The following is a 72,089-nucleotide window of genomic DNA, read 5'->3' as shown; positions in this document are numbered from 1 at the left end:
TATTTCTCTTAAAGATCTCATAAGTGAACACAAACCTTCTGAAGGCAAAGGCTTGTAACATTTGATAATTTTGTAGCCATAAACAGGAAATACCCTAAGTGGAAAACATAAGTTATATATGTGGCAAACTGATACTTGCCTTACATAAAACACTAGGAATCTACTTGCATTAAGAAATACAGGGCAATTCGGCTCAGCAGTTTATCACCACTTTCAGCTCAAGGTGTGATCCTGGAGTCCCAGGATCGAGTCCTACATCGAGCTCCCTGCAAGAAGCCTGCTTCTCCCATCTGCCTGTGTCTCTGCCTCTTTCTCTCTCTCCGTGTCTCTCATGAATAAATAAATAAAATCTTTTAAAAAATACAATATTCCCTCATATAGATATTTTCCACATAAATGCACACGTAAGTCCAGAAACATGTAGCAGTGTATATTTGCATTTGTCACTAATGAACTGCAAGCCACATTTTGTAATGAGAGAATTAGTTGGGGAACTAGCATCTTCCTGAAACAGGGTTGCCCTTTTTGTTGTAATTTCTGTTGCTTGACTTTTTTTCCCCCTTGCCATGTCATGACCCAAGAAAGCCATTAACTATATGCGACTGAAACAAATTTATAAGAAATAATCCAACATGAAATGAATACATTCCACTATTTACTAATATTATTCTATTTTTCAAAAATGTCTGCAACCCACTAAATTGCTATCACAAACCAATAACGTATCATATCATACACTAAGAATCCTAAAGTCCAGATGTGTCATTTTGTTTAACAGGCTCCCAGCTAAGAGGTATACCTTTTCCCTAGACTCCCTCTGGGAATCAGTGAGTAATTCACTTGTTTGTTCATTCAACAGACATTTACTGAACACTGCTACTACTCAGGTCTAGAAGTCACGGATGTAACAGCAAATAAAATGTTGTATTTTCTTTGAAGAGGTATACCTTATGTAGCAATAATATCCCTCATTTCTTCATCAAAAACTCAATATCAGAGTTAATATATGTCAATTATATCCTAACAAATCTGTAGGAAAAAAAGAAAAAAAGGGAAGTAAAAGCAAAAACAAAAATAAAATAACAAAAACCCCACCCAGTAGAGAGAGTTTCCCAGGTATTATAAGGAAAATAGTGAAAAGAATAAAACTATCCATAATATATTCTACTGTGGAGAAATAAAAATTAGAGTTTGGATTTTTTTCTTTTGGAAAAAAAATCAAAAACAAAAACAAAAGCAAACTTGAATATGGCACATTTTGGGAAAGAAGGAATTGTTAGGCACCTACGTTTTCTCAAGTCATGGAATCAGAATTTTAAAAAAAAATTTATTTATTTACTCGAGAGAGAGAGAGAGAGAGAGAACATGAATGCAAGTAGAGGGAGGAGCAAAGGGAAAGACTACTCAAGCAGACTCTTTGCTGAGCATGGGCTCCATTTTATGACCCTGAGATCATGACCTGAGCCAACCAAGAGTCAGATGCCTAACCGACTGAGCCACCCAGATGCTCCAAAAACTGTGTGTGTCTGTGTGTGTTTTTGTTTTTTTCTTTAAGTAGGCTCCATGCCAAGCATTATCCTGAGATTGAGGCCTGAGTTGAAATCAAGAGTCAGATGCTCAATCAACTGAACCACCCAGGTGACCCAGAATCAGAACTTTAATAGGGACTCCAGGCAGATGAAGGGTCTATAGAGTTATATCTTTTGTTTCCTAAGGTGAACTCTGAGATGTGTGATATAACGTTGATCAGTTCATTTGCCTAAAATGGTCAATTTGCTTAAGCAGCACTTAGTACACACAATAGTGTGCACATAGTAAGAATATCAGGTAACATTAGAATTATATTTGAGGGCAGCCCGGGTGGCTCAGCAGTTTAGCGCCGCCTTCAGCCCAGGGCCTGATCCTAGAGTCCCAGAATCCAGTCCCACATCGGGCTCCCTGCATGGAGCCTGCTCCTCCCTCTGACTGTGTCTCTGCCTCTCTCTCTCTCTCTCTGTGTGTCTCTCATGAATAAATAAATAAAATCTTTAAAAAAAAAGAATTATATTTGATTATAAACTGTGACTCTGAAAACTTATTCTTAATTTAATATCCATACCATGTAATCATTTATTTCACAACTTTAACAATTTGGAGCTAACAATACTAAGTACCATAGTGTGTGCTCTAATGTGTAGCCTCGTTAGCTTTTATAAAGTTTTTTATAGAAATAATGATGGCAAGTACTCAAAGTATTCATACTATTACCATTTCTATTACCACTGCCACTATTACTATTACTTATACAATTTATCAAGTTCTCACTATATGCAAGCAATTGAAATGCACAATTTACAAAGTATAACCTTATTTTTAAACAAAATCATTAAGATTAGCAAGTAAGTTGTAGAACAAAAAATAAATATTTGTGAAATAACAAGAATGGAGAAAAAATTTCAGTTACAAAATATTATATTTAAAAATAAGGTTTAGTTTGTCGAAAAATTGACCAGATAGTACAGATTGCATCATTTTTATTTATATAATAATTCCGTTTGTTTAATGCAAGTTATAAAGATCCATATTTGATTATCAATGTAGCTGAATCACTGTAGAAGCCAAAAATACTAACATTAAACAGTGAATGTTCTTCACTAACAGTACAAAAAATTTTATAGTTCATTTATTTTCCTTTAGTATGGACAAATAAAGCTGTCATTAATTTAATATTCTACTGTAAAATAGAAATAGTCTAGTTTCCTTAGTACAAATATCAGAAAAGCATTGTATAATTTTGCAGTGTGATTCAGTTTTACTTTGTTCATGTTTAATACTGTTTTTATTCAATTTTGTCTATTGTAGGAATGAAATTGCTTTAGATATTGCATAGTCTGAGATAAAATTAGCAGTAATACCTTTATTTTTTTCCTCATCTCGAAATATTCATGTGGCTATCTTTTAATAAGAAACAATTTAGTAAAATTATGTTCCTTGCTAGCTACTGATTATATTCTAAAAAGAAAACAAGAAAGAATAAAAAAATTCAGTTTTGTTATTATTTCTCCCACCATTTCAGTTGCTAAATTCAATTACCAAGGGAAATGAATCCATATAAGTTTATGTAAGAATGACATATGGTTTCCTCCCACAATTACAATTGATTATTATAAATAGTATTAAAATACAAGAAAATATAGATTGGCCTTATATGTGCTTGCTACTTGTTGTCATAAATATATTATGTATATCATTCTAAATTAAGACTTGAAATAGTTACCCATTGTTATACATTGCTATTTCTTCTAAACACATGTATCTTTACATTCCCTATTGCTTCAATATTCAATTTAGTTTTTTCTTCTGTATTCTCAGAGAACAGAGATACCACTCTCATTCTTTTTTTTTTTTTTTTGAGTTCTTAAGCACAAGAGCAAACTTGCCACAGAAGCAAAGCAAGAGGAATAAATAACTGTAACAAATCATAAATTCTTCAATATTCATCTACATACCAGAATCATTACCATAATAAGCACAGTGACTTATTTTATTTTATATATCCATCTAAAGTAAATTCAGTGTTTTTTTTTCTAAAAAATATGTACATCTTAGAAAACTAGATTGTTTCATTAAATGACTGAATACACACTTTGTAATAAATAATAGCAACTACACAATGCATATGTGTTGAATTAACTCTTGAAAGAAATAATCATCATGTGTTTCTTAATGCTGTTATAACAAATTGCCACAATCTGAGTGGCTTTTGAAACAACAAAAATTTATTATCTTACATTTCTGAAGGTCTGAAATGAATCATACTGGATTGAAACCAAGATATCTGTATGTCTACATTCTTTCTAGAGTTTCTGAGTGAGAATCTGTTTCCTTGTCTTTCTTGCAGAGGCTGCTTGTATTCCTTGGTTCAGGTACCATTCTTCCATCTTTAATAGTGGCAATGCTGCTCTTTTTCACATTGCTATTTCTTTAATTCTCTTTTCCAATTCCTTCTTCCACTTGTAAGGACGTTTGTGATTATAATAGGCCCACCTAGGTTAATCCAGGATAATTTCTTTATTTTAAAGGCACTGAGTTGGCAGCTTTGATTCCATCTACATCTTTAATTCCTTCCTTCTTTGCTATGCAACCTAACATCCACAAATTCTTGGAATTGGGACATAGAAACTTTGGAGGAATTATTCTGCCTACCATACTGAGATACAGTGTAATGAACTTAAAATGGCAGAGATTCTGTAAGGAAGAATTTTGTAGATTACGATAAGAATTTTAGACTGTATCTTAAATGGGAACCAATTAAATAATTTAAGCAGGAGAAACATCAATAATTCAACTTATCTTTTTTAAAAGATCACTTCTGTGCAGTGTTCAGAATTAATAGAAGGAATTAAGAGTGGATATCCTGATGAATTGCATGAAAGGTGTGAGAAAAAGAAAAATTAGAAAAGCATAGATCCTAAATTATTTAAATCAAATTTTGAGTTCTCACTTAATTAGCTGTATGAACTTGCAAATTTCTGTCTCAGTTCCCTCATGGATAAATTGAAGATAATACTGGTACCAAACTCTTAGTTTTTGTTTTGCTTTGTTTTCTAATAAAAGTAAGGCAATGTATGCAAAAAGCCTAGAATGTTAGTACATGAATCCTTTAATAAATGTTAAACTAATAATTATATTGGAGGTAGAACTTACTGAATGACTGAATGTGGGTTTAAGACAATATTAATAATGACTTCTAAGTTTCTGAAAATCAAGCATTTCTTAATAATAAAGACTGGAGTTGGTGCATACATGGCTAAAGAACCCACAAGTTTTTGCTTTTTTATATGGTGAACACAAGATGCTTGAGGAAATCCAAGTATAAATGTCCAGAAAAAGTTGCATGTAACGTCTATTGCTCAAATGCAGGTCTGGAATTGAGAGGAGAATCACTATGTGTCAATGCCAATTTTTTTTCATATAGAAGATGCTATAGAATGCCATACACATCACTATTTTTGTACTACTAAGAAGGAAAGAATAAAAATTGTTAATAGAAACATGACATGCAACCAATTTACAGATGAATTACATTTTTGATGTTAAAATATTTAAGAAATGTGCAGAGTCAATAGAATAAAGTTTATTATTTCTGACAGCGTGTGAGGAGATGAAATCATCTAGGTAAATAGTGTAGAGTGAAAAGTGGAGGTCTTGGGAAGTTATGATATATAATAGCAATGATTGATAAATAGGAGATGAAAAAATAGAAATTATGGGTATAGTCAATACCTAGGAGCTAGAAGAAGGCATGGTGTCTAACAAACCTCTTTTGCTTTCTTTTTTTTTTTTTTTTTTTTTTGAAGATGGGAGCAATCAGCTCATGTTTGAATACTAAAGATTGATTACAAGGACCAGGAAGGAGGAGGAAGCTAATTATAGTAAAACATGAGAAATGAGAAATTGCACAGTATCCTATAGAAAGCAAGTTGTCTGTAAAGAAGTGGCTAGGTTCCAGGATCTATGTGGAGTAAATTTTCTCTGATTGCCAGAGACAGAGAGTATTCTGCTGCTGTAACAGGAGGGAAGGAGAGGGTACCTGTGGAGTTTCTGGAAAAAGATGGTGGCAGGTGGGTGACAGAGTTGCCCTGGAGGGTTTTAATTCAGTCAGGGAAAGATGAGGCAAGGGCATCCACTGAAAGTAGTGAGACAGAGATTGGGATTCTGTGAGAGAGATTCTGTGAGAGAGATCATTGTAGCAAAGAGTGAATAAATGAATTCAATAGAGAAATGCACCAACATGAACAAGTGAAATGGAAAATTCCATTGAACTTGGTGATAGAAGAAATTTATCTCAGGGATGTTGTGCAGATTAACTGTTCGGCCTGGGATAAAGTTAATAAGCTATTGTTTTCATGTTTCAAAGGCTAGGTTATAAAAGATTATTCAGTGGCATTAAGCTATGTTGATGCAAAAGAATAGCAGAGTTTAGGGTCAGCTGGGTTCACTTAAGCATCTGCCTTAGGCTCAGGTCATATCTCAGCACCTGGGATGGAGTCCCGCATCAGGCTCCCTGCTCAGCAGGAAGTCTGCTTCTTCCTCTGCCCTTCCTCCTGCTCATGCTTTCTCTCTCAAATATATAGATAGAATCATTTAAACGAAAGAAAAACAGAGCTTAAAAAATACCAGTGGTTTTAGGGAATTTACCTAAGAGTGAAGATGACTCTGGATCATAGAGATGGGCAAAGAGAAAAATAAAAGCAAGAGTGTGTACGTCACTTTGTCCATGATGATAGACATGAATATACTAAGGCTAATATAACAGGAATCTGATGAAAGAGGTAAACTGTAACCCATAGGCTAAAATCATGATAAACCAGACTATCCACAGGAAGACGCTAGGTGGCAATACTGAAGTTGCATATTTAGCTAAATGGCAGGAGCTTCAAAACAGTAGATGGTTTAATACGAATTTGGAAGAGTAATAGCCGCTGGGCAGAAGCATGGATACTGTGACAGTTTAGCAACATTTAATGTCTCATTTGGATTTCAGTACCCAGGAGAAAGAGGGCAAAGGATTCAATGTGGCACTTTATGCTTAATCATGTATAGCTTCACACCATGTGTTTATTCCTTAGGGCAACAGACATGTTTAAGCAATATGCTGGTCAATGAACTAGTCTCAGGAGTGCTGTAAAAGACAGAAATGGCAAGTCTCTATCCTCAGTCATCTGTCATGCTAGTGAGAAAAACAGGTTGGAAAATGGCCATATTGGCCAAGAAGGAGACATTCAAGATTTTTAGAAGGCCACATAATAGAAAATCTTGAGTCCCTTTCAGATCTAAAGGTGCATTGGATGTCAGCCAACCATAGACCTCAGGAATAATGTCTTAGAGAGAGGTATTGCCATATATAATAACCATGGACACAACTGAATGCCAGATGTTGATAACATTAATATACATTTTTATCAGAGTGTTGAGAAGAAGAGAAATGAATGTTGACTGATGAGGTTGGTGATGTAAACAGCTGTCAAATAACATAAAGTATCACAGGTTTGGTAAAAACTTTGGTTTTTAAACTAAAACCAATAGGAAGTGTATTATATTATAAATGGAAGATGTATGATGATATTTCCCATAAAAAAATGTATGGCATATTTGCCCCATTGTGAAGAGTAAGCTAAAGGAAGGTGACATTAGAAATACACTCTGGAAGTGTACTCAGAGAGGTTGTAGAGATCAAGAGAAGAGGAAGCACATGTGCCCAGGTGTGCGTGGTGTGAATATACATGGAAGTATATACATGGAAATCACTTGTTTTCTCTCTCCCTCTCTCTCTCTCACCCCTACACACATACAATGTAAGCAACAAGATAATGTTTAATTGGTAGTGAGAGAATAGATTATAATTGAAACAAATTAGACATTGTCGACATTACCTGGTATTTTAACTACAAAAATATTTACCTATGAAAATACTCGATTGGTAGTAGAACTGAATTAAAATTATTATTCAATTAAAGTTTAAGTATCTTTGAAAATACAGAGGCCAGTTCTACACAGTCTGATGTTAAAATCTGAGAAAAACTCCATTGCCGATACATGAAAGATTTAGCACTTTATGTGAAATTGCTGAAAATGAAGAAGCTATATTGTATACTTTTTAAATACACCCTCTAGTCTTTTTTGAAAAAAGCAAACAATGTAACTTAATCAAGAGTAGCTTTAAAAATGATGGCTTTGCCAAAACACAGTTGCTCTTCTACATCGTTCTTTACTGTTCGGTTTTCATGCATTTCTCTACACCATTTAGCTTACTGAAATATTTATTGATTAAAATGCCCATATATATATTTTTCCATGTCACTTCAATTCAGCACCCATCATGAGGCACTTCACTTCCAAAATTTGTTATGATACCTGTATCATATTCCTTCATCCACACATCTCCTGCCTAACAAAATTTCTTGTCCATCCCCATTTTGACTCCGTATCTTTAAATCTCATCAGATGTGATTATCAACTAATTGCTTTCAGCCCAATCTCACTCTGCACACCAGATTTTATCCTGAATTCTTTCATCCAAATATATAAAAAATAGTTTTCACTAGTTTGGTAGACACAATGATTAAAACTATTTTAAGGTTGTCCAAATCACATCTTTCATTGCTTTTGTCTTCCATCCAGGTGATAAAATAATGGTGAAGATCAAAGTTTTATTGGATACAAATAAATTCATAAAATGTCAACAATATGAACCTCAAGCCCTGACCTACTTCTGTGTTTTTCTATAAATTGTTCAGTCATAATTCAAGTAAAATTAATTTAAAGTTTGAGATCGTATTAATCACATTTTATCATTCTTGCCACATTTCTTGCCAACATTTCCAAATTTTTCAGGCAGCAGAAAGATTACCTTCATGAACTGAGTATAAGAATCAATAGGCCCCATCTTTTAAACTATATTGCCTTTATGATTCCTGAAAGGGGAAAAGAATCTCAGATTACTCTGTTATCAATAATGCCAATTTAGAACTGGTATAAGCAAAAAACAAAGTCAATGAAAATCTTATGTGCTCCCAAAAGGGGGTTTTAAAAGTTTCAAAATGATCCTTCTGATGCATGTTAATGAATCTGATCATTCTGGCATTGTAATAGGGGTTCTTGAAAATAAAATGTACAAGATATATCTATGTATGAAAGACCTAATCCATTTATAGACTGCAACAGTCCATTTACATTTTATCTGAAAGGTATGAGGGGCCAATTGAAACAAGTTACAACTGACAAGAGAATGAGTTTATGTAGTAATTCAGAAAGCCGCAGGAACAGGTTTTTATCATGGTTGACCTAGTGTGAACCAATACTTTCCTTTTAGAAGTATTCTGATTTGAATTCTCATTAAGCCATGTAAAACATCACACTTTCAACATAGTATGTATTCTAGAAATAAAGGCTATTAAGTTTTCAGCAGCCATGGAAAGCCTATAATTTATATCTTAGATGATGAGTCTTCAGATGGCTTTAAAACTGATTACATTTACATTTTTTGATTTAATCTTTTCTGTTCACATTACAAAATGATAGCATATTGTTATATGCAAGCAAAGCTAATCTTTCTGACTTACGAAAAATAAAAAAAATAGTACTAGAAAGTTTCCTGGGTTTATGCTCCCTTCTGTGTTACTGCAAATACCACATCGTTTATACTTTTTATTTTAAAACCAGCAAAATGTATTTAGTCTTAAATTCAGTGCAATGACCACGAGCTTCAGAGCTTAGCACTACTCTCATTAAAAAATGATACTTTGATCTAGTCTTCAAAACTCTGTAGAATTGGAGCCTGGAAAAGTAATTTATAATTTTACCAGTATGGTAACTCAAAATAACAGGTTCTGATTATGAGATGTTGATTGTGTAGCACCAAAATAACATATATATGCACTGAATTGATACTAAAAGTATAGCTAGCATGCATTTTTAATTTATTTCCTAGAAAACATTATTCTACATATAACATTTTCTTTCTTCTTTTTTTTTTTTTTTTTTTTTTTTGCTGCTTGAGATGAGGGCATTTGGATGATTTTCAAATTGAGAATGCATAACCAATACAGCACAAACTAAGAGCTATGGTGTTTTTTTTTTTAATGTTCATAGTTGTGGTAAATGTTTCAATCACACCCAGAAAATTGGCATGGTTATGTTAATAGAATAATTGTGCCTATTTATGTATAAGATAAAACTGTGGGTGAGTCAAGAGAGTAATGTGAATTTTCACTCAACTGATGACTAATTGAATATTGAAAGAGGTATGATCCATTCTTACCCTCTCTTGAGGTGAGATGAGTTGCACTCTCTTTTTATGTGTTATCAACAACATATTTGACCATTGCTTTCCCAGAATCACTTCATTATGCCGACCCTTTGTTGCATATGCACAAGAATGAAAGGGACTGAATTTTATGTATACTAGGATAATTTTTGCTTAAAACACTCTTACGGCTTCATATCATCATTAGAAAAAAATAACTCATACTAATATTCTTTAGAATTGCCTTTAAGACACGGGAGCTTCCCCCAAGTAAATGTAAATTGCTTGCCATAACCACACAGCTAATAAATGGTGTAGTGTAGTTTCCATTTTTTTATTAGCTAAATCCAACATATTTCATATTCATAACTCTGCCTCTCCATGTCAACTGGAGGTTAAAATTTATCTGATTATAGCCTTATACAATCTCTTCCAATGAATTATAGATTAACCTATCACTGAGTATAAATATATCCATTCCAAACTGAATGTACTTAGTTGAAAAGATACAGAGTAGGCAGGAGGTCACAGGCAATGCCCCTCTCTCTGTTTAAGAGCACATTTGAACTAAAAGTGAAATGCTTCCTAAGCCAAATAAACTGTATCATGGATTTTACCTGGATAATTTTTCTAACATAGTATTTCATGCTTATAAACATTTTAAAATTTATTATAAATCAAAATAGAGCAAGAAAAATGTTAGTCTTTGCAGAATCTATTTTTTAAAGTAACCAGAAACTTTTTTTTGTTACCCTTGTCTTGCTAATTTGTAAGCATAATAGGAGTAGTAACCTCATTTTGTAAAAAAAAAAAAAAAAAAAATGCAAGAACTATAATTTTATACTCTCTGCTAAGCATAAATATAGTAAACCGAGTGCCATATGGCTCATCATTATAAAAGTTAGTGTTTCCACTTGCTTTGTAAATCTCTTCAATTTTATGGAGCATAGAAAGGAAACTAATTGCTAAATGAGGTCATAGCATTCTCTCTCTGAAGCACTAAACATTCATAAGCTTAGTATAAATTTTTTCAGTAGAAAAGTAAATTATATTTGTAAATGGAGGCTATTATGATGTAATTACTATTTATTTCCCCAGCTTTTTATGAGATGTATGTTTACTGGGCAACTATCAAACAAATTTCATTACTGTCCTTTTTAGCAAAATAAGATGGATTTATTAAAACTATAATAATGAACCTTTTTAGTAATCCATTGTAAATTAGTTTTCACGTAAATGAAGACTTTCACAGGACCAGAATTAAACTCTTTATAAAACTGATATAAAATGATTTAGTTATACAAGCATTATATTTTGTTTTAACTTTTTCTTAAATCAGCAATTAATTTTAATCTTACAAATACATTTCTTTTGTAAGATTATTTTTCTATTTGCCAATTTTATCACTATGCACAGATGCACTGCATAATGATGGAAAGAACATCACATACAGTGTTTGATGTAAAGCAGTAGAAACTGTTTCCATTGCTTACAATCATTAATGTGACTCTGCCCCTGAGTGTGGCCATAACAAACATTTAATCAAAATTTTAGGACAATTGCAATATAACTTTTAAATATCGGGCAAGTAGATGACTCTTGAACAAAGTTGGCTTCATGTATAATTTAATGAGTGATGGATTGTGTTTCAAAGATGTAGAGGTATTGACTGTATTTTTTAACAATGCTATTTAGAAAATATGACATGGGTCACTTATCATTAAAACAGAAAGTTATCGACCTGTCGTCATTTTCATTTTCTTATATATCTTATATATCTTAAGAGAATTTAATTCGGGGAAACTGGGTGGCTCAGTTGGTTAAGCGTCTGCTTTTGGTTCAGGTCATGATTCTGGGGTCCCAGGATTGAGCTCCAAATCAGGTTCCCTGCTCAGTGTGGAGTCTGCTTCTCTCTGTCCCTCTGCTTCTTTCCTGCTCTTGTGCTCTGTCTCTCTCAAATAAATAAATAATAAATAAATAAATAAATAAATAAATAAATAACTTATTTTTTTAAAGGTTTTATTTATTCATGAGAGACAGAGAGAGAGAGGCAGAGACACATGCAAGGGAGAAGCAGATTCTCTGTAGTGACCCTGATGTGGAACTCGATCTCAGACCCCAGGATCATGCCCTGAGCCGAAGGCAGATGCCCAACCTCTGAGCCACCCAGGTGTCCCACCAGAAATGGCATCTTTAAAAAGTCCCTCAGGAATCACCTAATCAGTACTAGTTAGGTCATCTGCTTGATGGGCCCTGCCATCTTCTAAAGGAAAATAATCTTGCAATAGCCCCTCTTCCCCCCACTTTTTTGCCTAGTAGAAGTTCCTTGTTTCTGTTCCCTTCAGCCCATAAAGTCTTTCATTTTGGAGCTACTTTCTATCTGCTAAATTGGATGCTGCCTGAGTCAAATCAATTTTTTGCTCAAACTAAAAAATTTGAATAGGTCTTAGTTTATATTTTAACGGTTCTCATGTTGGATCTGCTTGATGTGTTCAAAAAACACCTCCAAAACAAACAGGCAAGTAAATCCCACTTTTTTGAAGGAATTGAGTGAATGGATTTTTAAAAATTTTAAAAATAAATCATTGAGACCATTTCTTCCTTAGAGAAAATACAGAAAGTAAAGAAAAATACACTGCATTCCTTCTTGTTCCTAGGATTGAATAAAAAATACATATATAGCTTCGGACAATATCTTGTTCAAAGTTTGCTCTTATTATGAAATTTCACATTCCAATTTCTCTTTTCCTATAATTTTCCTTTGAGTATAAAGCTTGGTGGAAGAACTATTTAGAAAGAAATCATGTACTAAAACAAGGACCGTGGGATGCTTGGGTAGCTTGGCAGTTGAACATCTACTTTTGGCTCAGGGCATGATCCCGGGTCTGGGAATTGAGTTCTACATCAGGTTCCCTGTGAGGAGCCTGCTTCTCCCTGTCTTTGCCTTTATCTGTGTCTCTCTATGAATAAATAAATAAAATATTTAAAACATAACAAACACAAACAAAAACAAAGGACGGCAATGCAGTTCTTCAACAGTGTTATATTTAAAGATATATGTGTATATATATACACACACTATATACACATGCACACATATTATATATAGTATGCATAATATATATACTATACATAATATATATTACATATATATTTCACACATTCAAGTATGAGTATATATATACACATGCACTATGCACACATGTAGTATACACACATGCACACATACTATATAATATATAGTGTATTTAATATTTCAATATTAAATTTATAAGTATATTTTTAAATGATCATAGGTTTTTCATTAGAAAAAAATTCTGTATGGAGTTATTCCTATACTTGAATTTTAAAGAAAAAATGCACCTGATTCACAATTTATAATATAGACATATTTGTTTTGCTGTCTTATCATTTATAATGTTCTGTAGTATGATAGGTAGCATGTATAATTTAGCAGACAAAAAATATTAGAATTTAAGTATTCCCAGAATCATAAATCTTAACTATAATTATTTGTATTCTAGCAATGTCTTTCAATTTAATTTTTGACTATAAGTGTATGGCTTTATAGTATAGTTAGAGTTGACACAAGCTTTAATGAAATTATATCCATGTCTCTCAAATAATAAGAGAATAAAGAGAAAACTTCAAAGTTTAAGGAGTAATTGAACGTTATTTAAACTTAAATTTGGTACTAATTATTACAAACACAGAATTAAATCATTATCAGAAATTTAAGGAATGTTAATGTTTGTTCCATAACCAGTTTCATATAGTCAAAAGTTTATCTTGTAACAGAATATTAGCTAAGAATATTTACAAGGTGCCTTGAGAACCCATTTTCTTAGCCTTACTGAAGTATATAACTGATACACAAAAACTCGTGCACACTTAATGTATACATCTTGATGAGTTTGTACATAAGCAAACACCCATGATATCATCACAACAATCAAAACTCTAAACATATCCATTACCTGCAAAAATTTCCTTGTGTTCTGTTGTTTGGTTGTTTGTGGTAAGAACTTTTAACATGAGATCTATCCTCTTAACATATTTTAAAGTGCATAAGACCATATGGTTACTTATAGGCACGATGTCAGATAGCAGATCTCTAGAACCTATTCATCTTCCATAGTGAAAACTATATCCTCTGAGCAGCAATTCCTGACTTCCTCCCACACTCAGTCCCTGGCAACCACTATTCTACCCTCTGCTTCTAGAAATCTATTTTAGATACCTCCTGTAAATCGACTTATGCGCTCTTTGTCCTTCTGTGACTGGTTTATTTGATTTAGCATAATATTCTGTGGGTTCATCCAAGTTTCCACAAAGGCAGGACTTCCTTCTGTTTAAAGGCTGACTAATAGTCTGTTGCATGTATATAACACATTTTTTTTATCCATTCATCTGTTGATAAATATTTGAGTTGTTTTCATATCTTGACTATGGTGAATAATGCTGAAATAAACATGAGGGTGCACTTACCTCTTTGAATTCTGACTGAAAAAAAAAACAAAACAGGAGCAACTGATAACCTTTAGGAAAATAATTTGTTTTTTTTAAATATGTTAAAAGGATTTTTGAAACTGTATTCATTTGAAGAAGCATGTATCATCACCTTTTTAGGAAAAACGTGTTTATATGTTTCAGTAATGTAGGTGAATTTTTCCCTCATGTTTAGAATTTTTGGAATAATTTGAATATGTTAACACAAAAAGTATTTTTTTGATTTCCCAACATTCCAAATAGTGATAATTTTATATTCTTATTTCAAATAATGAACATGTGATAACATAAAGCAACACACTTTCATTTTATGAAACTTCTGGGTCCCATGTTGATAATCCAGGAAGTTTTGGTTATACAATATAATAATTACATAATAATAGTAATTGCCATAAACATATCAGTTTAATGATATATATTACATATTTTCGACTCTTTTGGAAAAATAGTGAAGACAAAAGCCTTGGAAAACAAATGTCTCTATTAGTAGTGTCTAATACATTATATCTCTTTTCTTCTGCAAACACCATATTTCTAAATTAAAGTCACATTCACAGGTACCAGAGCTTAGGACTCAAACATATCTTTTGGGAGTACACAACTACTACACTGACTAAAATCTAAAATTCTAAAATAAGGCAAATTTACCTCAAGGTAGAGTCAGAATTGCTTTGTGTCTCTATGTCAGAGGCTCGGTGCTGCATAACTGAAAAAAAAAAAAATCTACATTTATTTAGAAGCCAATTCTAAGAGGGTAAGGAAGTCAGGCTTTTCTCCTTTCTACATCAAAACTTGTAAATATCCAAAGAAGGTTTCAACTTCCCAAAACTCAATTCAGCCCAGTCAATGCAAAAGTGAGCTTTTGTGAAATGGGCTGCCATATTCCATACTGGATTAGAAATAAACTAGTCAGTTATGACAAAAGCAGAAGGACAGTGCAGACCAATGTCCTCAAGGAATATAACATTTAAGGAACAATTTCTAGTAAGATATTTATGTACTATATTTTTAATTAATCAGAAAAATAAAATACTTCATATTCAAGAAAGTGGACAACTGGAAGATATCCTGCCTCAGTTAAGCAGGATAATCCATGATGAATCTCATTACACTAGAAATTTCTTTGTTTAAGGGTTAAATGCTATTTATCCCCTCAGACTTAAGAAACTTAAAGCACTCTCACAAGAGAAATGAATTAATCAATATTGTAAAAACACATACATCCTAATAGTTGCCAAACACTAATCTTGAAGATATGTTTCTTCTTCCAAAATAAGTATTTCATTTAAAATATTTGGATACATTATATAAAATATGTCCCGTGAAAGATATTTGGTCTAAAAATGTAGAAAAAAGGATTTTCACAAGGCAAAATTAGCAAATGTGCAGTTTAATGCATAATAATATGTTTTAGAATCAGAAAAACCTCCGTTTATATCTTGGCTTTAGCATTTAGCAGGTATATAACATTTGGACAAGAAATTAGTTGATCATTATAAGACACACTCCTGTCATGCATACCACTTGGATAATAATACAAATGTCATGGTTGCAAGAAAATAGTCGTTAATGTGTATATATGTGTGCATGTACGTCAAATAGCCTAAAGCTTAGCAAAATGAAAGTTCGGCAATTGTTATTTTTGTGTTAATATTTTCATAGCTATGAGAAATATTTTCTAAAGGAAAGAGGAAGATTTTAATTTTGTCTTGTTATATAGAAAATGCAGGACATGCAAGCAGTGAGGAAAATGAAGTATATATATGCAAGGAATCCAGACAAAATAAAAATTCAAACCTCATATTAAATGTATAGCATGGATAGTTGGAGCACAATTGTCAGTGCCAAAAGAAAAATTCATTACATGGAGAAAATAAATAAATAATGCAGAGGAAGAGGTAACAGAAATTTTTAAAAACATGGTAGGCAAGAAAATAGCTATAAAAATCATAATTTGTACCCCCATCTCACAAACACGGAAATTCAGAAATATGTGACTTTCTTGAGGTCACCAACAATTAGAAGTTGAAGAAGCTAAATTTCATAATGGAACAAAATTTAATTACACTATGTCAAACAATAATATCAAATAATTTGACATTTCTGACCATTAACTATGAGCCATTAACATCTGATTAAACATTAAATTGGGATTAAATGATTTAACATTGGCTTCAAAATATTTATGCAATATTTCTATTCTTTTTTATGGTATCACCTGGGACACAGGAAATTATTAAAGCATGATCATTTTATAATTAGACTATTAATCACTAGTTAATGAAAACCTTTATATAGGGACTTCTGAGTGGCTCAGTCACTTAAGCATCTGCCTCCAGTTCAGGTGGTGATCCTGGAGTTCCTGCTCTGATTGGGCTCCCTGCTCAGTGGGGTGTCTGCTTTTCCTTGTCCTTCTGCTTGTTGCTCCTCCTGCTTGAGCTCTCTGTGAAATAAATAACATAAAAATCCTTAAAAAAAGAAAACTTTTATATACAAAAATGCCTATATTCTAGGGGCACCTCAGTGGCTCAGTTGGTTAAATGTCATCCTGCTCAGGTCATGATCTCAGAGTCCTGGGATCGGGTCAGGCATCACGTTCCATGCTCAATGGGAATCTGCTTCTGCCTCTCCCTCTTCTTCACCCTCTGCTTGTATTCTGTCTCTTGCTCCCTCTTTCCTCTCAAATAAATAAGAAAAATAATTTTTTAAAAAAGTGCCTATATTGTATACTTTTTTTTCCATCTAGAAGAAAATATATTTAGAAAATGCTTTAAAACTAATTTAAGTTACTACTGGTTTCTGTGCATGCAATCATCTCTTGACAGCTAAGATCACTATGGTAAAAATTGTATGGTGTTAATCCAAAAGCTGTTAGTAAGACTGATTAAATATTGGTCACTTATTGAAGAGTAATTGAAAATATAAACGTGAACTGTCAGATGAATGTTATATATAATGCATTTTCAAAGTAAAATTAATCTCTCAGCTCTATCAAAAAAAGATTTCAGAGATAATTATTTATTCCATATAAAAAATATTTACACAATTATTCTGTCGACTTGGATGTTTTTGCATGGTAACTGACTAAAGCAAGTGATTTACCAGAAATCTAGCCACTTTGTTTCCAAAAAGAAAAGAAAATATCATTAATTTCTTATCATGCAGTACGCCTGGATGACTCAGTGGTTGAGCATCTGCCTTTGGCTCAGATTATGATCCTGGGGTTCTGGGATCGAGTTCTGTTATCAGGCTCCTCCTAGGGAGCCTGCTTCTCCTTCTGCCTATGTCTCTGCTTATGTCTCTGCCTCTCTCTGTGTCTCTTGTGAATAAATAAATAAAATCTTTAAAAAAATTTAAAATTAAAAAAAAAAAAAAAAAAGGGATCCCTGGGTGGCGCAGCGATTTGGCACCTGCCTTTGGCCCAGGGCGCGATCCTGGAGACCCGGGATCGAATCCCACATCGGGCTCCCAGTGCATGGAGCCTGCTTCTCCCTCTGCCTGTGTCTCTGCCTCTCTCTCTCTCTGTGACTATGATAAATAAATAAATAAAAATTAAAAAATAAATAAATAAAAATAAAAAATAAAAAAATTCTTATCATTCAAGATTTATCATTCAACAAATATATTGATTTTTTTATGCAGTTGTCAAGCACTATTCTTGGCACTAAATAAAATTACTACACTATAATACAAAGACAGAAATTGAATAATAAACCAATAATGAGATGACATAATTTAAGTTACTGGTAAGTGCAACAAGAAAACCAACAACTTCTCATATAAGAGAGTAAATATCTGAGGCCTTAGATTCTCTAGCTTGGTCAGAAAAGACTTTTCTTTTTTTGGCAGTCTATGGTCTAAGGCATAAATAAAGAGGTAAAGCCAGTTGTATGAACATCTGAGCCAGAGAAGAGGGAAATATGTTGAAGGCAGGAGTCTGGTGAGTTGGTATGGAGAGAGCCACGAGCAAGGGGAGAGCTAAGGAATCTTGACTGAACAAAATTACTTTGTCTATTTAATACGACACATTGTGACATCTGTAGTCTAAATCACAATTTTTAAAAATGATTTTATTTATTTATTTACCTATGTATTTATTTATTTAAGAGAGAGAAAAGGCACAAGCAAGGGAGAGGGGCAGAGGGAGAAGCAGGCTCCCTGCTCTTCTGAATCCATGTGGAATTCCATCTCAGGACTCTGGGATCTTGACCTGAACAGAAGGCAATTGTTTAACCAACTGAACCACCCAGGGGCCCTCTAAATCACTTGAATTATAATTGAATTCCTTTGTAATTCCTGATAATTTGTTTTGATTTTAAAACAAGAAAATTTCAAAGGTAATGCTCTATTTTGATAGAATTCACAAATGGCCACAAATTCTTATGTTTCATATATTATTTCTCTTGCAATGGGATTTACAGTGCATCTCATCAAAATGCAGAGACTTTTCCACCCTTTGAATGTAAGGAGGCCTCACCATTTACTTTGAACAATAGGAAAGTAACCACTTCGACACAAGCAAAATTTTTTAAAGTTTGAGGACTTGCTTACTGCTGTTTGAGTCTACCTGCCATGCAAACAAGTTCAGGCTAGGCTACTGGATGGTGATGACAGCCATAGCTTCTATTATACCAGCCAAAATCTGGCAAATACAAAACATGTGAACAAGTCCATTCTGTATAAGTCAATACCTAGCTAACCTGCCAATTGTAAAAAGCCATGAGCGAGCCCTGTTGAAACTAACCAAACCTGACCAAGAAGAGAAAAACTACACAGATCATTCTTAAACTAAAATGACATCCAAATCAGTACATTTGGGGATCTTTTGTCTTGCAGCAAGACTTATCTGGCACTGCTAGGTTGTCAGATGTTTTAATAGAAATATGCCAGTTAACAATTTATAGGTGATTCTAAAAAATGTGTAAGAGTCTCTTGCTGCCTTGCCACGGAATAGCACAGAAGTGTTCTAGTTTGTTTAATCCATCTCTCTGCCTTATAGACAAAGAAATATAGTGTATAGCAAATCAACACACACACACACACACACACACATATACACTCAAATAATCTTGTTTGATGTGCAACAAAAAAAAACAATTAATTTTACTCTGACAAAGAATTGTTTTTTACATTATTCACAAGATTTTTGGTATTGGAGATTAAAGTTACCCTTTGCTATCAGTTTCAGAAATGAAAGAGGGAAAGAGTTCTACATCAAGAAAACTATCGTTATAATACACTGGCAAGTAAAGGGAAAATGAGAAGGGAAATAGGAAGGAGTTGTTTAGGTCACACAAAAAGGAAATGATGTTTTCTATATAGCTATATGTATTTCAATAACTCATCCACTTAATATTAATAACCTACTTCTTTTATTTTACCTTTAATTATCTTAACATTCTTTGCTATATGTGAAACACAGAAATTAAAGCATAGGTGACCAGTTGAAAAGAACCACATAATCAGCAAGAAATTATTTTGTTTTTGCAAGATTGCATTTTCAAGTATATTCTAATGTGCTTGAGACCTAGAGTAGATGAGACAGATTGAAGTTAGCTTGTGCTCTAAATTACTGTAAGGTTATCTAGGACATTCTTTGAAGGCAACCTAATAGGACACCAAGTGTTTTGTTAGATCTGCAATAAGCAGTTTTATTTTACATCAAACAGAGGTAAGTTTAATAGTTTGACCTAATTTCTTATGAACAGAGCTCTTTGTGTAAAACACTTGAGAAGATTTTGTTCTAGTATACTCAAGGACATTAAGAAAATAGCTCTCTGTTATAGTTTTGCTTGCAGGTTCAGGAGTTGAACTAGCCTAAATGACCTGTTCTTCATAAAATGCCCTTTTAATTTGCTGATGTTGCTCCCAAGACATACAAGTCTGCTGATCTACTGATCACTAAGTTCTGTTGGGATAATTATTTCAGAATAATTTCCCTGAGTTGCAAGACAGGTCAAAAGGGAACAAAAACTTACAAAGTTTAATGCCTAAAGGAAGGGCATTGGTAAATGTTTTCAAATTAATGGTGTAGGCAGAATTTAAAAGGCAAGCTAACCCCCAATAGTTACTACATTAAAATCATTGCTTACTTCTAAACAAATACTTTATTCTGAGCCCCAGAAGGGAATGATCTCAAAAGCATTTAAGATAAAATGTTTTATTATACACCAAATTTTGTGTAAAGATTGGTAGCAGAGAAATGTAGTTCATCAACATGACAAGTCAGAGCTTGAAATGGACATGTTCAGTTTTAACATATTTCATTTTATGAATGTCTCCCCTTCCCAGTCAAATGGAATGTGGTTTATAGACATGAGTATTTAATTAAAATAGTGAGCTCTCCAGGAGGATGGTATCCATTCTGTCTACAGTTAGCCTGCAGAAAAATCGAGGGTTTCGGTTATTAACACTCATCATGCTCAGAATCTCTATATGTCTCACAAAAAAGAAAAGGGACCAAAGTAACTATCTAATCTGCCCCATTTTAATAGGGGCAAACTGGAATAGTCCAGTTTTAAATTGTTTCTGAAAATAAAGGATTATACCTTTGCACATGTTTGTCGTATGATGTGATGCAAATAATCTAGGACTTTCAGCCCTACTGATTTGAAATGAAAAGTCTGAATTACCTTATTCCTCTTAAAATACCAAGAAGATAAGAGTGTAGCCTAGATTCATAGATTAAATAAGTACTCGAGTAAGTACAAATAAGCCATATTCAATGAATGCTAGTTTTCAGCTACCTCTCTAGACTTCCAAAAGGTTACATATGCTAATAGTCCTATTCAGATTAAATTACTTATTTAATGATTGGAAGTATTTTTAAAAGTTCATATAAATATGATGACTCAAACTGTTCACAAAATAGGAATTGGCCATTTACTATTTCTGTGAATGGTCAAATGGTTAATATGTTGTTTTGTGAGGCACACAGTTTCTATAGCAACCCTGCTGCAGCACAAAAACAGCCACAGAGAATACACGAAGAAGAAGAAGAAGAAGAAGAAGAAGAAGAAGAAGAAGAAGAAGAAGAAGAAGAAGGAGAAAAAGAAGAAGAAGAAGAAGAAAAAGAAAAAGAAGAAGAAGAAGAAGAAGAAGAAGAAGAAGAAGAAGAAGAAAAGAAGAAAGAAGAGTTGTGTTCTAATAAAACTTGATTTCTAAAAATAACCATAGCCCAGTTTTGCCAATCCCTGTCGATGGACATGAGTATCCTGAGAGATGTTAGTTGGTTAGTGAAATACTTATGTTTTCAAATATGTCTGTATAATTAGCAAACTACAGTCTTTCTTTGAGTTCTGTCACATATTAGCATATCAAAAGTTCTGAGGTTAGTCTTAACAATAACAAATCTCTTGAAATTTCTTTAACACAGAATTTATTCAAATTATCAATTATTTACCCTTCTAAAAAGAGAATTTTCAGCTATTAATGAAATATATAAATGAGGTCAATTATTCATGTTATCAAATTTAGCAATTATACAATATTATTTTTTTAATTTAAATTCAGTTCATTAACACATAATGTATTATTATTTTCAGAGCTAAAGTTGAGTGATTCATTAGTCTTATATAATACCCAGGGCTCATTACATCTCATGCCCTCCCTAATGTCTATCACCCAGTTATCCCCATCCCCCTCCCCCTTCCTCTCCAGCAACCCTCAGTTTGTTTCCTATGATTGAGAGTCTCTTACAGTTTGTCTTCCTCTGATTTCATCTTGTTTTATTTTTCTCTCCCTTCCTCTATGATCTTCTGCTTTGTTTCGTAAATTCCACACATAAGTGAGATCATATGATAATTTTCTTTCTCTGATTAACTTATTTTACTTAGCATAATATCCTCTAGTTCCATCCACATCATTGCAAATGGAAAGATTTCACTTTTTGATGGCTGAGTAATATTCCATTATGCTATTGAGAGGATCATATGGGTTTTGTCCTTTCTTTTATTAATGTAGTGTATCACATTGATTGACTTGTGGATGTTGAACCATCCTTGCAGCCCAAGAATAAATACCATTACGTCATGGTAAATAAACCTTTTAATGTACTTTTGTACTCTTTTGGCTAGTATCTTGGTGAGAATTTTGGGATCTATGTTCATCAGGGATATTGGTCTGTAATTCTCCTTTTTGCTGGGGTATTTGTCTGGTTTGGGATCAAGTTAATGCCAGCCTCATAGAAAGTTTGGAAGTTTACCTTCCCATTTCTATTTTTTGGAACAGTTTCAGAAGAATAAGTATTATTTCTTCTTTAAATGTTTAGTAGAATTCCCCTGGGAATCCATCTAGCCCTGGACACTTGTTTGTTGGGAGATTCTTTATTACTGCTTCAATTTCATTGCCAATTATGTGTCTATTCAGGTTTTCTATTTCTTCCTGTTTCAGTTGTGGTGGTTTATATGATTCTAGGAATGCATCAATTTCTTCCAGATCGCCTAATTTGTTGACATATAGTTGCTCATAATACGTTTTTAAATTATTTGTATTTCTTTGGCGTTGGCTGTGATCTCTCCTCTTTCATTCATGATTTTATATATTTGGGTCCTTTTTCTCTTTGCTTTTTGATAAGTCTGGCCAAGGGTTTATCAATCTTATTGTTTCAAAGAACCGGCTCCTCGTTTCCTTGATCTGCTCTACTGTTCTTTTCATTTCTATCTCATTGATTTCTGTTCTACTCTTTATCAATTCTCTTCTCCTGCTGGGTTTAGGCTTTATTTACTGTTCCAATTATACAATTTTAATATTAATTAAACATTATATACTAATTAAAATTACTATAGGAACCCATCTCAGAATACTTTAAGCAAAGGAAAGAAGTTTCTTAAATTATATAATTAAAACGTTTTCTTGAATGTATGTTTATAGAAAAGAGAACAAAGAGTTCTGATTTGTAAAACCTGAGTCATACATCTTTGTCTGGTGTGGATCAAAGAAAGTGACATGACAAGGACTACAAAGATTGGGTTTTCCCACTGGAAAGACATATTTCTCCAAGAGTAGGGAGGTTGACTAAAAGTACAGTTACTTCATTCCATTTCTAAATTCATATTATATCTAGGAATTTTTTGGTAATTAATAGTCATCTTGAGCTTTGATAACTAGGGTTATATTCTCCATTCTAAGTAAGCTACATGAAAATCAAGATATTTTTATGGATTTTTTAACTCCTAGAAGTCACTGGATTATTCAGCCCTTTCCAAATATATATTTATATATAACTGAATTTTCCTACAGGTTTGTGTTAACAGATCCCAGTTTGTGTTAAAGAACAAATTATACAGCAAAAGGTCATAGTAATACTGCATATACATACCCTATAATCTAATATTTTAAGGAGGCTGAGGGAAATGGAATGGAAGTTCTCTAGAAAGAATTTGATTTCTTGGAGCCCAGAATGTAGTGATATTTAGTTTCTATTCATATTTGTCAGCCACAAATTTTGAGTTAGTGTATTCTATTATGACTTACAGACACCATTTACATGTAGGCTCATATTGAAGCTCTACATTTGTAGATCAGGACCAACTTTCATGAAAAATTTGAATAAAACTTCTCATCTCTCTTTTACATTCTTTATTTTACTATGGTGTCAAAAAGGGGGAAATGAAAGGAAAAATTTCATGGCACTGGCTTGTGATACCTTAAAAAGTAAATGTGCTGTTTCAATAGTGCACATTCCAGTTATTTTCTTTGACTTCCAGAATCATCAGCCAGTATTCTGAACAAACCTTAAATATATGATTGCTTCATGATTAAGTTAACATTACCAGGATTAAAAACTCCTAACTCATTAGAAATTAATTGAACATATTATGTATCTTAAAATATAATTTTTTATTTATTTATGATAGTCACACAGAGAGAGAGAGAGAGAGAGGCAGAGACACAGGCAGAGGGAGAAGCAGGCTCCATGCACTGGGAGCCCGACATGGGATTCGATCCCGGGTCTCCAGGATGGCGCCCTGGGCCAAAGGCAGGCGCCAAACCTCTGATCCACCCAGGGATCCCCTTTTTTCCCTAAATTCACAGTAGGAATAATTTTATTTTGTCTTGAACAGGTAATACGCTTTCTTTTGCTTGGTCAGAAAATGGCTCTTAGTATATCATAACCATTCTTTTTGCTGTGTCTGGAAATTTGGAACATTGAACTGGACGAATCAATAGGTTTTGTATTTCTTAAATATTTGCTAATATATTTCAATAAAATAAATTCTGATTTTTTGTGGTGACACTGTACATATTTTATGCTACTGCTTTTCTCAAGATATATCATAAATTAATTGAATTTAAAATCTCCAAAATAGAGTTGTTGTTTTCTTATTTCTTACTCCAGTTTGAAAACCATAGCAAGATGTAAAAATTATCAATATTTAATCCCTTTCCTATATACTACATTACTGATGACTCTGAACCTTTATAATGATGTTTTCTCCACTAAGAGGCAGAAGTTAATTACTAAGCTCAGCTTTTGCTGAAGCTGTCAGATATGCATGGGAGATAGTAGATTAAATATATTCCCTTCCAATCAGTATTACATAATCTGAATTTCCAAAAAGATTTCCTTTAAAAATTAGCTAAAAGTCTATCTTTGACAAACTAGCATTCTTCCTTTATATATATGTTTTAGAAATAAATTCTAGTTATTCATAATTGCTTCCTAAAAAGATTTTCAAGCTTTCAGCAATTACAGAATTACTTTCTCTCTTTGAACAGTGGGAAAACTACACAAAAGATATAAAACAATGGTTTTATCATCATACAATAGAGAGTGTAGGACTATGGCCGATGAGGGAGGGAAACAAATGAGATAATCCCTATGATATTCCATTCTTTCTCCATGGAGGCATATTATGGATTCCTGAGCAGAGATAATAATTGCAAACAGAACACAACAGTTTCACTGGGTGCAAGAGACAAACTGATTGCAGATTTGATAGACTAAAAGTCTGAGAAATACAAAAGTTGCAAGGCAGAATCACAGAGAGGAGGGAACCATGCAATAAATGATTGCATGAATGAATGAATGAATGAATACATAAATAATAGTAATAGCTCCAGAAATTTCATAAGGCTGCTCTTGTGTCTGTAGAGTATAATGATGTGCACACGTATAGATCAAATTAATAAGGCTGAGAAAAATGTAAGTGAGGAGTCATGAACCCACAAATTCACAAATTGTTGATAATTTTGCAAGTTACTGTAAGCTAGAGTGTATGTCAGGGAAGTCATTAAAGACAAAATAAGGAACAAGTCTTGGTACAAGGGCTTGAACTATCTAGAGTAAATACTATTCTAGACCTTCTTTAATAAAGCTTTTTAAGACAAGACAAATCTAGCAAATTTAACTGTGACTAAATTTTATTGCTTATCAGATAATAGTCAGATACTCTTCAAAGAAAGAATCAAGAAATTTAACTGTGTCGTATACACAATGTCTATTGTCAAGTGAAAAAGGTAATAAATATGCAAATAAGCAGGAAAATGTGATCTGTAATAAGAATTTTAAAAAGTCAATAGAACCAGAGCTAGAGCACCTGGCTGGTTCAGTCAGTAGAGAATGTGATTCCTGCTCTCAATGTTGTAAATATAAGCCCCATAAGTATTGTCACTCCCACAGTGGGTGTAGAGACTCCTTAAAAAAATAAAATCTTAAAAAAAAAATAGAACCAGATCTAGAAATTTTATAGATGTTGGAATTAGAAGACACAAAAATTAAAACTGACATTATCACTATGAACAATTATTTAAAGGAATATGTGAACAAAGTGCTAAGAGAATGAGATATAGAAGTGAAGCAAAAGGAATTTCTCGTAATGCAAGCTATAATACCTGCTGTTAAAATAAAACAATAACAACAACTCTGTTGATGAGATATTGTAGAGTAAAAGGTTAATAAGCATGGCGCTAGATATTAAAATTATGAACAACAAGATAAAAGATTTATAGAAAGAAAACATCTTCAGTGATCCATTGGACAAAAAAAGTAATCTCTCTGTAACAATCTAAAATCAATTATAATTTCAAATTATGTCTTGTTATCAGACCCTTTGTTCCTTCTTTTAATGGGAAACCTTTAATTTTTCAACATAAGAGTAAAATAAATATACTATTATAGACTGATCATAAGTAACAATAGTAGGTGAACTAATGGCTAGGATTTATTTATTTATTTATTTATTTATTTATTTATTTATTTATTTAAGATTTATTTATTTATGATAGATACACACATACACACAGAGGCAGAGACACAGGCAGAGGGAGAAGCAGGCAGAGGGAGAAGCAGACTTCATGCCAGGAGCCGGATGTGGGACTCGATCCCAGGTCTCCAGGATCACGCCCTGGGCCAAAGGCAGGCACCAAACCACTGAGCCACCCAGGGGTCCCCAGCTAGGAAATATTTAAAAAAGAGAGTTGAGAATTATTTTTAGCAAATGACTTTCAGATATTATTATATAATTTGGTTTATTGTACATTGATTAGGGATGAGAACATCCCTAACAATTTCACTATTTTCCCCTAAAACAGTTAATCTGATTTTGGTGAATTATTTTTTATTTTTAAATTTTAAGAATGCCTCAGTGGGAGGTGTGCCTGAGAGGCACAGTTGGTTAAGCATCTGACTATTGATTATGTCTCAGGTCATGATCTCAGGGTTGTGGGATCAAGCCCTACGTTGGCTCTGCACTCAGTGGGGAATCTGCTTGAGATTCTCTCTGTGCTCTCTCTACTTGTGCACTCTCTCTCTCTCTCTCTCAAATAAATGGATCTTTAAGAAAAAAGGCTCAGTGGGATGTTTCCTAGTGAATTTTAAAGGAGATGGACTCAGGAAAACAACTCCCAGCAATTGGCACATATAGTATTAATGGCAAAGTGAAGTGGGAGTTATTAAATGATCAAGAAATTAACAAAAAACAATTGAGAATAATGTAAGATGAATCTAAAAACACAGACAATATTACTTTTAACCTTATTTTGATGTACTTACTTTTATAGTTTGCAATCCAGTCCTCATTTTTATGGTTTCTTCCAATAATTTTTATAATGATCACTAAGCCAAAATAACTTTCAATTTACTGTTAGTTTTTAACATGCCAAAAGTTAAAGGTACTTGTTACACGGAGAAATAATTAAAAACTATGATTTATTTAAATGGACTAAAAGGGACTTCTCAGAGTAAAATGATGTTCTACATAATTATGTAAACTAAATTATATAACATGTAACCCCTGAATTTGTAGCAGACTCAAATTGCCACAAAGAAAAACTGTGAATTTCAATTTATACTATCTTTCAAAATCTCCTAAGTAAAGTTTACAGGCTAAATAAATAGCTAATGTGATTAAAATACACCAGAATGTTTGGTAATGAGGCCAGAGATCAAAACCAATCATATGAATTATGAACAGGAGAAAAAGTGGAGGGAGATGATCATTTGGATATATACAGAATTAAAACTGAAATTACATGAGCTATGATTTCAAGCATCAAGAAAAATAAGATGAGAAGAAAAATATATGCAGTCTATCCTCAGCCGTTGACATACTTAATTCTTTCTTAATGATCTGTATTTAGTCAGCTAACAACTTATGTTATTATACACTTAGTGTGTGTTCTTAAAATAATTAGAACACTTATTGAGCTAGATTCTATAGACAGAAAGCTTGAACCCAAACTTCAAGAAACTCAGGTTAGCTGTTTTGTGACTCAGTTCATTTCTTTCTTTCTTTCTTTCTTTCTTTCTTTCTTTCTTTCTTTCTTTCTTTCTTTCTTTCTTTCTTTCTTTCTTTCTTCTTTCTTTCTTTCTTTCTTTTTCTTTCTTTCTTTCTTCTTTCTCTTTCTTTCTTATTTCTTTTTCTTTCTTTCTTTCTTCTTTCTTTCTTCTTTCTTTCTTTCTTTCTTTCTTTCTTTCTTTTTTTTTCTTTCTTCCTTCCTTCCTTCCTTCCTTCTTTCTTTCCTTCTTTCTTTCTTTCTTTCTTTCTTTCTTTCTTTCTTTCTTTCTTTCTTTCTTTCTTCCTTCCTTCCTTCCTTCCTTCCTTCCTTCCTTCCTTCCTTCCTTCCTTCCTTTCTTTCTTTCTTTCTTTCTTCTTTCTTTCTTTCTCTTTTTTTTTTTTACGGGAGAGAGAGAGAGACAGAGAGCATGAGCAGGAAGGAGAGTCAGAGTGAGAGGGAAAAGCAGATTCCCTGCTAAGTAGCGAGCCTGATGTAGGCCTCCATCCCAAGGAACTCAAAATCATGACCTGAGCAGAAGGCAGATACTTAACCTACTGAGCCCCTCAGCTTTTTTTTTCTTTCCTAAGAAAAAAGGTGTAAATGTGTTAGATTTCTCACTATATCTTCCTCAAGCTAAGGCTTTTATGAGCTACTCCAAGGCTGTCTCTTTTATCCAAGCACCTTGTAAGCAAATGTCCTATTTTCCCTCATTAATAAGAGAATTTTTCCTATGTTTGCTTCTATGTTTTCATCTTACCTGAGTTTCCTGGTATCTTTTATATCAATGGCTTGTAACTAAATTGTTTTATATTAAAGACTCATATAAATTGCACCATTATTGAGGAAGTAATGGTATTTGCCTGAACTTTATGAATGCTGTATGCAGTATGATCATATTTTATAAACTAGGCTGTCCATAATTTTCATCTGAGGACATCACTGGAAAGAGGAGCTTGCTGAATAGACAATGTTTGGCAACCTGGAACACTTGATTTAATATGGAAGGTCTTCTCCAAATAATATTAGTGGAAGGAAATTTCTGCCATTAGTAGGAACTGTAATATTAATATTTACTAAGAAAATCTACTGCTCTATTTTCCACACACAAAATTACATGTAATGTGCCAAATAACCGAGCAATTTGATATTATGTTAATTTTCCACACGTGAAATGTGAGGCTAAGAAAGTTTGAAAAACATAGGAAGTTACAGAGATGACCCTTGCAGACCAGTTCATACATTTGACCATTTTAAACTAAAACAACATAAAATATTGGTGACAAATCTGACTCTCTTATTTGCCATATATTTACCTTCTAATTACATACATTATATGAAATTATATCACAGATTTCTTCCAATGGTTGTTTTTGTTCTCAGATGTACTGAATTACATTAATCCTATTTCTCTGTATATGGCACTCTGTTAAAGAGTGAATAACTTAATTAAAATTTATTGTAATATGATTCATATTTATGAACTTACTTCCCAGACAACTATGAAATTACAAGTTTGTTATATCTACCCATGTTCTCTTCCCTATTCCCTGAACCTACCACTTCCCCAAAGTTTTTTTCTGTTAGTTGATGTCATAATCCCTCTCTTATTTAAGTTTTTCAAGTTTCATTATACATATATTTGTCCAATAGACCATAAATTATGGATATGTTTTTTCCTATCAATGGGTATTTGAATTGTTTCCAGATGGCTGCCATTGCTTTAATTATAACGAACAGAACAATAGTATGAACATACTTTTCTTTGACTTTTGATTCAAATATGATAAAATTTATCTTGGTCTTACCAAGAAGTGCAATTGTTGAGTAATAGGAAATGTGGCTGTTCAACTTAAAAATGGTACTAGTTCATTTTCTAAACATTCTCTACTTCCCATCCCTCCAAAATGGATAAATAACCCTACTGATCCATATCTTTTCCAACATTTGGTATTGTCTTCTTTTAATTGCTTCTAATAGCAAGCATACAAAATGTTATTTCAAAAGAAACTTTGACGTGCAATTCTCTTATTACTAATGAAGTTTGGCTTTTCTTTAAATCTTCTTTGGCAACAGCTGTTTCTTCTTCTGTTAACTAACTGTTCATGACTATTTTTCATTTGTGTTATATTTTGTGTTATTGATTTTTAGGATTTTCTAATTCTTGGTATCAATTACTGGCATATACTACCAGCTTAAATATATAAAATATAAATATATAAATATCAAATAAATATAAGAGGCATATGTAATTTGTGTGCATATACATGTGTGTATCTGTGTGTGTGTGATAGTGGGGAGGCTAAGTAGGTCATTCCTATTGCATCACTGTGTGTAGTCTTTCTATGCTACCATTTTTACTGATCTTAAATATCTAAAATTACTCAGTTAAATATGTTCTTTTACTTACAACCATTCTTAATTATAAATTTTCCCTCTCTCTGTGTGACTATCATAAATAAATAAAAATTAAAAAAAGTGTTTAGTTTAAAAAATAAATAAATAAATAAATTAAATTAAATTAAATTAAAAATTAAATTTTCCCTCAGTCTAAATTTTTTTGCTATTAGTAGTAAGATACTTGCTAACCACTGATGTGATTGAAATAATGATTCAGAATTAGAGGGACCTTAGTATAATATTACAGAAGACCATTACTTTCTTATATGTTTATCAACTTCCATTTGCAATCAATGTTGCCTTCATTTCTGGTAGAGATCAAAATAGGTTTGCTGGCTAATGTCCTAGAATATATAAAACACATCAAGTTTGCATGGGTTAGCAAAGAGCATTTTCCTGAACTTAAGAAAAAGTAGCTACACCATATTCATATTTTTTTCTTATCTGACTAATATAATGTGAATTGTTCAAATTGTTTTATGAGTTTATAAGCCTTTGACCTTCTTATTACATTTTTATTATTACACCATCTCACACAATTATATTTCTATTGCCCTCCTGTCGACGATCTTCCTCACTCTGGTCATAAATCTTGTCTGTTGAATTCTTCCTGTTCCTGCTAACCTAGCACTGGAACTGATTCACAGATATTCATTTTCTTCTGAACGTTTATCAATACTTTTCAGATTCTGAGTCCTTTAATGAATTAAGATTTCCTTAAAATTCTATTTCTTTTTTTATCAAAATGATCAGTTTTCTGGTTCATTTTTCCCCTTCAATTTTCAACCTTAAAGATTTTATTATTTCTCTTTCTGATATTTTAATCAAAGACTGGAATGATTTCATTTTAGAGTAATCCATATTGAATATTGAAAAAGTGTAATATCCAATTTTCTATGAAGAAAGATTATTTTTGCATTTGAACAATTCCCTTTATTGCTTTACAGCACACGCTTAATACCTTGCCTTGTCGCAATTGCCAGTGACTTTTTTCTTTCTTCAATATATGTTTCCTTATAGAGATGCTGGAATTCTGTTTGGTTTTGTTTTTCTTTTCTTGGTTCGGTAGTTTTGCTTTAATTCTTATTGTTTCATCAGGAAAAACGTTTGGAATATTCAGTTCAGATTTTAGAAGCTATATTTTCTTTATCTTTATGGAAACCATTTATATACTATCCAGAGGGGGAAAAAGACACATTATTTTCTCTAGTCACCATAATCTGCAATTTGCAGTGGACATTTTATTTCTTCAAGGTTTAATGACTCCAGTTAAAATTGGTATAAAGCTATTTAATGGCTCTCTATATATCAACAATCCTTGACAGACTGGGTTCAATTCACCTTTCCAACATTACCACCCCAAACATTTTCTCACACACTAGCTTCTTCTCCACAAATCAATTCAAATCACTGTCTTAGATTGAAATTGAACCTTTTTCCAAATGGGCCTATGAAATTCCAATAATAAATTTTATTTTTATAATTATTTCCATTAGTAACTAGTTCCTAAACACCCGGAAGTGTTCATCAACTTGTGCTCTGAGACTCCATCTTGGTGGTTGTTTTATCTTGCAATAAATTCTATAATATGCTCAATAGATTTTACTGTAACTAACATTTTACTTGACTGTCTTCCTAAGAGATTTCAAGTCATTTGCAAATGTAGACTCTCTGTTAATTACTGTGTTTTTCAAGGATATTGAATGATAGTTAGAATTTAATAGTGAGGTTGGGCTAGCAGAAAATCTCTGATAAACTCTTGAATAGTCTAATTCATGATCAAGCACTTCAATCTGGAAAATTTACCAACCTGCCTATAATATTTGATCTAGAATATTTTACTTGTCAGATTTATTACTGTATTTGTAGATTTAGCTGAGCTGTTCTTAGGAACAATAGATATTTGTCATGCAGTTCAAAGAGTATACTTTTATTGTTAACTTAATGGGCCTGCTGAAGCTTTTCTTCTTACTTGAAGATTTTACCAATTATCCCATAATCTTGCACTTTTTTTCCTATTCTCTTTCTAATGATGTAGTTACAGTCAGAAGTGTCAATGCACATATTTGCCATGCACTAACCTTAATCTAATTATTTCTTTACTTGATTAAAAGGAAGGAAACCTTTTCATTCTACAAAACAAGCAGCAAACCTTGTTAATTCTCTGTTAATACTCTACTGTTCATTCTTTTCTTAATATTTTTAGGACTATGTGAGTTGGCAATTGAGTAGAAAAGGGCTAATTATTAAATATAGAATATAAACCTATTATTCAGTCCCTCTATTTGTATTTCCCCATAACATACAAGATGATTGAGAAATATATTTGACTTAGAAGGGCATTTTCGAAAAAGTAGGAGGAAGATTTAGCAAGATAAAATTTGGTGAAGGTCAAATTCTACACAATGTTCTGCAAATGTATCCCAATTTGTTTTGATGGATTGCACTTGACAATTAATTAGGACCTTATGAATAAACATTGAAAGGTAGATTTCATTAAAGAAAACATGGTTCAGCCCTAAAAGCTCTATGCCTTTAGAATAATAATACTAATTGCAACAGTTTTCAAACACTTAACTCAAAGTATTTCACATTCTATTTAGATTTCCTTAGGATAGTTTTAGGTCACGTTTTAACTGAAGGATGTATTCCTTCAATCCAGTTTCTCAGTTTTGGTTTATCTATCTTCAATAATATTTTCCATTAATCTCCCTCCATATTTTACTCCTACAGTTATCTTAAATTCACTATCACCAATAACTATACTATATCTAAAGTTTTAACTTTAATCATTACACCACTAAAAGACTACATCTTACACATTTGTACTCTAGGATCCCTCATTCCAATATTTTAAAAATCCTTTCAAGACCTCCAATTCATTAACCTTACTACTTTGATAAAAACAACAAAAACCATGATGACTTCTCTTAAAATCTGTAAGTACATGAATTGCAAAATTGCAATGAGGAGCAAGGTATTAAAACAGTTGGCCTGTGATTGTTTTACTTCTTCAGTAAGCATGACAAACTCCTTTGGGGCAAGGAAAGAAAAGAGAACACGGATCTAGGCTACTGTCCTTGTCAACTACACTCTCAGGCAAATACAGTAATGATATTTATTAGAAGGAAGACTGTAATTATAGGATGATCCTTGCCTAGAGGGTATCTTTTACTAAATAAACCTCTAGAGAGCTGTCATCAATGTCTCAGATTTCTAATTTTTCTGACTCTTTAAAGTAACTAAATACTGGAAATTATTAGCAAATCCTGATCTCTATTTCATGTAATTCTGCTTATATGGATCCTGTGACAAACTCATTAAAGTGAAGGAAGATTCTTGCAAAACATTGAGTGTATGAGCCAAATCATACTTTATTACTTTCCAATACAACATTTTGTACCTTTTCTTCCATCTTTAAACTTCTAACCCAAGAAAGAATGCTGAAGACCTCACTTTACACTTATGTAAGAACAGGGATTTGGTCAATGGGGGTTCCATAATCCTCCACATTCAAATTTACCAACCCAAATACAACTGGACTTACACTTTCTCTTTTTCCTCTTCTTAAAATGAATAATGCATTTTTGAACCTGTCTAAAGCTAACTTCTCTACGTGCTCTAAATTTAAAGTATTCTAATCACTTAAAATTTTTATCCAACACTCTCTCTCAACTGTATTATCAAATTAATTCTTTCAGCGTGGTCATTTTCATAGGCTAACAACATGTTTTTTTTTTTTTTTTCAACATGTTCTTACACTTACTATATAACCTATCTTTATTTACTACTAAACCAGGTCTCTGCTCCTGTTCCAGAACATTCACTGAAAAAGTTGTCCCAACCAACTTCCTCTATCTTGCATCTCCAGGTATCCCTTAATCCAGAGCAATCAGACCTCTTATCACACTGCTCCACATGACTCACTGAAATCCATATTGCATACTATCCCCTCTGTTCTCATTGTGCTTAACCATTTAATAGCTTATCATACAGGGGATCTTTCAATGTCTCTTTGAAAAACTTGTTTCCTTTTGCTTTTTGTGACAATATAATCTGTCTTCTGCTGTTCCTTCTCTGTTTCTTTTACTGAATAATTTTTCAGCCTACTCTTAAATTTTGGAGTATCCCAAAGTGTATGCCTGTGCCCACTTCTTTTCGACACTTCTTCCTGAAGATCCTTTCATTTTGTGTAGTCAATAAAATTAACAATATAGACACAAAAATGATTTTACTACTAAACTCTACACTTATGTTTCAATGACCAATTCATTTCCACCTGAATATCTATAAAGGTATTATATATTTAACTTGTCCAAAGCAAATTATTGTGGTTGATTTCCAAAGGGTTCCTCTTCCTTCCCATTATCTGTACCAGTATTTATTCAATTGCTCAAGCTGACATCTTGATCCCTCACTCTCTCTCACCAAGACCTTTGCTCTTGTTGTTCTTTCTGCTTTGAAGGCTGACCCTGTCTCAACCCTTGCCTTAGACTGACTAACGATACCTGCTCATTGTTTTTTTTTTCTCATTTCATGTGTTACCTCTGTTGAGTGCTTTTTACTGATACCACTATTTACCATAGGCCTCATTTCTCAAGTTACAATTTTAAATTATCTCATTTTACTTTCTTAAGAGAATTAATCATTGTTGAATAAATTAACATGGATGTTTCTCTCTTCTTACTAGAAGCTGAGAAACCTCAGAGAAGATGCCTTGTCTGTTTTGTTCAGGGATATTGTTTCGCACATATTCAGCATATAAAAATGACTTTGGAATGAATTGATATCTTACCAGAAAATCTAAGTCTGATTCACAGCTCTACCAATCAGTAGGTTTGTGAATTTTTACACATTACTGAGCCACTCTGACCTTGCTTCCTCAACTGTCATAAAATGCAAACACAACATCTCACATCTAAAAAAATGCACATATTTTCATGCCCTTCCCATTCCCTTTAGGCAAAGTGTGAATAATTTAAAACGCCTGGTTGAAATATGGTTATAGATAATCTAGACTATTCGTTTATATCTAGAGATCTTATACAAGACACTGTTATAAGTGCTTTCCACACATTAACATATATATATTCTTCACAGTAGCTCCATGCTGTGCATGGAGCCTGATGTGGGTCTCAATCCCATGACATTGAGATCATGACCTCAACCAAAACCAAGAGTTGGATGCTTAACTATCCAAGTGCCCCTGTTTTAGGGTCACTTATTTGCAAAGGAAAGAAGACAGGTGATAAAAATAATAAAATTTCCAGTACTGTGATCAAAAGTCACCTGACCAGGTCTTCTGAGAAGTTGTATTATTATTTAAATGTTCTTGTCATTGAACTATACTTCATTTTATTACATGAGATGAAATAAAGTGGTGCCAAAACTTAGTCACAACATCCAATTATGTGAAGCATTCCTTTTTTAAAGTTTATTAAACTGCTTTAGACTGTGCTTTTTGGTGTCAACTAAAAGCTTTTTAAAACACCAAATTATTTTTGTTCTTATTGAAACAAAATAATACCTAAATTGCCTAAGCAGTTTTATAGACATAACTAAATGTGCAAAGGCTTTCCTGGGGTTGTAACTGTGGGATTCCCATTACAGTCAGCGGGGATCATTGACTTTAACGGGAATCATGTGGCGAGAGCCTCATGCAACACTTCACAAAATGTGAATTAGGGCTTTTTGATTAAAAAAAAAAAAAAGGAGTCATATTGTACTTTTAAAAATATGCTGGGATTCTTTGTATCTTTATGCATTCATTTCATGGATTTTTATCATTTTTAAACAAATTTTAGGTGAAGGAAAATATAAAACAATTGATTTTGTCCTTTTTACAAAATAAGTGTAAGTCTTTATATACAATGAGGACAACAGTGTAGTAAATTCAATTCCTATTGAAACTGATTGATATCTTGTCAGAACCCAAACAAAACACAATAGCATATCTTCCTTCATGAAAGTCATCCAATAGAATAAAATAAACAAAAAATGTAATATAACTGTTTTATGAAACTGAGATGCACATAAAATATATAAATGATGAGATTATGCTAAATCAGAACATCACACACACACACACACACACACACACCTCACAAACCTTGCAAAATGTTTCAGAGCTAATTGATTTATCACCAAATGATCCAACTTATATGCACACACTTATGCAATGCGCACACTCAGCTCTTTGGTAATTGTCTTAACTCTCGTAGAAACTTTCTGAGAAGGGTGTTCGTATCCCTGATGCATAGAAGAAACTGAAGAAGTTTCATAAGTATTTTAATGTTACACAGCGTCTTCAGTTGTGTTCCCCAGAAACAGACTCAGATGAAGACTACTGTGCCAGAGTTTACCAAGAAAATAGTCACAGGGAGAATCAGAATCTGTGCAGAAGAAACAAGGATGGGAGGGAATATGTCTAGTAAGAGAAGAGATCTCAGGCAAAGTCTCACAAAGGAAGGATTCAATCTGATTTTTCCCTTCCCTCTAGTCATTCCTTTGGGGAATGTAGAGATATGAATACCAAGGAAGTCAGGATTTCCCTGTGAATGAGCAAAGTAGTCTCAAGTTGCTTAAGAGCTGCAATCTTCCTGTTAGAATCAGAAAGCACACTGAAGTGTGTGTTGGGGGAAGAGAGTGACAGAAGATGGTAATAAGGGATCTAGGAAGATATGATCAGAATAATAACAACTGTCAGCTAGGCATAGCCAATAAGTACCAAAACCAAGTTCTAAACCCAGGCATTCCATTCCCAGAGCCCAAATTCTAAACAAAATGAAAAAAGAAGAAAAAACTAAAACTATTTAACCATCCTTATTTTATTTTTTTTAAGATTTTATTTATTTATTTGAGAGAGAAAGAGAGATAGAGAGAGCACAAAGAGGGGGTCTTTATGATTCTTTTGATTATTCATGTGCTAACGACACACTTTTACTAATGTCTTACAATAAGTTTTTACATCAGGTAGAGTTACTTATTCCCATTTTTCCCAAAAAAGATTAGAGTCAATTCCTTTCCAATTCTATATACCTTCACATAAAAATATCCATGAGATATTGTGGTCTGTTTCTTCTCTTGTGTGTTTTTTTTTCCTTTTTTTAAATAAAGATTTTATTTATTTATTCATGAGAGACACACACAGAGAGAGAGAGAGAGAGAGAGAGGCAGAGACACAGTTAGAGGCAGAAGCAGACTCCATGCAGGGAACCCGATGCGGGACTCTATCCCGGGTCTCCAGGATCACGCTCTGCGCCAAAGGCAGGTGCTAAACCACTGAGCCACCCTGGGATCCCCTTCTCTTGTGTTTTATTTATGTCATTTCGTCTTCTTAAATGCCTGGAATTTTTTATGGTATGCCAGATAAAGAGTTTGCACAAAACTCTTTAATAAGTAATTTCATATTTAGGATAAGTTTCTCTTTTGCCAATAAGAATTTTGTATCTTGGGACCTCTGGGTGGCTCGATGGTTGGGCATCTGCCTACAGTTCAGGGTGTGATCCCAGGGTCCAGGATCGAGTCCCACATTGGGCTCCTCTTGTGGGGAGCTTGCTTCTCATTCTGCCTATGTATCTGCCTCTCTCTCTCTCTCCGTGTGTCTCTCATGAATAAATAGGTAAAATTTTAAAAACAAACAAAAACAAATAATTTTATGTCTTGTGTTTATGGATTTCCCTTATCCCAGCACTTCAGAATCTCAATCCAGAGTGGCAGGTTTCACTGAGCTCCCCCAGCAAATGCCTACCTTTCTGGGCCTTTGTCTGTCCCTGGTATCTTGACCAGTAACTTCAATATAGTCTTATTTCTTACATTTTTTTGAATCATTGAGAAAAACAGTGGTGTTAGACCAATTATCTACCTATTGAGGAAGGAAAGAAAATAATTAAAAAGATGTTATTTCATTCTTCAACATTTATTTCAAGTGGAGCATAGATTTAAATTCAATTAAACAAAAAAATAAATACATTCGATTAGACAAATCAAACCTAAAATATTTTAGAAAAATATGAGTGATATGAAGTTGTAATTTTTTTAAAAATCAAGTATTTATAAATTTCACTAGATAAAAATTAAAATCTTTCATATGATTTGAATGTAACAAACTAATTTAAGTTAAAAATGGCTGGAGAAAATATTTGCAATACATATTAAAAAATATAACAATACCAGCACCCAAGAAGGCCCCCATTTGCTCACTCAATCTATTCCTTTGTCTCCTAAAGAAACTGTGATTCTAGCTTATATCATAGATTAGTTTTGCATGTTTTTTTATATTTACATACATAGACTCCTACAACATATATATTTTTTTCATCTAGCTTCTTTGGTTCAACATGTGAAATCCATTCAGGTTGTGCATAGCTGTCATTTGTCTATTATCATTTCTTCCTGGAGGGATATTTGGTTGAATCTGCTAATAAAACTTATGGTGTTTAACTGATGAATATAAACTAACTGATACCGTGGTAAAGTCAATCATTATAAGATCCCCCAAGTTTAGAGTTTTCAGAGCAGGAAATACCTGTGAAATGGTTTCCTCCTTGCAAAGTATATATTGCTAAAGAAAAAGAAAAGATATTTTAACGAATAATTTGCCAACATGATATTGAGAATTCTACCTCTGTGATAGAGTAAGCTGGAAAATAATTATCATTTCACCTTAAATAACTTACAAACTATACAAAAAATACAAAACTATGGTTCTAAGACCCTGGACAATAGGTAATAAAAGGACATTAAATCCTAAGAGAAGGGAAACACATGAGATCAGCCATATAATTGGCAAAGCTAACTGCTTCGAGTTTCCAGGTTATAGTGTAGGGAGTAGGAACACTTCAAGAGACCAGAGGTTCTGCGAAGTTGAGAACCCAAGATGTAGACCTCATGTAAATCCAGATATCTAGAAGTGGTATGGAGCACCAGAGGCAAGACAGCTGCAGAGAAAGCCCTGGGAAATCAACGGAGTTCCTCAAGTATTTGAATACCGAAGAGCTCTGAAACGTGAACAGCATGAAAAGAAACAATAAAGTCAGGGAAAGAACCCCTAATGTGGATCAGGTAAAAAAAAAATCTAAAGAGCTCATGGACGGCTGTAAATACACCAGGTACATAGTAGTCAGAGTGGAAAGATCTCTAACACAAGATGCAAGCAAAGTCCTCAGAAGACTATTGCCTCAGGAGTAGCCACAGATTTTGTCTGATCTGAAAACAGCTTAGAAGCAAACTTCTAAAGGATCAAAGCCTTTTCCAGTAACATAGCTGAATTCCAGAAGAGTTCAATAATATTTAAAAGAATATCAAGTGTTCAGCATGCACTAGATCTGGTTCCAATTGAGAAAAAAAAAATAGCACACAAGCAAAGTAGTAAGAATAGTCAACCCATAATAAGGAAATAAACCAGGCAATAGAAACAGATTTTGGAAAGATAAAGATTTTAGAAGTAGAGGCCAAAGACATTAAAAGAGCTGTTAAAAGGACACTACCTATATTCGGGAAAGTGGAGGAAAACATTAGCTTGTTAAAGAGAAAAAGAAAGATCTAAAAATATACAAATTAATCTTCTGAGGCAAAAAGATATTTTATGAATATCAATATCAATAAAACCCATATGAAAAATATGTTTATTACAGTACTTTTTTAATTGAAAAGACCATGCCATGTGTAATCAAGGAAACGCAAAGTAACGCAGTGAGATATTACTACAAATTACTACAAATCTTGAAGAATGGACAAAATCCAAAATGCTAGTGAAACAGGAACACTCATTTATTGCTAACAGGGTTATAAACAATGTAGCCACTTCCAAAGACAGTTTGGCAGTTTTTTACAAAACTAAACATACTCAGCAATTCTACTCCTTGGTATTTACCCAAAGGAGTTAAAAATTTATGTCCACACAAAAACCTGGCCACAGATGTTTATGGCAACTTAATGTATTATTTCCAAAACTTAGAAGCAACCAATATGTTGTTCAGCAGGTAAAAAAATAAACTGTGGTACATTCAAACAATGGGGTATTATTCAGTGCTAAAAAGAAATAAAATATTCCTATTGTTCTTCTGATATAATTTTGAATTATCTCTCATTACTTATGTGATTATAATTTTGACTAAATGGGAACTTTATAGAATTATAATTCTTTTTTTAATAAAGTTTGTGTAAACACTTTAATATGTTAATTAGTATTATTTTATGGTTCTGAATAATGTAGTTCATTATGATCTAGTTACAGCTGAGATTGTTTTCACTTCTTTTTATTTGACAAATTATTGCTCCCAATCAAACCTTTCCACTTTCTCTTCTCTCTTACATGAGTAACTTCTGCTCTCTCTTTAGATATAGGCTCGATATCAATTGATCAATTACAATTAATTTTTTGCTTTCTGACAGAGTCTAGTTAATTTTTTCCTTCATGTCACTTATCTTGGCCTAGAAATATTAGAATATTTGTTTCATCATCTCATGTCTCAGGCTTTCAGGTTCATAAAGGCAGGCATCCTTTTCATTTCATCCAGTACTCTATATCTAGTACCTAGTATTATGTCTGGAACATAATAGGGACTTGATAAATATTTGTTGAATGAGTGAATAACTAAGCCTGTATCTCCCACTTCCATTCACCTATTTTGTCCATCCCCCCCCCCCTTCCCCAAGCTCCTTCCCTCTGGCAACCATTTATGGAATTCAAAAAAATAAACAAAAAAACCCAAATGGATAAACAAACAAAAAACAGAATCAGATCTATAAATACAGAGAATAATGTGGTAATTTTCTATTCTGTGCTTGAAGTTCAACTTCCCCCTTCCTTAGGTACCTTAAGCACTTTGCATTGTTCTTTAAAGGCAAAAACTTGGCACTACCACTTTTACTACCTCTAGTTCTTGTCCATGACCTTATATTTTGAATCAGCACTGTTGCCTTAACAGAATCATTCAGGGTCTTTGGCTGCTACTCTAATTTCTAGCACTTTGACTGAATAGTTCATTAACCTACTTTTTTCCTGAGCTCTTCCCTGGTCTCCAATGAAGGTTTCTTCTAATATTTACTCTAGTGTTTTGGACTTAATTCCTTCACCAGAATGGGAAAATGATATGAATATACATATAAACACATGGATGAACTAGGCATAGACACTGTACATTCAAAGAGATTAAGCAAAATAAATAAACATTATAAGCTTACTTTCAATGCAAGATGTACATTTGCCTCCCCTTCCTCCATAGTCTCTCATTTCTTATTCTTCTGTAGATGGGAAAGTCATTTCATTCTTGTATCTCAGGACATAAAACAGTTTTCTATGTGTATTTAAAAAGATTATAAGACTATGATTAGCAGTCATACCCACCACACCTTAACCATACTAAGATTTTCCATAGGTGGGGAGTTGAACCTAAGATACTGCACTTTAAACTATCTGTCTCTACTCTCATCTCTACAATTGAATGGATCCAAAATGGATGTCTCAGGTCAAGGTAGCCATCCGCAGGCTAGCCAGAGACCTATAAGATGACTGATGGGAGTACCTTGCCCAGTTGTGGTCATATTGAATAATGAATAACAACTTTAAATTGATTTTCTCACTTTGGGAAGATTGAAAGTGAACAAAGCAATTATCGTTCATTATTTTTTTTCCTAAAAAAAGGTGAAATAGAAATAATACTTGTATTTCTTCACTATCATGAGTACAATATTCCTTAAACATTTTTCTTTATAAAAATCTAATTAAATTTGCAAATTCTAGATGCATATATAAGTAATTCTTATTCAGTTGGTTCTTGGTTCTAGGAATCTACGTACTGAGGAAGCATCCCTGGATGTTTGTGTCAGACATTTGAGAAACACTGCTAAAACATAAACAGTAGGTTTACAATAAGGCTGTGCACTGAATGTTAGAAATAGATAAGCTAGAGTTGGTACCACAAGTGGCAGCACAGTCCAGCACAGGCAAAGCTATGTCCCATGGGGCTTGCACACCGGGAGCAGGAACGATGATCAGAATCATGGTAACAGCAATAGCAGAAAGAGGCATAAGGATGAGGAAGAAATTGATGCCATGTCACTTATTATGTCAACAGGATGACAATAAAATTACTATTTTTTTAAATTTTTATTTATTTATGATAGTCACAGAGAAAGAGAGAGAGGCAGAGACACAGGCAGAGGGAGAAGCAGGCTCCATGCACCGGGAGCCCGATGTGGGATTCGATCCCGGGTCTCCAGGATTGCACCCTGGGCCAAAGGCAGGCGCCAAACCGCTGCACCACCCATGGATCCCTAAAATTACTATTATTGACATTATTATAATGTCAAGAGGATAACTTCTTTACCTCCTTCATGAGGCTCACTGTGAATGGGGTCCCATGCCACTATCAGGACCCTGACCAGAATGGCAAGAAAATCCAGTGAAAGAATACCAGGAAAGTATACACAATATCTCTGTGCTTTCATCAGCCAACCATTTCTACAGTAAAAATAAATAAATAAGTAAATAAACATTTTTAAAGTTCTGCTTACAGTGAGTTATTGACTTCATTTCTTATACCCAAAAATTGCAAACAGACCCCTGATATCAATAATACAATCTTACGGAATACTAAGTTCAAGCCTAAAACAGCTGTAGTAGAAATTTTTAAAGCATTATTATTTACTGTTATTTAAATACAAGCCAAGAAAGTGTGCGATATAGTAGTATTCATGAGGACAGCAAATGGTTGCATTAAGTTTACTGTTGAAGAGTCTTGGAAAACATAGCAGGAATTTGATATAGAAGTGCCCAAAGCCATCACTTTGGAAATGCTTTAACAGTTCGGAGAGTCAATTGGAAAAAGTCAATTTTGGTTTTACTCAATATAAGTTGAAGTTTATGGTTATCCTTTCAGATTTGTGTTCTTGGTTGTATCAATTTGTTAGATTTGTAACTAATATATATCATATAGATTTATACATTGTTTATGAAAATTAAAATAGAGAAAACTAATGTCTCATTACAATGTTAGTTGAATTTGAGCTTCAGTATAATAAAGATTCTGAATTTGAGTATCAGTATAACAATACTCCACAGGTAGGCCAAATGATAATATCCTAATACTAAAGCAAATAAGAGATGGTTAATTTCCCCAATGATGCTCCATTTAGCTACACAAAAAGCTTGAAGGCTAGAATTCTACTCCTGTCTCATGTGGTTGCAATGGAGTTTTCTCAGATGCTTGAAAAACTTCGATGATTTGTGGTTTAAAAAATAACATGTACTATTTCAAAAAGGAATTAGATAATTGCCAAAAATAAAAATTGCCCAGAGCTAGGAAGAAAGAGAGCCTCCTGTTTTAAATTTGACATTCTTAGAAGCTTTATGAGGCTTTCTCAGGAGTCTTCATGGCCATCAGCAATTCATGTCTCCATTGTGCTGCTCTAACTTGTTGAAAAGAATGATTTAGATGGATTCCAATATTAATTTAAGACTTAAACTATCCGGGATATAGTGTATTTTAAAGAATAAGACTTTCACAAACTACTGGCCTTTTTTGAAGATGAGAAATATGAATAGGTAAGACTATACTTGAAAAATGTTCTTATGTGACTGTGAAAGGATACTGAGTAAAGAAGGTGATAACACAGGAGATTCCTAGTGGACACATGGTTGGTTAAACATTTTAAGGCAGGCAATGACAGAAGCTTAAGATGGAACAACCTGTCTGTAGTACAGAAAAGGAGCCAGAATAAAATGGGCCAAGATAATATCAGCAAGAAAAGGACAATGAAGAGGTTGGCAACAGAATCAGAAGGAAACAGGAAAAGTACAAAATCAAAAATAAAAATGTAGAAAAGTACCCATGCCATTATCCTGTAAAACAGGAGCTGCAGAATCAGGGAGATGAGGTTATTGAGGGTGAAGCTGCAGGAAACAAAGTTGAAGTTGATATGGAGAGCTTGGTTTTTGTCTCCCAGACTTGAAGAATGAATCTCACAGACAACAGTGAGTGAGCAAAGCAAAAGAAGTTTATTAAGCAGAGATCCAGAGAAAGGTCTCAGAAGCGAGAGGGGTCCCAACAGGGTGGCCATTGAGGGCTTTTAATGGCAGTCTTTTATTGAGAACCGCCAGGGAGCCCATGGCCTTGAGATTCTTGTGCAATCTTGGTTTTAGCAGGGTCTATTGATAACACTTTAATGACATATTTCTTTGTGGTCTGATGAGTTTCTGTTATTACTTCTAAGCCATTAAAGGGAGATACTCCTTAACATTTTGGAGCTAGGGAGCCAGGTTTATTTTTCTGTTTTTACAAACTTTTGTCTGTTTTCTTGGGATGGGTAAGAACCTGACTCTAGGCCTTTCGGTGTCCTTGGGGTTTATATGAGCCCACAGATTTCTGGAAGTCTTTCCCTTATCTCTCCCTGCCTAGTCCCATCTTCTCCTAACTCATTCCTACATCAAAGTGAACTTACTTGTAAGGCAAGGTGATGATTTTGAAGAAGAGAGATTCCCCAGGAGAAAGTGATGGTAATAGCAGACGACATAGTACCAGATGAAAACAAACCAAAGATCATGCAACAAAATGGCAAGAAGTACAAGGCATACACGGGAAGCATACAAGGGAAGGAGAGGGCTTTACTGAAAATCAAATCTAAGAAAACTCACCCTGTTTACTGTCTGCACTGTCCTAAGAATGAATAAAAATGGTGGTGGCTATAAATCACAAAGGGACAGATTAATATTTAGGCTGTATAAAGTATATAAAGAAGAGATAAAGCTGAAGTTTTCTTCAGGAAAATATGGAAATTGTTGGTATAGAAAATCATAGTGGGATATAAAGATAGGGAGACCAGGGTGAGAATGAGCATTTTGAAGATAGCTTTCAAAAGGAAGAATTGTAGTTATATGCACTTCAAAATGTTTCTCTTTGGGATGTGTATAATAATCTAGAGATCATGCAGAACTGATGTGCAGGAAGGTACTAGTTTCTTTAGCACATATGTTTATACCAAATAAGTTAGGCAGGGGAGGTGTCCTGGTGAAATTTGAAAAATGCTTAAGACTTTAAAAGCTTTTCTTTTTCTTTTTCTTTTTCTTGTTTTTTTTTTTTTTAAGATTGTATTTACTTATTCATGAGAGACACAGAGAGAGAGAGAGAGAGGCAGAGACACAGGCAGAGGGAGAAGCAGGCTCCATGCAGGGAGCCCGATGCTGGACTCAATCCCAGGACCCTGGGATCTCACCCTGAGTGGAAGGCAGACGCTCAACCACTGAGCCATCCAGGTGCCCCGTAAAAGTTTTTCAAGTGTAGTATGACACGTTTGTTTGATCTTCACATGATGAAAAATCCTTTTTTTTTTTTTTAATGTGTTTAGAAATGTGGCCTGTGTTATCTGATTTAAGTTACGGTTCAAAAATAATAACTAATGGATCCAATAAAGAAAGATGCAAATTAAAAGTAATCTACAAATGAGCAACTTTCCATTCTGTTTTGTTTTAGCAAAAATTAAGATAAAATAATACTTCAACTATTATTAGTTGAGTAACATCTGCTCAAATTTTAATTTCTTCATAAGCTCTCTCATTTATTTGATTTGTATTTTGAGGAATCTTTATAACAACAATATGTATTACAGCTCCATTTACAGTTTTACATTTTTTAAAGCCTATCATGGTCATAAGTTAACAATCTCTCATACTTTACACAATTTGGAGAGCCACATTTTGGAATTCACCTTTTTTTTTTTTAAATTACAGAAATCATGAAAGTAACTCTTAACAAAGTCAAAAACTCTCTGCAAATCAAAGCAAGATCTAATTCTGTTGATAAGTTACACATAAATGACTATGGGAAAATGTTATCTGATGCTGATTGCTTATAAGTTATTATATGTTTTTTTATTAAATGTACACTGTAAAAGCTGAAATATACTATTAGTTTTTTGTGTATGCCTCTTTCAGAAACTGTGTTAAGGAAAAAAATACAACATACAAAAGAACTATTTTGGCTTTCATTTTTAACTGCTATAAAAAAATAGATATTTGCTTTGGTTTATATATACTGGAATCTTTTGCTTGAAAAGAAAGAATATAAGTAGAAAAATCAATTATAATATTTTCCCGATTGAAACATTTATAACATGTATTAAGGAAATGTTCTTAGAGAAACAGAACCAGTAGTATGTATATGTATATAAAGAAATTCATTACAAGGAGCTGGCACCTGTGACCATGGAGGCCAAGTCCCAGTATCTGCTGGGTGAATTGTTACGTAGCAGATCATAGAAAACCACTGGCTTCATTTCTGTCCTGGTCCCAAGGACTGAAAACCAGAAAAGCTGATGTTGCCGTGTCAGTCCAAGGGCCAGAAGACTTGAGACTCAGAAAGAGTGGATGATTCAGTTCAAGGTCAAAGGCAAGGTTAAACAAAGCAAAACAAAACAAAACAAAACAAAAACACCTAAAACTAAAACAAAAACTAATGTCTGGGTTCAAAGTCCATAGTACAAGAATTCTGTTACTTGGGGAAGAGTCAGTCTATTTGTTCTACTCAGGCCTTGAACTGACTGGATGAGGCCTGCTCACATTATGCAGGGCAACCTATGTATTCAGTCTACAAATTTAAATGTTAATTTCACCCACAAACACCCTCATAGAAATACCCAGAATGATGACGTGAGACACCATGGTTCTGCTGAGTTAACACATAAAATTAACCATTCCAAACACTATAATATAAATATATTAGTGTTTTCATATAGAAAACAAATGAGCAGGACAGATGGTAACAGGGCAGTGTGTAAGCATAGTGGTTATAAAAAAATGTTTACACAAGTTTGTCACTGATGTAAGATTAATGTATTTATTAGTGAATCTTGAGGAGTCAAAAAATCTATAATAGATAAGAACTGATTGGGATCCATGGGAATATTATTATTTTGTCTTAAAACTACATAGGCCAAACAACTATAGTAGAATACAAATTTGTGGTCTTATTTACTTTAAAAATAGGCATTTTACATTCAAATTTACCACTGAATCTTGTTCAGTAACTGAAGTAACTGAAAATATAATTTAAAAGTGGAATCTGGAAAGACTGAAAATATAATTTAACAATGTAAAAAAAAAGTGGAGGGAGTTTTGTGGAAGCTATTTAAAATTAGAAAAAAAGAATAAAAACAGAATATAATTAATTACAATTTGAAAAGAAAAGCTGAAAAATACCCCAGATCACATAATCCAGATAATAATATAAGACATTTTTATTAATTAACTACTCAGGACACACACAGACACACACACACACACACGTGTGTATTTTATACATATCTTATGTATAATTACATATTTGTATGTTGACTATATATTCTGATTGTCTCTTCACACAATTAATATTTGGTAATGTTTTAGAAGAAATTAATAGAAAGATAACATATTTTTCTTTAGCATGGTTGATCGAATCTGTTCTTTTTGTTGTTGTTGTTCTTTTATTTGTTCTAATTGTGTGGCACTGTATTGTCATCTTAATTTCTAGTACTTACATATTTAGGAGGCTTTCCATAACTTTCTTTCAAAATGTTGGCTTTCAAATTTGGGAAAAAATAATACAGAAATTTGCATAAAGCGATATTTTACTCTAAAAACAAAAGTTAATCTCTAATCGGCATTTGTTCTGTGCTAAATACTATGGATAAAATAATAATTTAGGAAAGACTGTGCTGCCATAATGTTGATTACCCAGTGGAAATATATAGTTTATTGTCCCACAGTGAAGTTTGTTTTATGGTAACTAGGGATGGAATATAACAAATTAAAATATTTTAGTATAGTAGATTACTTAGAACTTTGTAACATAAAATAAATTTAGATAATGTTATTTCTGGTGCTTTTCTTTTCTCTCTGCCAATTCAAATAACATCTGGCATCATTTCAACAATTTTACCTTAAGAATTTCATGTATGTAAATCTGCTAGCAAACTCTCAATGTTGGTTTGTCTAGAAATATGTTTATTTCCCCTTCATTTTAAAAAAATAGTCACACTGAATAAAGAACTTTTGGTTGACAGATTTTGTCTTATAAGATTTGAATGTGCCCTTTCATTGTTTTCTGGCTTCTATTATTTTTGATAAAAATTCACCCTTTTTTTTGATTCATTGTTTTTTAAATATGACGTGTCTTTTCCCTTTTGCTTTATTCAACATTTTCTCTTTATGTTCATCCGTATGCAATATCATTATGATGTATCTCCATGGGATTTTCTTTGACTTGATTTTATTTGGAGTCAAGTGGACTTCTTGGATGTTTAAACTAATGTCCCCACTCCCCAAACTTGGGAAATTTATCATCATTATTTATGCAGATATTTTTGACATAAAATTTATGCTCACTGTTGATACATTTAACTATCTTTCTGATCCTTGTAATCTATTCAAACTGTGAGATCAGCTACATTTCGCTGTTACAACAAACTTTTAAACCATAAAAAACCTTAAATGATTTTCCTTAAGTGGGAAAAGAATTTCAAGAGTACTTCCACTACTGTGATAAACTTTTTCCTTACTTTATAAGGGAAATAAAATTTAGGCTAAATCTTACGTTAAGTAGAGAGAGAGACATTGGATTCCAAGACATAGTTCATAGTATTTGCTACAGGATTCAAATGGTTAGACTGACAATCTCTTTCCATCCTTTCTGTTATAAACATAAAAAAAAGAGACATATTCTGCCTTCAGCAAAAATGAAAGTGAGACTTTTGCTGCAGAATGACAATTATTTCCAGTAATGGTCCACTATCTGTCATTCAGTTTAAACAGCAAATTCATCCTTTTGGCTCTGGGCATAAATAAACAAGATAATCACATACTCTTAAAAAGCAGTCATTTTGTTTACCTCTGTGTTCGAGTTGAATGGAAGTTTGCTGGTAAGTAGAAGAAAAGGTAAATTAAAATTATGTTGCAGAAAAAATCTAATTTATAAAATAAAGGCACCACTGTAATTACAATTGATTTAGATTAATAAATGTGGCTCAAGTTTAAATACGAATATTTGCTAAGGAATCTGAAATCATAAGGGTGTATATAACATTGTCTCATTGGATTGCTACTTTTCTGAGCAATTTACTCTGTGCAATTCATTTTTCAGATAAGTAAACAAATGAATCATAAAAATTCCATTTTAAAGATTTTATTTATTCATTCATGAGAGACACACAGAGAGAGAGGCAGAGACACAGGCAGAGGGAGAAGCAGGCTCCATGCAGGGAGCCCGACGCGGGACTCGATCCCGGGACTCCAGGATCACGCCCTGGGCCAAAGGCAGGCGCTAAACCGCTGAGCCACCCAGGGATCCCCAGATGTTCTTTTTTTAAGAACATCTTTTAGTGTTGTAAGCATTTCACATATTTATTTACTTAATGTCCATAAAAATCGGTGTCCAACGAAAGATGAATGGATAAAGAAGATGTGGTCTATGTATACAATGGAATATTCCTCAGCTATTAGAAATGACAAATACCCACCATTTGCTTCAACGTGGATGGAACTGGAGGGTATTATGCTGAGTGAAGTAAGTCAGTCGGTGAAGGACAAACATTATATGTTCTCATTCATTTGGGGAATATAAATAATAGTGAAAGGGAATATAAGGGAAGGGAGAAGAAATGTGTGGGAAATATCAGAAAGGGAGACAGAACGTAAAGACTGCTAACTCTGGGAAACGAACTAGGGGTGGTAGAAGGGGAGGAGGGCGGGGGGTGGGGGTGAAAGGGTGACGGGCACTGGGGGTTATTCTGTATGTTAGTAAATTGAACACCAATAAAAAATAAATTTAAAAAAAAAGAAAAAAAAAGAATTATTTATATTCCAGATACAAAAAAAAAAAAAATCTACTTTACGGTATTATTCTCTCTTCATGATACAAAAATGGAGTCACAGAGATATTAAGTGATAAAAAGAGAGTATCAAGTTAGAATATAAACTGAGTTTGTTTCTAGACCTCCTACTCTCAGGCATCATACCATACTCCTTGGGTATATAAGAATTTTAAATAATTCCTGACAATGCTAATAGTTATGTGTGATTTTCTCATTTTTGCATCAATAACTTATGCAAGGAGAGAAAGGTGGTGGGATGAATTAAAGAAGGGATGGGGATTAGGAGTGCACTTGTCATGATGAGCACTGGGTGATGTATGGAACTGTTGAATCACTATATTGTACACCTGAAACTAATATATCACTAGGCACAGTAACTGGAATTAAAATAGAAACTAAATAACAAACAAAAACAAACAAAAATCCCAAAAACCTTATTCATCAATTATATTTAATTTTTTGACCTACTTGATAATTCTCTATGTTTTAAAATTGATAAATAGGAGGGGGAAATCAGGAATCATAAATTCAGGCTCACTCTTCACTACTGAATTATTTAAATTTATTCATTTGCAAATATATTGATTGAGCTAGCCACTGGAGACAAAGCAGTAATAAGGATTAAAAAATTCTGTCTTCGTAGGATTTAAATTCTGATGGCAATGTAAGAAAAGAACAAGAAAACCAAAAAGCAGAAAACTACAGATTGTAATGAATTATTTGCAGGATGGTTAAAGGGCGATGAGATAGAATGCACATGGTGAGGAGGCTAATTTCCACAGGGTAATTTACCTGTGAAAAACAGGCACACCAACAGAACCTGCCCAGATTAAATGCTGTAAGAAGTATAGAGGCACATTCTACCTAGAAAAAACATCAAATGATCTCTAGCGTTAAGAGTGTTTTCTATTTTTCCTTCCCTCTGCTATGTTCATCGGTTTTGTTTATTAAATCTCATATAGGAGTGAAATTATATGGTATTTGTCTTTGTCTGACTGACATTTCACTTAGCATAGTACACTCTAGTTCTATCCATATTGTACAAATGACAAGATTTCATTTTTTTGATGGAGATATACATATATATAATATATATTATGTATATATAATCACCTCTTCTTTATCCATTCATCAGTCAATGGACATTTGGGCTCTTTCCATAATTTGGCTATTGTAGACATTGCTACTATAAACATTGGGGTGCTTGTCCTCCTTCGAATAAACATTTTTGCATCCTTTGGATAAATACCTAGTAGTACAATTGCTGTGTGGTAGGGTAGTTTTATTTTTAACTTTTTGAGGAGCCTTCATACTGTTTTCCAGAGTGGCTGCACCAGTTTGCATTCCCACCAACAGTGCAAAAGTGTTCCCCTTTTCTGAATCCTTCCTAACATCTGCTGCATTCTTTGTTGTTAATTTTAGCCATTCTGAGGTGTGAGGCAGTATCTCATTGTGGTTTCGATTTGTATTTCCCTGGTGCTGAGTGAGGTTGAGGATTTTTTTCATGTGTCTGTTGGCTATTTGTATGTCTTCTTCGGAGTAATGTCAGCTCATGTCTTCTATTTTTTAACTGGATTTCTTATTTTCTAGGTATTGATTTTGATACGTTTTTTTATAGGTCCTGGATAGTAGCCCTTTATCCAATATGTCATTTGCAAGTATTTTCTCCCATTTCATCATTTGCCTTTTAGTTTTAATGACTGTTTCCTTCACTGTGCAGAAAAGCCTTATATCTTAATGACATTCCAATAGTTGATTTTTGCTTTTGCTTTCCTTGCCTCCAGAGATATGTCTAGTAAGAACCTGCTGTGGCTGAGGGTTGCTAGAGAGGTGGTGGGTAAAGGATGGGTTAAATGGGTGATGAGCATTAAGAAGGGCACTTGTGATTAGCACTGGGTGTTATACATAAGTGATGAATCACTAAATTCTACCCCTGAAACCAATACTACACTATATGTAAACGAATTTGAATCTAAATTTAAAAAAAATAAAAAAAAAGAAGAAACAGCAAATGAAAAGTCCACAGCTGAGAAAATAGTTTTACTATGGACAATAAACTGGGGAGCCAGAATGTCTGAAATAGTTGGAAATGCAAACAATGATACAAGAGGAACTTGCAGGGGATCCCCGGGTGGCTCAGCGGTTTGGTGTCTGCCTTTGGCCCAGGGTATGGTCCTGGAGACCTGGGATCGAGTCCCACGTTGGGCTCCCTGTGTGGAACCTGCTTCTCCCTCTGCCTGTGTCTTTGTCTCTCTCTCTCTGTCTCTCATGAATAAATAAATCTTAAAAAAAAAAAAAAAAACAAGATGAAATTGCAGAGTCTGAATAGGAGTCACGAATATGTTTTAGAAGAGTATAGTATGTATTTGCTGGAAAAGCCTGCCCTATTCACAATAATAGCTTCTTTTCACATCTCCAATTTTGGAATTGATCTCTCAGTTACAATTGATCAATTGATTGGTTTAGGTCAGATGTTCATATTTACCATCCTGGGAATTACAATTAAAAATCTAACACACAATGTCTAGGAATTATAGAGAACTGAGCTACATTATTAGTGACATACAGTCCATGAGCATCTTCATCTGAGAACCCTGGAACTGGTGGTGTAATTTTACAATTTTAGGAATTAAAAGGAAGGTGGCAAAAATAACATGATAAGTAATATCCCTTCCAAAGACCTCTAAACTGAAAATATCGAGTCTCCAGTTGTTTTTAATGAGATCATAATAATCCACAAGGCATCTAAAAATAAGTACATTCTCCCTCTTAATAATCATTTGTTCTCTCTTCCGGACAGATAGAAGTGATGTCCTCTAGATATATTTATGTAAATTATTTTTTTAAAGATTTTATTTATTCATGAGAGATGTACAGAAAGAGGCAGAGACACAGGCAGAGGAAGAAGCAGACTCCCTGTGTGGAGCCTGAGTGTGAGACTTGATCCCAGGACCCTGGGATAAGACCTGCACTGAAGGTAGACCCTCAACCACTGAGCCACCCAGATACCCCATATTTATGTAAATTAATAATCATTACTTTTACTCATCATTTAACTACAATTTTTAGTGTCTGTAGTTTGGATATTTGGCTATTTTGATATACAAATTATATTTATCATCACATTTCATATATTATTACCTTATAACTCACTTCTGTTATTTCATTCTTGCATTTGAAATATCACATATAAAAATTATGTACTATACCCTTTAGTCATACTTCATAGAGTAGGAAGAAATTTACTTTCTGCTTCAAATTGATAACTTTTGTAAAGAGCACTTTGTTTTTAAAGATAAATAGGTATATCTAAAGGTGTATAGAATGGAAAAAGGATAATCCCGTCAATAAATGGTGCTGGAAAAATTGAACAGTCACATGTAGAAGAATGAAACTGGACCATTGTCCTACATCATACAAAAAGATAAAATGAAAATGGGTTAAAGACCTTAACTAAATGTGAGACAGGAATTCACCAAAATCCCAGAGGAGAACACAGAAAGCAAACTTTTTGACCTTGGCTGCAGCAACTTCTTCCTAGACATGTCACCAAAAGTAAGGGAAACAAAAGCAAAAATGAACTATTGGGACTTCATCAGATAAAAAGCTTCTGCACAGCAAAGGAAAAAGCCAACAAACTAAAGGGCAACCTATGGAATGGAAGAAGATATTCACAAAGAACATATAAGATAAAGGGCTAGTTTTCAAGATCTATAAAGAACTTATCAAACTCAACCCAAAAAACAAAAAATACAGTCAAAAATGGGCAGAAGACATGCACCAGACATGTCTCCAAATAATATGTAGAAATAGCCAACAAATACAGGAAAAAAATGCTCCACATCACTTGGCATCAGGGAAATATAAATCATTATGCTGAGTGAAATAAGTCAATCAGAGAAAGATAATTATCATATGGTTTCACTCATATGTGGGATATAAAAAACAACACAAAAGATCTTAGGGAAGGGAATGAAAACTGAATGGGAAGTCATCATAGAGGAAGAAAAACCATGAGAAATTCTTAACTAACTGAGGTTGCTGGAGGATAGTGGGTGGAAGGACGAGGTAATTTGGTGGTGGGCATTAAATAGGGAACATGATATGATGAGCATGGGGTGTTATACACAAGTGATAAATTATCAAATACTACATCTGAAACTGATGCTTTACTATTTGCTAATTAATTGAATTCAAATTAAAAAAGAAAGATAAATAGGTAGAACAAAGTTAGGTTTGAGGTAGACAATAGGCAAATCCTTAAGTTTTATACAATATTTTATATATGAAAACTTCAATAAGAGGAGGTAAGATCACTTGATTTGGGTTAGATCCATTGTCTCCGGGTTTCCATGCGCAAGATATATATTATATTTGTTAATGACTCCAGTCTTAAAGATTAGCATAAATTAAGAGTCCTGTATAAGGATGATTGATTTTATATTTGGCATCCTAATTATTGTCTCCTTACATAGGCATTCAAACTCAATTAAAATATGCTCTTTAAAAAGATAATAGGAGCCCTGTGAATGCAATTATTTATACCAATCTTAGAATAAGACTATCCAGGACATCAAATGGGCAGTGACTTTGTATGTGTAGAAAATCTACCATAAAAGTTAATGGTGCCTCATGAAATAATAATTGTACTTATGAAACTATAAGCGGAGAATTACACACACACACACATATACAGTCATTTAAAGCTCTGCTTATATCAGCATTTTGTTAAAGTGGAAAAGAAGATTAAATGTTTTTTTTTCTTCTTTAAACAAAGAAAGGCAGGTTTTATGACCTTTCATATTGTAAGTACACAAATACTTGACTACATCAAGAGTACAGAAACTATAAGACACATTAACAGTTCAAGTTAAAGCTTCAGTCAAGATATATCTCTTGAACTAGGTATTATTCTAGGCATGCAATAACATAAAGAAAATTATAAAAAATAAGCAATCATCCTCTCCTCTCAAGGAGGTCGTTATACAATAGAAAAGTATGTATATATAAAAAATATTATACATAAAGCATATATATTAGATACAATTTGTTTGATTTAATTTTACCTAATTTTAGCCAATATTGTTTTCTTAAATAGACATATATATGTAGATATATATGCACATTTATATATGCAAATATTGGCATGACCATTTATTTTCAGAATGGAATAACTTAAATATTTTTTCATAGAAAAATTATAAAAGGAAGCATTTTTGAGCTGAAAGTAGACTGATACTAACCTTATTTAGTACATTATATAAGATTTCTTCTAGATAGGAAGTACACTGAATGTAGGATGCAGGGTGTAGGATTATATAGCATTGTTTGGGTGGGACACCTACAATGAAATATTTTACCCATTTGAGAGTCCTTGTCAATATCCATAGATATGAAGAGGAAATAATGGGCAAAAAAATCCCCAAATATCAGTTGTTTAAGAAAACAAAACTTCATGTTCTTAAAATAAGGTAAATATCTTATGCTACAGAGCCAATTATTTTATTTTATTTTTTTAAACATATGACATAATCACACAGGTTCCCAGGCTGATGTAACACTCATCTCTAATTTCTTACTTACTGGCTAGAGTAGGAAAGATAGTCAATTATTACCTGGCTTTTAAAGACTCCACCTGGAAATGACACGCACAAATATGGTTGAAATCAATGTACTTAACCATATACAATTTGAAGGAGTAAGGGAGTGTACTACATCTGCCGACAAGGAAACTATAAATATTTAAAGAAAACTTTGATGTGCATAATGCATACACAAGATATATAAATATAGGAGAGAAGGAACAAAATGATCATTATTCATCAATAAAATTATTTGAGTTTATTAAGCATAAAGTGTAGGGAAATAAAAATCAGTAGAAAATTCTGAGATTTTAGTAAGGTATTAAAGTGCACCAATAAATGTGAAAAAGGAAATATTCCTTAAACTTTAATAGCACTTAGTAAATATAATTTCAAAGAATTTCTATACAAAATGTTAAACATAAAATCTAGAAATATGAACTTCATTCTAAATATGTAGAACTTAAACAAAAGAAGTTATAAGTCTATTTTGTGATGCGAGGGAGGGGATGGTCTATGTGGAGGAACCATGTTGTAAACTACAAATATGCAATTTTGTAAAGATGTTCAATGTCTCTACATTTATATATATATATATAATTTATATATATATAAAATATTACAAATATATATATTTAATATAATTACTATACAAAGCTCTATAACAAGCCTTCTTAGAAATGATGGTGAAGAAAAGGTGCAGTGTGTCTTGCCAGGAAACCTTAGCTGGAAAAAATTGGATAACTATAAAAATTCAATCTTACATGTTATGCAAAATGCATGTTTGAGCATTAGTATTTTGAGTAGACACAGGCACTATAAACTAGAACAGAGTTGTGGGTATTCCCTAATATGCTAGGCTATGTTCTCTAATTTCTGGATTACAAGAAAGTCCAGAACTATTGAGAAAGGAAAAGTGAGCATATCAGGACTTGGAGCAGTGACTATCAATCAATGTAAAAGTATTCAAATTCAATATTTTAACACGAGGTTTAGATATACAAGATAATAGCTAATCACCATTTTGAGTGTGGTTTCGATGCCAGATTGGAAGGGTAAGGAAGAATTTACTAAAAAGAATGGAAGCCTATTAAATTATTTTAACATCTATAAAGAATATAAATATAAGGAGGACAAATAACATGGTACTAAACATGGGATGGATGAATCAAAAAATCAAAAAATAAAAAAAAACAAAACAAAACATGGAGGCAAATGAAAATGAAAACATGATGGTCCAAAATCTTTGGGATGACACAAAAGCTGTTCTAATAGGGAAATTTATAGCAATACTGGCATACCTTAAAAAATAAGAAAAACCTCAAATATAGTCCTAACCTTAGTCCTAATGGAGCTAGGAAAACAAAAGATGAAACTCAAAGCCAGTAGAAAAGGAAATAATAAAGATTAGAGCAGAAGTAAATGAAATAGAGACTAAAGAAAAATAAAACAGAGAAGTGAAAGCAGCAGCTGGTGATTTGCAAAGATAAACAAAATTGATACACCTTTAGCCAGACTCAAGGTTTGAGTCTCATCGATAAAAGACTCATCAATAAAAAAAAAGGACTCAAATAAAATTAGAAATGAGGAGAAATAGCAACTGACATCTTAGAAATACAAAGGATTTTAACAGAATATTTAGAAAGTTATATGTCAACAAATCAGACAAACTAGAAGAAATGGATAAATTCATAGAAACATATAATGCTACAAAATCAAAGCAGGAAAAAATAGAAAATTTGAACAGACTAATTACTAGCAAGGAAATTGAATCAAGATTCAAAAATATCTCCAAAACAAAATTCCAGGACTAGATTCCATCACAGATGAATTCTACACATTTAAAGAAGAGTTAATACTTAATTCTTCTCAAACTATTCCAAAAAAATAGAAGAGGGAGGAAAACTTCCAAATTCATTTTATGAGGCCATAATTCTCTGATTACCAAAACCAGAGATACATTACAAAAACAAAAACAAAAAAGAAAAGAAAAATAAAGAAAAAGGAAAACTATAAGCTAATATCTCTGATGAACATATTTGCAAAAATCCTCAACAAGGGACCCCTGGGTGACCAGTTGGTTAAGCATCTGACTCTTGCTTTTGGCTCAGGTCATGATTTTGGAGTCATGAGAGACAGCTCAGTGCAAAATCTGCTTCAGGTTTTTTCTCCCTCTGTCCCTCATGCTCATTTTCTCTCTCTCTCTCTCTCTCTCTCTCTCTCTCTTTTTCTCTATAGCAAACTGAATCCAACAATACATTACAAGAAATCATTGCAAGAAATCATTCATCATGATATGAAGGGATTTATTTCCAGGGATACAAGGATGGTTCAATATTCACAAATCAGTCAATATGATACATCATGTTAACAAGTAAAGGATAAAAACCCAAAGTCCATCTCAATAGATGCAGAAAAAGTATGTGACAAAGTACAACATTCTTAATGATAAAAACTCTCAATGAAGTAGGTTTATAAAAATAAATACCATATATGAAAATAATATATGAAGTAAGTTTATAGTAAGTTTCATACCATATATGAAATACCTTATATGATAAACCCACAGATAATATACTCAATGGCAAAAACATGACAGCTTTTCTTCTAATATCAGGAACAAGATAATGTCCACTCTCACCACTTCTACTCAACATAGTACTGAAAGTGGTAGCCATGGCAATCAGACAAGAAAAAGAAATAAAACACATCCATATATGTAAGGAGGAAGGAAAACTTTCACTTTTTGCAGATGAGATGATGCTATATATAGAAAACCCTAAAGATTCCATTAAAGAACTACTAGCACCAATAAATGAATCGAGTAAAGTTGCAGGATGCAAAATTAATATACAGAAATCAGTTGTATTTCCTTATGTTAATAATGAAGTCAGAAAGAGAAATTAAGAAAATAATTTCATTTAAAATTACAGCAAAAATAATAAAATACCTGGGAATAAAATTAACCAAGGGCATAAAACAATAAACACCCATGAAAAGAAATTAAAGGTGGAATAATAACACTGATGAAAGAAATTGAAGATGACACGAACAAATGGAAAGATATTCCGTGCTCATGAACTAGAAAAGTTCAATATTTTTTAAATGTCCATTCTAAACAAGGCAATCTACAGATTCATTGCAATCTATTAAATTTCCAACAACATTTTTCACGGAACTAGAATAAATAATACCTATATTTGTATGAAACCACAAAAGACTCCAAATGGCCAAAGTAATCTTTTTTTTTTAAGATTTTATTTATTTATTCATGAAAGACAGAGAGAGAGAGAGAGAGAGAGGCAGAGACACAGGCAGAGGGAGAAGCAGGCTCCATGCACCAGGAGCCCGATGTGGGATTCGATCCCGGGTCTCCAGGATCACGCCCTGGGCCAAAGGCAGGCGCCAAACCACTGCGCCACCCAGGGATCCCCAAAGTAATCTTGAATAGAAAAACAAAGCTAGTGGTATCATAATCTCAGATTTTAAAACATACTACAAAGTTCTAGTAACCAAAATAACATGATTGTGGCATAAAATAGACAGATAAACTCACGGGACTGAACAAAGTCCAGAAATAAATCCACTTATATGGTCAATTTATATAAGGCAGAGGAGGCAAGAAAATACAATGCAGAAAAGACAGTCATTTTGATAAATGGTGTTGGGAAAACTGGATGGCTAAATGCAGTAGAATTAAACGAGGCCTCTTTCTCATTCCATACAGAAAACTCCCAGAACACATAGGGAGTAATCTCTTGTACATAGGCTGTAGAATTTTTTTTTTTTTTTTTTTTCTGGATAGGTTTCCTAAGGCAAGGGAAACAAAAGCAAGGTTAAACAATTGGGACTACACCAAAATAAAAAGCTTTTACACAGCTAATGAAAACCATAAACAAAACAAATGGGCAATCTACTGAGTGGGAGAAGATATTTGTAAATGATATATCTGATAAGGGGTTAATATCCAAAATAAATATATAAAAAAACTTACACAACTCAACACCAAAAAAAATTTTGATTATAAAATGAGCAGAGAGGGACGCCTGGATGGCTCAGCGGTTGAGTGCCTCCCTTCAGCCCAAGGACTGATCCTGGAGTCCTGGGATCAAGTCCCACATCAGGTTCCCCGCATGGAGCTGCTTCTCCCTCTGCCTATGTCTCTGATTCTCTCTGTGTCTCTCATGAATAAATAAAATCTTAAAAAAAGATATTTGTTTAAATTATTATTATTATTATTATTTTTTATTATTTATGATAGGCACACAGTGAGAGAGAGAGAGGCAGAGACACAGGCAGAGGGAGAAGCAGGCTCCATGCACCGGAAGCCTGACGTGGGATTCGATCCCGGATCTCCAGGATCGCGCCCTGGGCCAAAGGCAGGCGCTAAACCGCTGCGCCACCCAGGGATCCCTTATTTTTTTCTTAAATGTGTGGTGATCTGTAGCTGCCACTTTGTAGTCAATGATAGAAACTAAGAAATTAGGGCATATGGTTGGCTCAGTCAGTTAAGTGGTAGACCCTTGATTTGGCTCAGGTCATGAACTCAGGGTCCTGGGAGTCCCTGTTGGGCTCCCTGCTCAGCAGAGAGTCTGCTTCTCCCACTTCTTCTGCTCCTCCCCCAACCCGTACACTCTCTCTTTCTGTCTTAAATAAATAAAATCATTTTTTAAAAAGAAAACTAAGAAACCTATTGAATAAGACCATTATAAACTTCCTCCATGTGCTACATAAAACATTGATAACCAGATGGCTTACAATCCTTTTAGAGTATTGGAATAGTCTTCTTTGTCTGAAATGTAATTAACCCAAAAGAAGATTGATAAAGATACTCTCATAGTGTGTGTTGGAGGATGAGGAGTAGTCTTTTCCAACATACAGTCCGAGTGGTACCAGAGTTCTCCTCTGTGCTGAAATCCAGAAACCTTCTCTCTTACCCTTTGGGGGACTAAGTATCCAGGCTTCTTCCAGAAGGTAGTGGAACATTCAGAGTTGTAGAATACAGCCACTGATCTCTTTCTTCAGAAAGACTGTCACACCATCTTCTCATTTTTCTTCCTCCATTATATCTTCCCATCCATAATATCTTCCATGTTTGACATATTTATAATATAATGATATCTTTCTTTTTCTTTTCTTTTTCCTTTTTTTCTTTCTTTCTTTCTTTCTTTCTTTCTTTCTTTCTTTCTTTCTTTCTTCTTTCTTTCTTTCTTTCTTTCTTTCATTTTTTCTTTTTTTCTTTCTTCTTTCTTTCTGCCTTAGACTCAGAACTTTTGGTTCAAATAAACCCTTTCTATTCATCTATCTTCCTACTAGATCTCATCATATATATTTCTGTTCTCTGTTTTGTTCTTGTAGGAAATGCCTTTAAAAATTCCATTATTGTCATTTTAGTTATTTGCAGATATAGTAGAACTTACTGTTCAATCCACTGTTATTATCAAAAGTTTTAGTTTTCTTGAACACTTTTGATTTTCATATTGTACTCCGTAAACATAACTCAAAATTGGTTTTAAAAAAGTACAACACTTTATGACTACCAGAATAATTACTATATATCTCCATATGAGATAAGGTATTGATATATAAGAAGTCTGCTACATGGAAGGTTAATCACAAAATTTCAACCTTTTTTTTTTCTTTTCATGGCATATTTTTATCACAATTTGTAATAGTATCTGACCAGCATACATATATAAGTACATACATATCTACATACATAATGACAATGTACTGAACTAGAAATTAATGGAAGCTTCCTATTATTTTCAAACAATATATAGTAGAAAAATTATTTTAAACATTTCACTGTATTTTCATTGTTAGTCTTCAGGATCAATCATTATAAACAGTAAAACTGTACATATTATCTTTCTAGAAGACACATTTTCTTAATAAAGAATTGCATAATTTCATGTTTGCCATTTATCTGACATAGGCACTGTATCTTGACAGTACAAGAGAGAACTAATTTATTATTTATAGAGATTTATACAAACATGTATTCATGACATCAATTTGCCCTCTTTAACTGCACCTCTGGGCACCATGTGAATCATTTATGAGGTGGCTGTATGTCTCACAATTGGAAAAACTTCAAATTTACAAAGCACACCATAGCGTGTGCACACACACGTTATTTGAGTTTCTTTTCATGAGAAGCAGTTCCTCATTTGAAAGAATAATAAATATTGAAAACATTAGCTCTATCAATTTAGAAACGCTTTCCCAGAAAAATATATTTTAAACTAGTAGCTGGGAGATAACTGTATTGAGACATCATGATTGGTTATAGATTATATCACTGGTAAATTACCATAGGAGGGTTAATAAAACACACAAACACACATCACATAAACTTTGAAAAAAATCTTAATAAAATATCAAGTTGTGAGACTGGACTATAATATATTATGGATATAACAGAAAAAAAAAAAACAGAAAGCATTAAAACAGAGAGGTGAACTATTCTTACCAAATAGTAACATTTATCAACATAACGCTAAAAATACATCATTGACTGCTATATTACCACACTGTGCAAAATATATTACCCCGATATAAAAATGTACCCTATGAGGTAATAGCCATGGGTTAATTGTCATACAAATTAACTAAATAGGGATGCCTGGGTGACTCAGCAGTTGGCCATCTGCGTTCAGCTCAGGGCATGATCCCGGATTTTGGGATCACGTCCCAGATCAGGTTCCCTGCAAGGAGCCTGGTTCTCCCTCTGTCTCTACCCCTTTCTGTGTCTCTCATGAATAAATAAATAACGTCTTTAAAAATTGATTAAATATTAAGAACATATTTTATTTTAGAATTATCTTTATTTTTAACTTATATTCATGAATTTAAGATATTATGTATACAAAGCAAAGCATGTAATTGAATGGGTCATACTGCTACCTGTTACAAATCTCTGCCTAGCTAATTCATTAACATCATATACTATTCAGTAATGTAATCTTCTGGCAAAATACAGTCATGGCAATAGTAGGTAACTAAAATATAATGTCTATACATTTTTGTCAGCTCTAAATGTGAGATATAGGGGTGTCTGAACGGCTCAGTCCATTAAGTATCTGCCTACAGCTAAGGTCATAATCTCAGGGTCCTGGGATTGAGCTCTGGGTCCAGTTCTCAGCTCAGTGGGGAGCCTGCTTCCCCCTCCCTCTGCCTGCCGCTCCCTCTGCTTTTGCTCTCTCTCTCTCTCTCTCAAATAAATAAATAAAATAAAATAAAAAATAAAAATAAATAAATGTGAGATATATATGAAATATAGGGAAAATATGAGTTGTTTAGAAGACTAAATATATAATTATATATAAAATATAAAACATGTATAATATAAAAATAATTATGTATAAATATGTAAATATATATTAAATCAAAATCTAAATATCCTATCTCCCTCACAAACTATCTTTTTTAAAACGTAATTTACTGGGACTCCTGAGTGGCTCAGGTGTTGAGCATCTGCCTTCGGCTCAGGGCCTGATCCCAGGATCCGGGATCCAGTACAACACTGGGTTCCCTGTGGGGAGCCTGCTTCTTCCTCTGCCTGTGTCTCTGCCTCTCTCTCTGTCTCTCATGAATAAATAAATAAATCTTTAAAGAAATAAAATGTAATTTATTATTTCCAATTAGAATAAATTGTATTAAATTCTTGCTGTCTTGAAAGAAAATTCCAATGCCAATTTTTCCTTCTTTTTTTGCAGAAAATAATTTTAATGGAGATATTATATTAAAATGTTTCCTGAAAAATTAGAGCATTCTTAAAGTGAGCAAACAGTGGCAGAACTATGTTCTCATTGATCCAATAGGAGGAACTCTTTTTATATCTAAATATTTTCAGACTACCACAAGATACTGCTTATGTTCTTAGTATTTACACTTGAAAATGTGCTTAATTTAATGACAAAAATATAACTTTGAATATATGATTAATCACAGCTACCTCTACATATTAATAATACCAAAACAAAAATCTGTAAGATTATTCAGAATATAGAAGAAAAATTTAACTATACAGATTAAAGGACATTACACTAATTTTCGTCCCCTAGGGGTCCATTGTCTATAAAAGATGGACAGTCTTTTTCTTAGCCAATAAGAATATTCAAATTTTCTAGAAAGATTAATTGGCAACTGAAGTTTATAGGAATATGAAAATACAATATCAATATCATTAGAGAGTTTAATTAAGCCTATAATTAATACTTTTAATATTTATTGAAATACAATAAAAAAATTCATAACAAATAAAACTCTTACTCTCATTAAATATCAGTGTAACCCATTTTAGTAATTTTTTTTAAAATTTGAAGTTAAACACTTTGATTTGATATTTGTGAGAATATTTGTATATTAACATACAGCAGCACATTTAAAGACATTGTAGGATAATTTTTCAACTTTAGACAAGAAAGATTCATTTGATTTCTGTTCAGTTTCTTAAATTGACACCTTTTGAAATATCTAAAATATGTATTAGGGCTTCATTGTTAAGGCTGATTAAAAAATCTGAACAGGTTCATGATTTAGAAATGGTATTTAAATGTAGGAATTTAATTGCAAGTTAAAGTTCTTGGAACATCTGAGTGAACTATAAAAAGAACCCATCATTGTGTTGTCAAAATGAGTGACTGTGACTTTTTATTGTCAAGAACAAATGATTACAATTGTTTTACGTATGACTCTAACATTCTGAATCACACACACATATAAAACATTTTTGCAATTTTGCCAACTAGAACGAGTCAGGTTTCTAGTTACTGTGAAATAAAAAAATAAAAAGTTTGAAATTTTATGCTTTAAAAATCCACTTACAGAAATATAAATGTATTTATTTTGATCATAATTAAGTGTAACTACCTACATATATTATTTCATTCAAATCTCTGTAAGGAGGTTATTTTGAAGACATACTATGGAGTAACTGAGAAACAAAAAACAGATCATTCTGAACAACAGGAATGAATTTATTCAACAAATCTGTCAATCGCTTTAGCTGTCATACTCTTATATATCTCACCTCCTCAAACCCTGTCATCTGGTAGAATGAAGAGTCTTTTCCAAGCAGATACTCAACATTAGTCAGAAAAAATAATTCTCTATGCTTATATAAAGTGGAAAGAAAAAAATTCCAAATAACTAAGATTTCTATTTCTAAATACTGTTTTATTTTCAAAGAATAGCACTGTGCTTAGGCTAATATATGTACTATGCCTAGATGAAAAAAGTGAATGAATCAATGAATGAAAAATTCTCAAACCTAAAATATTTTTCAGATTTTTATTTGAGAATAAAATAAGACTCTTGCCACCTTTTGTGGTGTTAGACATGTCTATGCAGAATTCAATTGCATAGTGCATTATGTATTTTAAGTGCAAACTGCAGTTTTGCTTGCTTTATGTCACGTTTACAATGGTTAATACGAATGGTTAAGCAGCCCGGGTAGCTCAGCGGTTTAGCGCCTCCTCCAGCCCAGGGGTGATCCTGGAGACTCAGGATGGAGTCCCATGTGGGGCTCCATGTATGGAACCTGCTTCTCCCTCTGCCTGTGTCTCTGCTTCCATCTCCCTCTCTCTCTCTCTCTTTCTCTATCTCTCTGTTTGTTTCTCATGAAAAAATAAATAAAATCTTAAAAAAAATAAGAATAGTTAATTCAATGCCAAGTTGGAAATAGAAATATTCTCACAAAAATCAAGTCAAAGTGTTTAATTCCAAATTTTTTTACAATTTAGGGTGAAAACTGAAGTGAGTCACTGTTATTTAATGAGAATATACTGTTGCAAAACGGGCCAAAATGCCTGATTGTTCTCCAAGATTTTACTTTTTTAATTTTTTTGACATAAAAATCACAGAAACCAATATGATAGACACAAGTTGGACACCACACTCAAAACTGTTATGTATGAATATTTTCCCATCCCTTGCCCAGCAGACATTTCAAAAAAAAAATATGTCTATTATTCCAGTTCATATTTCTATTTATTGAACATATGCATAGTCACAAACTTTCTGATGATACTTTTTATGAATAAGTTTATAATTCACATAAGTTGTGTCCTATTATCCTGTCTCATAGCAATTGACTGTTTTTATTTAACACAATGTTTGGAAATGCATCTGTGCTAATACATGTAAATCAAGGTATTTGTGTGTTTATTTATTTACTCTGTATATGATTACGAAGAATTACTTCTTAGATCTTTGGATAGTCTGATTTATTTTTACATAAATTACTTGTTCATAATTTTATAATTAATTTTATGTCCAATTGTCTCTTACTTATTTGAACATTTAGAATGTTTTTGTTTTACAAAATATTTATTTTAAATATGGTAAAATTTGGGAACCCTGGGTGGCGCAGCGGTTTAGCGCCTGCCTTTGGCCCAGGGCGCGATCCTGGAGACCCGGGATGGAGTCCCACATCGGGCTCCTGGTGCATGGAGCCTGCTTCTCCCTCTGCCTATGTCTCTGCCTCTCTCTCTCTCTCTGTATGTGACTATTATAAATAAATAAAAATGTAAAATAAAATAAAATAAAATATGGTAAAATTTCTCTATTCCTTAAGATTCTTGCTTTCTCGTCTTTTTTTTTTAGATTCACTTATTTATCTGAGAGACTATGCATCCTGAAAGCTGGGGGAGGGACAGAAGGAGAGAATCTTCAAGTAGAGTTCCCACTGAGAGAGAGCCCCGTGTAGGGCTCCATCTCATGACTCATGAGATCATGACCTGAATTGAAACCAAGAATTGGTTGCTTAATCAACTGAGTCATCCAGGTGCCCCCTTACTTTCTATGTTTTAAGATATAGTTTCATCTTTCAAGGTAAAAAGATTTTCTCTAAACAAAGCTTTCTATCATTCTGTACAAAACTACTAAGTTTCAATAAAAAAAATAACTACTAGGTTTCAATTAGTACATTTTTACATGTCTTGACTCTAAATAAATATTGCCATCCTTCATTTTTCTCAGAATAATCTTTGCTTTGAAGACCATTTGTCATGTTGCTATTGTTTTGTTTCAAATAAAAATCTACTGTGCTTCCGTCATGTTTTCATTTTTCTTCTAATCATGTTTTGTGTAATTTTTGTTAGATTGATTATTTAATATTTTAGAATTTGTTGCTATTTTTAACGGTGTCTCTATAGTCTTTTTAATTTTCTAGTTATCATTGCTTCTTACATATCCTTTCTTGATGTCCTTCTTCTCCTTCTTATTGCTACCCCTCACCCTCACCCTGTTTCTCTCTCTCTCCCCCTCTGTCTTTTTCATCTAATTGCTTCTGAGATTGAGTAGCAACATGAGAGTAGCATTTAATTGTCTTGGGAGAAGTATTCTCATGACTGGGATCTCTCTTTTTCCTCCTATTGTATCCCACTCGATTCCAGACAGAGAAAATGTATCTCTGGTTTAAGAGTATATGTATGTATATAGAACTCACCCCGATAATTCATAATAATCTCTCTATTTTAAGGTCTTTAACATAATAACATCTGCAAAGTTTCTTTTGCTACATAGGACAACATATTCACAACTTCTAGCAACTAGAACATTGACAGCTCTGAGAGTGCATTTGCCCATTACACACAGTGTAAGAGAAGGAATTATAGCCCTTGACTCACAATATAAAGTACTAAAGTTTATACTTAAATGTTCTGTAAGATAGTGATAAAGATCTGATAATGTTACCACACACAGATAGCACCCATGTGACAAGTAATGTTGTAAACATTTCATAATGTTTACAGTTTTAACAACTGTGTGAAGGAGTTATGACTGATATCTCACTTTTACACACGAGTATACTGAGTCATGGATGAATTAACAAATGTTAAGAATAAAGAGAAAAAGAAAAGGGAGCAAAAGACAAAGGAAAGAGGGAAGGAAGGTAGGAAAGAAGAAAGGAAGGAAGGAAGGTGGGAAGGAAGGTGGGGAGGAAGGTAGGAAAGAAGGAAGGAAGGAAGGAAGGTAGGAAGGAAGGAAAAAAGGGGGAAAAAAAGTTTTGTTTTGTTAAGGGAGATGAGAAAACAACATTTTCCCATAAAAGGTATGGTCCAGATCTTTAGTATTTTACTATCTTCAAGAGACAATATGTCTTAAATTGGTATAATTTCTCCAGCAAGGTTACATTTATAGTTAACCTCCCTCACTATTCATTTTCATCTATACTGGGTTGCAGACAATTCCCTTTTACCAATGATGGTTATCAATAATACAAGGAGATATGGAAGAAATTGTCGTCCTAAATTGGAAGAAACTGTCATGAAGGATTATTTTTCATATGCATGAGTCCTCACAAGACTGTGCAAGATCACTCTGAGTGACAGGATACCTCCTATCAGTACGAATATCACAAAAGGCATGATAAAAACTTTGTGCTACAGCAGACTACTGCACTTGAATTAGATACACATTGTACCAGAAAGGGGAAAATATTATATAGATATTATGCATCTTCTTGCCCAATGAGATCATTTTTAAAGGATAAATTAATTATGGAAAGTAGGAAATTAGCACAGAAATTTCTAAAGCAACATCACTTGAGAATGTAAAGCTATTCCTGATTTGTATTGTCTCATTAATCAATCTATCAATGATTCATAGCTAAATTTATTCTTCCTTTGCCTTACAAAGGAACAAACATTAGGAAAATTCTCACCATATTCATTGATATATAGTGTCTAATTTTTTTCCTTTAATACTTTTTTGGATCAAAACCAAATATTAACCCTGTGGGTGCTCACAGTTACTCACAGCCTTCTCTGTGTCTTCACTGACCTCACTAAGAATGAAAATGATTTCATGTTTGCATTCATTATATATCTGCCTTCCCATCAAAACATTAAGTTCTTTGGGAACAGGCAATGTGTTATCATTTACAAAATGCTGAGACACAGGAGACATCCTATATGTGTTTCTGACTGAATAAATCAATGGAAATGTATTATTTCTCTATCATGAAAAGAGAGACAGAATGATCAGTTAGGTAGAACAAAATTTGAATAAGAAATATGCCCCAAAAGAAGTGGTCAGCATTTGCCAAAAAAAAAAAAAAAAACAAAACAAAACAAACAAACAAAAAAAAACACACAAAAAAAAATCACTTGAGAATAAAGACTAGAAGGATGTAGATGCCAGATCGTAATGAGAAAGGATGTGCAAACAAGGGAAGAAAGAGCTGCAGTAAGTATAAAAAAATAAATTAACGTATCTTGCAAGAAATAGAAACAAAAAACTGGTTATAAAGACTCAATATACAGCAAGAGCAAATAAGTTTGTTTGAAAGGGAAGGATTTTGTTTTATGCAAAAGAAAGGAAATAGTATAATACACAGTGGGAGTGAAAACAGATAGAAGCTATTAAATGTATTTTTATGGCAATTTGCTGAAGCATTCTTATACTTTTACTATATTCTCCATATAGGATTATTCTCCTAATTGAGCCAATAATTTTATGAAAATTGACATTACATCTAGTTAAACAGCAAGAAAAAATAATTTATAAATTAAATTTAGTGATCATTTTTGTTGTTGTTGCTTGTTTAAATTCTACCTCTTTGTACAAAGCAGTTGGTTGCACTTAATATTTGCACCTCATATTTCTGTTTAGGAAGTATTTCAAATAAATGATTATCTTGATCCAGTGAAATCTTACCAATGTAAGAAGAAAGAGAAGAAATGATTTTGTAAGAGGATAGTGAAAGTCAGTTCAAGGCTTAAAATATGTATGGAATATACAGTTTTGTGGTTGTACATTCTATTTTAGGTATTTAGGTAATAAATAGGTATTTTAGGTAATAAATACCTAAATCAGAGTGCCTAATAATTCTTGTGGATAAGATTTTGCCACTAAATTAAATAATATATATATATATGTTTTACTATATATATGATCTAATATATACATATATCAGACTTATGATAATAAATGTTAATTATATTTTGAAAATTCCAAGCTTAAGATAGCTTTGAGACATACAGACCTGACTTATAAGTACTTACTAGATGAAATAGAAATGCAGGGTGAGGTCAGAGCTAAAGAGAGGCCTTGGGAATCATTAGCATATTGATGGAATTTTTAATCAGGAGAGTAAATTAAATCAACCAAGGAGAAGTGTTGAAAAAGAAGTACAATGAACTAGTTTACAACTGCTTGGTAGAGCCAGTGTTTAAGGATCATGTATAAAAATCAAGGTCCATACAAGTGAATAGAAAGGCCTGGGAAAGAAAAATCAGACAAAATGGTATCCTGCAAGCTAGAAGGAACAGAGTTTAAAAACTGACAGTATTAGTGAGTCTCAGTAGGATAAATACTGAGGAATCTATTTTAGAATAACAGTTTTAATGGATGGAAGAAATAGAAGCTGCATTAATATATTTGAAATGGGAGATGAGGAGTAAAGCTAGTTTTTACAATACTTGGCTGAAAAATAAGTCAGAAAAAGCCAGGAACCCTAAAGAAAAAATGCAGAGAAACTATAAACAGATAATTTAGGCAAAAAGCCCCAAAAACTAAATGAGTCATTGAATGAATTGAACTTAATGGGGCACTAATTAGAAACAGATTAATTATTTTTCAATATTTATGTCCAGTTAGGGTCTGCCAAGTTTCTCACATCCATCCTTTCATAATCTCTGTATATTTCAGAGAGTTCCCTTTAGTTTTATTTATGTGGGTATTCTCATTCTGGTGATTGCTATTCAGACATTATAAAGTCCTGTGCAGTACTGTGTCAAAATTGAATCTCACAGGAAATTTAATTATTTATTTTATTCTGGGCTCACACCAGAACCATGGTTTAGCATCATTCACAGGGAAAGATATGAGAGCATGATCTATTCTTCTACTTCTTTTATTCTTTTTTTTGTCTTCCTTTCTCTAACCCACAGCTCTGGTGGGGTACCTTACTCATTCAGGCAAGTTGTAGAATGAGCCAAGTGAGGAGAAAATGGACAAAAGTGTTTCATTATGTGGTATAGGTAGTAGTTCCCTCTTGGATATCAAAGCTTTTTATGAACAGGAAACACCTTTTCTGTGCAATACATTTTGAGGGCTAATTCAAATACACTTTCAGGGTTCAGCAGATAATCAGTGAACAGTCTCCCATAGTATTGAGCATGCCACTCTTCACTCTTCACCAAGGAGCTCTCTTGCAGACCATTCACAAGATTTGAGGTGCCATAGCAGAAGCTGCGAAAGACAGGATCACAAGATGTCAGCTTTCATGAAAATATGTTGCCCACATCAGGAATTTATCCTTTTATGCCTCCATAAGGCCTCCAAGAATGTAAATAAAAGGAGGGGGGCCGGGATCCCTGGGTGGCGCAGTGGTTTAGCGCCTGCCTTTGGCCCAGGGCGCGATCCTGGAGACCCGGGATCGAATCCCACGTCAGGCTCCCGGTGCATGGAGCCTGCTTCTCCCTCTGCCTGTGTCTCTGCCTCTCTCTCTCTCTCTGTGACTATCATAAATAAATAAAAATTAAAAAAAATAAAAAATAAAATAATAAAAGGAGGGGGGCCTAGAAACAGCAGCATTTAAATACTTGCTGTAGAGTTTCCATTGAATATTGAATTCACGGGGTAGCACTAACCAATTATTCTCTCACCCCAATCATGGAAGAGCTACAAGTGCAAGAATAGATGGAAGCAGTCAGGGAGTTTGGGTTAAAGAAAGAGCAGTGATGTTTCTCTTCTCTGCTACAGGCCTTTGAACCCAGGGTCAGTTCTCACTGGATTTGGAGGCTTTGGACTGATGTGAGATTGATGCCTTTTTTAATGTTTGAAATGTACTTAAGTCCCAAATGAGACTGATTTAACAATAGAAAGTGACTAATGACCTAAACGCAGGAGTAGACTGTCCAATCAATTATAATTAGAGATATCACTGAATATCAAGCTTTTCTAAATAATTTCAAGCATAAAAGTAGCAAGAGGCTCAGTGAAACAGAAGGAGACCTGAGAAACTGAGGCAAGTCCCCAGACCTCCATCTTTCCATGACAGATACGCATTCCTGGCACAGGAAAGATGAGGTCCCTAAAATGAGGTTTGTAGGGAGTGTCAAATGTTTGTCACAGTGGCAAACATTTCAATTACGACACATCTCCATTTTATACTGGAGACTGCATAGCTAATGGAATTTTCAAGTGTATCATGTTTCAGAGATTCTAGGTTCTATTTAGTACACATTGTTCTTAGGAAGAGATACTCTATTTTTTTTTTAATTTAAAATGCAATT

Source organism: Canis lupus, chromosome 2 (assembly GCF_048164855.1).
Source record: "Canis lupus baileyi chromosome 2, mCanLup2.hap1, whole genome shotgun sequence".
Classification (NCBI taxonomy): Eukaryota; Metazoa; Chordata; class Mammalia; order Carnivora; family Canidae; genus Canis; species Canis lupus.
Note: the sequence above shows the minus strand (reverse complement) of the source record.